This window comes from Haliotis cracherodii, unplaced genomic scaffold (genome assembly GCF_022045235.1).
Source record: "Haliotis cracherodii isolate W230 unplaced genomic scaffold, xgHalCrac1.p SCAF_3, whole genome shotgun sequence".
NCBI lineage: Eukaryota > Metazoa > Mollusca > Gastropoda > Lepetellida > Haliotidae > Haliotis > Haliotis cracherodii.
Window position 1 is genome coordinate 46,901,738 of NW_027266286.1, and position 72,089 is coordinate 46,973,826.

General features: G+C 41.3%; 4 protein-coding genes and 1 pseudogene across 5 annotated transcripts in view; 3 read left to right on the top strand and 2 right to left on the bottom strand.

The window, feature by feature from the left end:
• The window catches only part of LOC139473643 (uncharacterized), a 13,905-nt gene extending 9,710 nt beyond the window's left edge, over window positions 1–4,195 (top strand). The window contains exon 6 of the mRNA XM_071256321.1: window positions 3,446–4,195. Within this exon, the coding sequence (XP_071112422.1) occupies window positions 3,446–4,058 (613 nt within the window). The 3' untranslated portion in view covers window positions 4,059–4,195. The remainder of the gene's footprint in view (window positions 1–3,445) is intronic.
• A 9,224-nt stretch (window positions 4,196–13,419) lies between these two features.
• On the top strand, window positions 13,420–14,895 carry LOC139476013 (phytanoyl-CoA hydroxylase-interacting protein-like). Its single transcript, XM_071259243.1, has 2 exons — window positions 13,420–13,489; window positions 14,237–14,895. The coding sequence occupies exons 1-2, from the start codon at window positions 13,453–13,455 to the stop codon at window positions 14,893–14,895; spliced, it is 696 nt and encodes a 231-aa protein (XP_071115344.1). The 5' UTR covers window positions 13,420–13,452.
• A 5,937-nt stretch (window positions 14,896–20,832) lies between these two features.
• On the top strand, window positions 20,833–21,678 carry LOC139475481 (phytanoyl-CoA hydroxylase interacting protein-like; annotated as a pseudogene).
• Window positions 21,679–28,184: 6,506 nt separating this feature from the next.
• On the bottom strand, window positions 28,185–31,732 carry LOC139474766 (C-type lectin mannose-binding isoform-like). Of its 2 annotated transcripts, XM_071257889.1 has the most exons (5): window positions 31,609–31,730; window positions 30,451–30,545; window positions 29,844–29,937; window positions 28,580–28,802; window positions 28,185–28,279 (listed from the first exon to the last, which is right to left on the bottom strand). In XM_071257889.1, exons 1-5 carry the CDS (start codon window positions 31,655–31,657, stop codon window positions 28,270–28,272), a joined length of 471 nt encoding a protein of 156 aa, XP_071113990.1. In that variant the 5' UTR covers window positions 31,658–31,730; the 3' UTR covers window positions 28,185–28,269. The 2 variants fall into 2 exon arrangements, with proteins under 2 accessions (XP_071113990.1, XP_071113991.1); XM_071257890.1 differs by lacking the exon at window positions 28,185–28,279 and having other exon boundaries at window positions 28,576–28,802; window positions 31,609–31,732.
• Window positions 31,733–34,532: 2,800 nt separating this feature from the next.
• Window positions 34,533–41,655, bottom strand: LOC139474353 (uncharacterized). The gene is made up of 6 exons (XM_071257337.1): window positions 41,589–41,655; window positions 38,793–39,161; window positions 37,925–38,305; window positions 36,769–36,864; window positions 36,361–36,451; window positions 34,533–35,436 (listed from the first exon to the last, which is right to left on the bottom strand). The coding sequence occupies exons 1-6, from the start codon at window positions 41,653–41,655 to the stop codon at window positions 34,533–34,535; spliced, it is 1,908 nt and encodes a 635-aa protein (XP_071113438.1).
• Between the last annotated feature and the right edge of the window lie 30,434 nt (window positions 41,656–72,089).

Consider the following 72,089-nt stretch of genomic DNA (forward strand, 5'->3'; position numbering starts at 1 on the left):
TATGTCAAGTCAAAACTTAAAACTCAAAACTTAAGACTGACAACCTAAGACGTTAAGGGTCAAAGGGAGACAAATCTGCAAAACCTCAGAGGCCAAACGGTGTTGATAGTTTTAACTTTATATAATCTTTAATAAAGTCATGAACGTGATAAAAAAAAAACTATTAACGTCCTTGCACATCAAAATGTATGATATTAAAACACAAAACAGTGTCGAATAACGAATTTTTGTACCAGAACTGTCATGTGAAATATACTGAACCGCAAAAGAAACGTGACAATGGATAGATATATGAGAAACCTTATTCGTCCAAACACTGTAAACATACCTTGAGACATATTAAAAAGATGAAACTTGGCAAAACTGATCATCAAGGTTGAAATCAAAGTGTCAAATGTTCTTAAATTGAAACACAACACTATTCTCTGAGGAAATGGCATCACCAGTCAGTATCGTGTATGTGCGCCATGTGCATTGATGACTGCCGTGCAACGTCGATACATGGAATGGATGAGGCGGTTGATGAAGGCGATAGGCACTTAAGCCCACACTCTGAGGAACGCCTGACGCAGCTCAGCTGCAGTTGTCGGCCTGGGTCGGGCGTCATTCAGCCGTCTCTGAATCTCGTCCCACACGTGCTCAATCGGATTTAAATATGGACCGAGGGCAGGCCACTGCATGGTTTTGATGCCATTCTGCTGGAGGAAGTCTCTTGTTGCTCTCGCAGTATGGGCACGGGCGTTATCATGCTGAAACTCGTGGTTGCGGCGACGTGCCAAATGAGGTATGGTGTGTGGTCTCAAGACTTGATCAATGTACCGAGCTGCTGTGACACCATTGCCTCTCCCTAGGCATAGATCATGCTCGATTGTGCCTCAAAAGTTGTGAAATGAAGACACCAAAGGCTGGAGCTGCTAGAATTGGAAAGTATACGTAAAATTACGAGACGAGGGCTGAGTTCACATTCAATTGCATGAAAGTAATGAAAGTGTTCATATACATTTTTCAGAGTTAAATCTAAAGCGAAAATGACCGTGTTAAATTATTTTATATGACAAAAAATAATGATAACATCTGAGTTACCTTTGTAAACATATGCCATAGCACATATGTGATTACATGGATTTCGACGGGGATTTTTATTTCCAGGGCAAAGAAATCGCATTGTTATACATGGGAGACAGGAGTAAAAAGGTTCAGTAATGATAATACAAATTTGATAGCATTCGAAAACATTAAATTTTGTGTTCGTGACAAGTCTAAATATGGCATTGTTATTATCACAATGAAGCCGATGTATAGGAGGAAGTTAGATTGTGTGACTCGATAATGAGTGAGTGACAAAATGAAAACACTATGTTGGCTCTACTGATGCATGTAGAAACTATACAGTCCAAGAGAATGATAAAGTCTCTACGTTTATATCATGTTGTCCTATCTCTGAACATGATTATTTCCTCTACAGGAAACAATAAATAGATTTTTCCTTGTTTCAATTGTGTTTGCCGCTTGGCTTGATTGAATATATTCTATTAAACACAAACAAAAATACAGCATGTTCGCGTGAATGTCAAACCAAACAATGTCATGGTTAGCTTGGTCCGATGGGAAAGAAAGAAAGATTCATTCAGCTGTAATGGCAAGTAAGAACAGGTAGCAACGGAATTGACAAATATGAATCCCCTACTAGGTTCTGTCCCGACTTACAATTATGACTGTGGTCATATATGTTACACAAGTAAAGGGTTTGTGGACAGAAATAACATTGATTTGTTGCTTCAACACATACTTTCCAAATATCTTCATAATTTATGATTTCCTACGTATTACTGCCTCATTCAGAGTGACTTCAATGTTAAGCTGCACCAGCAGTCCTTGTGGAAAAAGAGCTAATCAAGATACGATGACAAGCATAAACCAAGTCAGTGAGCCTGACCACCCGATCCCGTTAGTCGCCTCTTAGGACATGCATCGTTACGGCAAGAATGTGTTCCTGAAGACCTATCCTACCCGATATTTTCACGGGTCTCAATTGTATGCAAATGTATGAAATAAACAGACCGGGAAAGTTCCGGAAGTAAAATGAATATGTATAGTGTGATAAACTATGATCGTTGGTAGCAGTTATATAACAAGGACGTAATACAAGTTTGTTCTTTTTAAAATCGATGGTGAGTTTGTTCTAGTTTAGCATCCTAAATAAGGTCCTTTCTAAATTTGGGTTTTCAACTAATGGAACAGAAATATCGATATCTGTTTCGCAGAAAACGGCAAATTGTTGTCTAGGAGAAAAAGAGGTAGCATCTCTGTAAGGAAATATTGATAAGATGAACATTGATTGTTAATTGTGTCATACGATGTTCACATAATGCAGTGTGGTAATTTTGTAATTCATTTTAACATTACAATGTTTATTTAGTTAATACCGAATACATCCTGATTGTACATTTTAACACAACACCCAGTTCATTTGACATACATTCAAGTAAAGGCGAAAAGGTCATTGTATTCAATGGACTTGTTCAGAAGGGATCTCATGATCAGACGGGATTTACATCTTTGTCTGAGCCATCGATAGACTAGAAGTTTCTTTGTCAGTTCGTTTTTTTAGCAAACGTAAACATGATAGAGTTAATTGTCACAATTACTTAACAAGGAACACGATTCGGAAACGATTAATATTAAATATTATAGTTTGAGCAAACATATGTACAACAAATTAATTTAAACTGACCAAATATAATTTTGTACTTTGGGAGTATAGCAGACTCTTTTTGACCAGATCAGTGAAATATTGGCTCGCACAGTCACCTCGTCAAAAGCTCTTAATGTTAAAGTCACTTGTTGGAGTGCACGGAGTTTTCTCAAAAACCTTGAATTAAATTGGAGATGAATACCATGTGATATTCACATGAGAACAATATGCCACTATAAGAAAAATGTACCTCTCGAAAGATTACCCTGGATATCCATAATCTTATAATTATGAAATTCACACAGCTAACGCAAAGAGGAGATGATATAGTCCTTCATAATATGCGGTTGTGTTGTTAGCAAAAGCCTACACATATAAGAGTGAGTGAGAGAGTATGGTTTTACGCCGCTTTTAGCAATATTCCAGCAATATCACGGCGGGGTACACCAGAAATGCAAATATAAGACACAACAAACACTTTGTTTCATGAATGAAAGTGTTATATTCATATACAGTACTCCCGCATGCGTGATTCTTCATGCTATAATTATGTATTATAAGCTGGTGGCCTGTTACTGAAATTCTGTTGTCTGCCCGTCTTTCGAACATTTTTTTTTTTTTTGCTATCCTATATTTGCATTTATTTCTAAGCTAGTACTTGATCAACACGACGAATATTCATTATGCAACATACTTTTCATGCGCCTATCCAGAAGGTCAATCATGCATCAATTCTTCGAATCTTTTCAGGCTTTCAAGTGATCCCGAAAACATCACCATACATGAACTGCAAGATCTGGCAAAACGTCCTTCAGAACCAGCACATGGACAAGTTGTGACTACCACATCGTCTGGAGATAACTACGACACTGTTCAAGTACTCACCGATCCGTCGACCAATAGCCTACCACACGGTTGTGCGAGCAGTAGTTCCTACACCAACGACCATCTGGGTCGTCAGAATCTGCTTTCCACACCTCGTGATAACTACAACACAGTTACATTCAATTTACGTGCGGATCCATCACAGCATATCGTCTCATATACATGCTGTAGCCAGAAAGGTGACCGTCACAGTTACGAACACATACGTAGGATAAGTCAGCGTCCCAAGTCTTGTACAGACAATGACACTGGTACATTGCCAACATCGCATAATGAGGTACCTGGACGTGATATCGAGAGCATGAATACTAATAACTACAGCTGTCTGCGTAGAGCAAGTCAGCGTCCCGAGTCTGGTGTAGAATATGACACGATGGCTTCAGCAGCTATGTTTCTGGATGACATGCAGTCCGTATACAGCTATGATCACCTGAAGACGAGGACGGGAACAGCCAGGGATATTGGTGCCGTTGTATAGAGCGGTATTAGCGCTAAGGTGATCGGAACTCCCATACCTTAATATAGACTTACGGTAGTCGTACCCCTCAGTTTGTTTTGTTCAACGGCACTCTGGAGCAAGCGACTGCGACATTGCATGCCCAATCATGACAGGGTGTAATTACAAAGCGGCCGTCGCGCTAGGATTGCTGTCGGGGTACGACAAAGTCAACCAAACTCACCGATCATAACCATCCGATTCACTTCCTCACCTCATTCGACCGTTGGGTTACTGAGGACCTATAATAACCCGGAATCCCGACGGGGGCACCCTGTTTATTGTGACACCTAATAATTGATCACAGAATGTAGAACTTATAGAGCTACCTAACCCGAGGTATTTTGAATCATTCAGTAGAAACGATTAAAGTCTTCGCCACTTACTAGAATCACGAAATGTCGCGATGATTAATCAACGAAGATAACTGCATGTATGCAAATACATATAAGGTGAAACAAGTCATTCCGCCGATAAGGAATATCACTTGCAGTAATGACAAAATTGCAAAGTGCGCTTTTCAAGAAACGTCTATTTTACTTAGCAAGAAACATCATCATTGAGTTTACTCGGTTTCACTCTGGGTAAGAATCGACAGTCAGCCGACTGCAAGAGGTTAATTCAGCAATGACCTTGGTCGATAGCGCTTTAAATGCTCCTGCACGTAATTTTCTTCCAGTTCGTACTGATAATGTTCGTATATATGCTGCACACTCTGCTTAATACACAATTACTGCTTTAGATAAACAAAACAGGAATAATCACATACCTAGATTACTTCAATCTCAAATCGGATACAAGTTCTCGCTTCCGCTGAGGACATCCCATTACAGGTCACGTCAGAACGACCTTTCGCGAACGTTGACCGACCAATGAAATTACTGACAGGAAATCGGCATTAGTCACTAAGAAAGCAGCTTTCATAAGCATTGCGGCACCAGTTTCAAATTAGCGACTTCCATTCCAGACTATACTTTCAAAATCAGTCAATTTTGAATCATGATCACTCATACAGTCCGTAACAGCAGTTTTGTGTTTGCATGATTAAAAAACATATTCCGCTGACAATGTAACACAACAATATGAATATTTCATTTTTCCTTTCCCCACGTATTCGTATCGTTATCTATCGTGTAGTTGTCCAATTTTCGATCACGAACATTTATACTGCCTAATTTCGTTTATCCGACATAGTCGTTAATCCTTGACTTGACTGTATAGTCGCTCGCAGTCACCCGACTGCCGATCCTCAGTCGGATTGTTACCAGTGATCAAAACATAATAGCGATGTATATCGCTGCGAAAATGGACACATTTTGAGAAGCGCACTTTTGTTTTGACTTTTTGTAAGTAATATTGACTACACTGGTGTATTTTCTCATATCAACTCACTGTTTTACACACCTGTCACTCCCGACACAGTGTTTGCTCTCCTTTTGTTTGTTTGTTTGTTTGTTGTTTAACACCGCACTAAGCACAAATCCAGCTCTGTGACGGCGGTCTGTAAATAATCGAGTCTGGACCAGACAATCCAGTGATTGATATCATGAGCATCGGTCCACGCAGTTGGGATCGATGATCACATGCATCAACCAAGTCAGCGAGCCAGACCACCAGATCCCATTAGTCTCCTCTTACGACAAGCATAGTCACCTTTTACGGCAAGCATGGGTTGCTGAAAACATATTCTACCCCGGAATCTTCATTCTTCTTTCAATAACGCAAACCTTTGTTTGCCTGTAATAACACCTGTGTCTACAAGAGTATCTGAGGGGAGGGAGCTGACTTAAACCGTCTCTCTCATATGCCCAGAACCAGGACGTTGCTTCCTTATATATTAATGTAAAATAGTTCACATATTCAATGCATGTGTATCAGGTATATATGACTAATTAAAGCATGGAATAGTATGTACGGGTTCGAATCCAGATTCTCGCTGAATGTGATTCTTGCTTTGTCAGGACCTTACCCGTCATCGTAAGTTCCATCAAACGTCTTGGCTCTGCATCACTGGTGTTTTCCTTCCATAGTAAGCTGACACGACGGATATCACTGAAATACCCACTCTTTTTCCCGAAGTTTTTAATCTAAAAGCTGATATTGTGTTCTTTAGCAGGATACCATAATTATATCAGCAATAATACTTCTTTATGATGTCCCACAGTGTCATATGTAAAGCCAACGTGCCCATTAAAGTCTTTCTCATTCAACGTTCAACACAATGTGCATTGTCAGACTTGCCTTGGCCTGTTACATTCTGCTAAAATACCATGATTAGATCATTTTATGTATATTTCAATGTGAAAGACTGAAGTTGGGAAAAGGGATATTTTTACTGCAGTGAACATAACACTTCATATTTCACTGCAGTGAACATCACACTTTTACGGAACTATTGCCATGACAGAGCTAGCTACTTTCTTTCAAATTGTCACCCATTTTTATATGTGTCTAGCCCGTACACAAACTGTTCATGATCACCTCTTCCTTAAGTGGGGCGGTCGGGTAGCCTAGTGGTTAAAGCGTTAGCTCGTCACGCCGAAGACCCGGGTTCGATTCCCGACATGGGTACAATGTGTGAAGCCCATTTGTGGTGTCCCCCCGCCGTGATATTGCTGGAATATTGCTAAAAGCGGCGTAAAACCATACTCACTCACTCACTCACTCTTCCTTTAGTTATCATCGCTTCTTGTCGTTTGTTATTCTCTTGAAAATGTTTCGTTATAAACTGTAACTTCCTCGTTTTTCTCGTCAATCGAGACTGTTCGTTTCGCAAAACACCATTTTTGTTATTTGACCACCGTGTATTCCTTCGCTTCTAACAGCGTTCTGAAAATAATATATTTTTAACTTGCTTTTCTATATAATCATCTCTCAAATGTATGATAAAGAATTTTAGTGACCTCATATTTGTTATTACTTTTGTTTATATTGGTTAAGATTTTGCAAACTCGGAACTACTTTTTAGGTAGCAGGTACAGGGGCTAGTGAAACGCCCCTGCTTGTTAGGTAGGGATAATTTACGTTTTAAGGTTTTACATTTGTAATTAACAAAATATTTTCCGGTAGCAGATGTTCCGCTAAATAGGACATTCCATGTGTCGAGTGAAATATCATGTTTCTCTCAGCTCGTGACGGTGGAAAACTGGTATTTTCGCGAGAAAAATATATCCTTTTCCCCCGTTACTCGATGAGAGAAACATGACATTTCACTCGACACATGAAATATCCTCTATTTATTAATTATAATGTACACACTCTCATAATATCACTCAGAAATAGACTTGAACTGTTGTAACCGCTTTGGTCCACATCAATTAACAAAAGGTAACAATTGTACCACCTCTTCAGATTTATTATCCTGCCTTCATACATTTTCAAGTGACTGACATGGTCACATCCGCATGATCAGTGTTACTATGACTGAACTAGTTGTACTGTAAACTATGAATGTGTCCATGCAGCTGGTAGATTCACGATGTCTTCAACCTGATTCACCAATTCTTTCTTTCTCGTGTTTAGTAAAAGAGTGAGTGAGTATGGTTTTACGCCGCTTTTAGCAATATTCCAGCAATATCACGGCGGGGGACACAAGAAATGGGCTTTACACATTGTACCCATATCGGGAATTGAACCTGGGTCTTCGGCGTGACGAGCGAACGCTTTAAACGCTAGGCTACCCGACCGCCCCGTTTAGTAAAAGAAGTGGGTTCAAATGTTAACTGATAAATTGTCTACACATTATGTGAATACACACATGGTAGAATTAATAATATACCCTCTTCAAAAAAAAAGAACGCACAGGTACTATTCAGTTCATTGAACATGACTACATGTATATAAATTGGGTATAAACCCGGTATATAAAATGGATATAAATTTTTCCGAGCAATAATGGGTCATTTTCACATCCAGCACGTTCATTTTACGCATGTCAATGTTAGGAATGAATAAGTTGCGTTGAGGCGATATATTTAAACTTATGTTAAAAAGTATTTTGACATTGGTTGAAAATATATTCAAAAAATATTTAAGGTGAAGTTTATTATGTCCGTGAGTTTTTTGTTAAACAACACTCGGAAATAACGAAGCCTTTCTCCCTTTATATCTACCTTGATAATTGAACAATTTCACGAAACACGTGTGTCGCTGGTTCGAACCCGCGAAATCCACACGGAAAGTTAACGAATGTACTCTTCTGCCACGGCGACATGGGAGAATGATGTGGCTTCAACAATAAACTATTACTCATACCTAGACTAACAAGTTAATCCGTTAATAAACGGGGATATTTTGATTCATTCGGAATGTTATCATTTTATCTATTGAACGTGCATGTGATTTGCATTGCAATTGGTAGCACCTGGTAGTTTTTAGTTAAATGTTCTTCATCAGGTCTATGTTTGTTTATAATAGGCATCAGCATATCAACTGGTCATCTCATCAGTAATCAACTCTCCATTCTTATAGCTGTGGCCGAAAAACAGAAGAGGCCGTAAAATCATGCCATGCTGACCATGTACCATAACGTTGTATTCGGCTGAAGCGTGAACTGACTGCTTATTTGTTTGTGGTATTGGGCAAGGTTATTGGGACTGTTATATTATCATACATCAGGAACATGTGTATAGTTAACATTAATTAACAGTGGGGCCAACTCATGTCTTCTCTTTATCAAAGTCAACATCGCTCTAACTGTCTCGAGTGTGTGATGAACATAACACAGCATTTTGTTGTATGTATATATATATCTATCGTTAAAGATTTGTCAGAAGCAGTCAGCAAAAACGAAAAAAACTGTTGCATAACCAAATTAATCACTGCTAAAATTCATTGTACGATTCGGACAGTCGGGATGTCGGGGGAGAGAACCTGCACATCGAGGCCTACATGCAGCTCCAGAATAGTGAGTGGAAGGGGGTGTAGCGAAGGAGAACCTGTACATCGAGGCCTACATGCAGCTCCAGAATAGTGAGTGGAAGGGGGTGTAGCGAAGGAGAACCTGTACATCGAGGTCTACATGCAGCTCCAGAATAGTGAGTGGAAGGGGGTGTAGCGAAGGAGAACCTGTACATCGAGGCCTACATGCAGCTCCAGAATAGTGAGTGGAAGGGGGTGTAGCGAAGGAGAACCTGCACATCGAGGCCTACATGCAGCTCCAGAATAGTGAGTGGAAGGGGGTGTAGCGAAGGAGAACCTGTACATCGAGGCCTACATGCAGCTCCAGAATAGTGAGTGGAAGGGGGTGTAGCGAAGGAGAACCTGTACATCGAGGTCTACATGCAGCTCCAGAATAGTGAGTGGAAGGGGGTGTAGCGAAGGAGAACCTGTACATCGAGGCCTACATGCAGCTCCAGAATAGTGAGTGGAAGGGGGTGTAGCGAAGGAGAACCTGCACATCGAGGCCTACATGCAGCTCCAGAATAGTGAGTGGAAGGGGGTGTAGCGAAGGAGAACCTGCACATCGAGGCCTACATGCAGCTCCAGAATAGTGAGTGGAAGGGGGTGTAGCGAAGGAGAACCTGTACATCGAGGTCTACATGCAGCTCCAGAATAGTGAGTGGAAGGGGATGTCGAGGGTGAGAACCTGCACATCGAGGCCTACATGCAGCCCCTGAATAGTGAATGATAGGGGATGTCGAGGGAGCGAACCTGCACATCGAGGTCTACATGCAGCCCCAGAATAGTGAGTGGAAGGGGATGTCGAGGGTGAGAACCTGCACATCGAGGCCTACATGCAGCCCCTGAATAGTGAATGATAGGGGATGTCGCGGTAGAGAACCTGTACATCAAGGTCTACATGCATCCCCAGGATAGTGAGTGGTAGGTAATGTCGCGTGTAGATGCCGGTGGCACCAGTTCGGAAGTAAAACTATCTAGGAAAGAAAGTCCATAGCGCCGCATACGACAAAACTGCCAATCAACATATCTGTGTTATGTTGAGAATCAAATCTGGATATGAATACACATGAAAGCTTAAAATGAATTTTCCCACCTTTCAAGCGTTGTTCAGCCGAAATAAGACACACCCTTCTGTCATCCAGCGTTTAATAGTAGACAGTTGTTTCCTCTCCTTATTATTTCGTAAGGCTATGGATTACACGTGTCTCCGGCTAGTCGTAGGGGCAGATTGAAAACGGGATCTGGATGTATGAAAACGGGATCGTAACAGTGATTGACTTTCCTGGGCAATCCGACCTGTGCGTCGTGGCCCATCGTATATGCCATTAATTTTTATTATCAATGATGCAATTATATATACATCAATTGTGTAGATTGATAATCATGACGTCGATCACCGGATCGTCTGGTTCAGTCTCATTTTTTTACAGATCGTAGTCATGAACGTGGCATATTGCTTAGGGTAACAAACAAACACAACATCGACAAATGGTACTAGACTTGTAAATCCTTCTACTGTGAATGCTTTCCCTGTGATTTTTAATTGACAAACTTGAAAACATCATTTTTTGCAGATATTTATTTCAATCTCACAATCTGACATACGCATGTTGTTTACACCTACACAAGACGGTGATTTCGTGAATAATTCCGCATGTGACGTCTCCATTCTATATTGCTCTGTGAAAATAAAGGCTTTTGTTGTCAATTGTGATCATGAACCGTATTTGCATTTTCTATATAGTCTGACAATTTTGCCAGCTTTACGTTTTTGTTGATAAGATGAGATTAATCGTGTTGTTTTACTTGTACACATTTACATGAAATGATTACTCGGTTAGTGTATATTGCAAACACACAGAAAACGTGCTTATCGAAATTAAACATTGCCTTCCGTGTTTTGTTACTGCAAAAATATATCACCCTTTTCTTTATCTATGATTCATTAGCTATTTAGAGCAATAATCTTATTCTTACGGTTGTCCACACAAACACGCAAGCTTATTGGTGCAATAATGATCGGCCCGTTTGTAGGAGAAGTGTTTCCATAGGCTCATGCAGTTCTGTTTGCTGCCACTGTCATCCGGTTGTCCGCTCCCCCAGTCGAAGTATTGAATAGATGTCTCTGACTTGTCCCACACCCACAGACCTTCCGACATGATGTCGTTACCCCCCAGTCACACCCCGTCCACCCCGTCCGCTGGAACATAATAAAGGTTATATTCACTTTAGTGTTAATGAAAGCCGCATCCATAGCCCTGCGATCATGAGAATGAGCTTATAAAGGAACTGGTTCCTATACACAACATGAGCAACGAAATATAAAAAAGTGAGTGATTACTTCAGTGAAGGAAATACTGCTTCATGCATGTCACTTTGAATGACCAAGAAAACATTATGTTCAATCGCATAACTCTCGCTCCCTTTGTTTAATATGACAATGAAGATGAGTATGTTGGTTGGTTTGTTGTTTAACGCCTCACTCAGCAATATTCCAGCTATATGACGGCGGTCTGTAAATAATCGAGTTTGGACCAGACAATCCAGTGATTGATATCATGAGCATCGATCCACGCAACTGGGATCGATGACATGCATCAAGCAATCCAGCGATCAGCGATCCAGACCACCCGATCCCATTAGTCGCCTTTTACGACAAGCTGCAACATTGGCTACTACCACAACTTCCTCATCACTATCCATTCTTCGACTACAACTACAGTTCAGACTATTACTTCTGCAACTGTGTTACCACTAAGTCTTCCCGGAATTCTGAAGGTCCGTGGTTCGATCCCCGTCTATAAATGATTTTTTTCAGTTGTTAAGATTATTAAAAATTGAGACCATTTCCAAAAGTATCACAATCCTGTTATAAGGATGCTAGAGTGAATTGACAATATGTCAGAATTATCTATGATTAAAGGTTTTGTCGCTTTTATTTACATTAAATGGATAATCAGATTCCTTTTTGGGATTCCCTCGTTTATACTTTATTGCCTAATATGTATATATGGGTAAAGATACAATATGTGTATATTGATATTTATATCACATTGTGGGGGCACGGGTAGCCCAGTCGTGTAAGGCGCCGCGATTTGCTGTGCAGTTTCGTCCCTTGGGCACGCCAGAAACCTATGATTGTGGGTTCGAATCCCGGTTCGCCCCAATTATGTTTCTAGGTTTGTCAGCACCATACCCGTGCTCGTAGGTTTCACCGAAGTGGTAAACGTCTGTGACCTGCATCACTTCGGGCTTTCCTCCCATATTAAGCTGACACGCCGTGATATAACTGGAATACTGTTAAAAGCGGCGTTAAACTCACTCACTCACTCACTATATCACATTGTGTAAACTGATTAGGTTTGATGTATAGCTGTATATTTGGATCTGTGATCTGTGATGCAGTTTTATATTACTCTGAGATTTTAGATATATATATCAAGTAAATATATTTTTGTTTTTAATTAAAAACACACTATCTCATTATTTAATAAAATAAAGAATGAAAAACTAATTTATATTTTTCTTGTCGGGCAGATTGATTCCAAGGATAGGATTTTAAGCTCTTTTTAACACTATTCAAGTCATATTCTGCCTGGGAAATTTAGGATGGACACATTTCCTCGTTTTCGGGTTGAGGACATGCCAGGCATCACTTAAGGATTTCCTCCCATTGAAGCTGACACGGCTTGATATAACTGGAATACCATTAAAAGCGGGGTTTAACCCAACCCACTCACTCACTCACTCACTAGGATTGAGGAGCCACTGGTTACCCATGAAGCTACCTTAGCACGTAGGTTATTACTGCGAATACATCAAAAAGCACATGTCAATGATATGAATATGATGGTTATTCAAAATCAACCAAGGGAGCTAACTAGGGCAATTATACCTAGGCATAAAAAAGCAGTTAATGAACTAATAATTAATAATTGATAAATAGGGGTTAGTTAGTTATATTGAACAATTGATAAACATAGACGTTAAGCCACTTAATAAGACTGAATGACAAATACTTTCTTCATACTGCAACAGGAAACGATTATGAACACTTGAATGTGATTTATCCGATGTATCTACATGGGACCTTCTCCAGTAGAAACAGTGGGTGACAGCATGAACACCGAACTACGCTGAAGGTACATACAATCGGCCACGTCCTGTAACACTACTGGTTCTGATCCTTACACCATACATAAAAGGTGTAGATGAATGAACAGATGTACAAGTGTAGACAAATATACTAGGGAGCCATGTCCCTACTTTATATACGTTCAGATAAGCATAACCTCTTAATAGTCCAGGAAAGGTATCTTAGTTCATACTTAGAATGCGAAATCGAAAGCGAAAGTAACAGTTCTAGGATCCACGTGTATATCTAGTAATAGTATACAACATATACACATTGCCATTACTAGTCCAGTCACCGCATGAAGAAGAACTAGAAAAAGTAGTAGCGTGACAAATCGTAATGGCTGAAGGAGGGATGAGCATAAATGACGAGAGAGGTAAAGATAATAGATGTGTGCGTGTGTGTGTTGTGTGTATCGCCGCACTTATCAATATTCTAGGTATATGAAGGCAGCCCAAACATGATAGAATCTGATAATACAGTAATCGATAGTGCGAGCAGCGATCCAGGTCGTCAGTGTACGCTGAAACGTAGTCGTCGAATCTGATCACCCGATCCACTAGCTCGTCTCGTCACAAGTAGGCAGTTGCTGTAGAACAATTCTAACCCGGCACATTCAGGGAGTCAATGAATTTTATAACGCCTAACGCTCGTACTTAGTCATTATGCACCTGCTTGATTCATGATACTGTCGAAGCTGTCAAGCATTGTACGAAGGAAGAAGGTTTGTAAAAAAACATGTCTTGAAAATTGAAATTCATGTTTCACTTGGTATTCATAAATATATAGGAGTGATTCGACATATAACTTTAGACTGATACCCACAGGCCACAAGGGCACAATTCCTAACTTAAAGTAATGCTTTCATTAAAATTGAAGATTTTTATTCAAATGTTTCCTCCCTAAATTTAGTCAACAGAACAAATTGATTGAAAATAATTCATTAAGCAAATATATTGACAGTTGAACGTACTGCTAATTAAAGAATGTAACATGCTTCTTAGACTTTCTCTGGCAGTGACGTTTTGAATCTACAAACATCAATGTCATCTCATATTAATTTATAATGATCAGTACTGCACAGTATGTTACGATGCTGTAGCTATTAAATTTCCCATTTCAGAATATCTGAAAAAGCTGATGCGCAAAGCTGAGGAACACTGCAATGGAAGCACTACTGATATAGTGTCTACTCTCTATCGAAACAAGCCATCCTCCTATTTTGATGACATTCGACAGAACAATAATAACATCATGGAACCTTATCTGAAGAGCAAAGGCGGGGACCCACGCTGTCCAATAAATGGGAAAGTGAAAGGTCTTTTCTTTAATGTAACACTTGTGGATGGTACTCTCCCAGATAAGTCGCCTTTTGGAGACACGAGAGTAGAAGTGCCACTGAGCGAGGTTTTTGATGACTCAGCAAACCTTTACTTTGCTGACTTCTATTGCAAGCCTCATCGCAGACGTGGGGATGTACATATAACCAAGCGTGTTCACTACGTGACCTTGGTTCTGACAGATTCAGGATCCGATGCAGACAGTTTCTGTAAGACACACTTGCTCAAGCTTGATTTATGCACCAACATATATTTGACCAAACACAAATTAACATACAGGTCACTGGACTGTTCTGGTGTACACGTTGAGGTTATGTATACAAATGCCATTGACATGACAGGCAGAGATCTTATTTCTACCGGCACCTTGGGGCAAGGTCAGAGCATACCGGGTGGAATAGCGAAATTTGTTGGCTGCAGCACATGCAATTTAGGGGAATAGAGGTATTTGGATGAGATCCTTCGGAAGTACTGCTTCAGACAATTACATAAAGGCAAGGAATATATTCCAAACAATCAGCGAGATTAACTTGTTACATAATCATCAAATAGTTAATTCCCTTCCACTGATTTACCCGCCTGAACTAGAAATAAAGGATACCAATGAGACCGCCTCACCTCTTTCATATTTGTAGGTATGCTCACAGATTCTGAGTGACAAAACACTCTCCACAGGAGTGTATAAGAAGAGGGGTGAGTTCAACTTTCCATTAGTCAACTTTCCCTTCCCTTCATGTCGAGCAGCTCCATCACTTCTGTCTACATTTCACAACTTTTTAGGTTGAATCGAGAACGCCTTTCCAACAAGATTTCAAAGAGCGTCATTCGAATCTTTCTAGACGTTGTTCGATCAAGGTTACAACATTCAATGCCTCAATAAAGCTTTCACATGTGGATAACATATCGAAATTTGACACATCATTTACAAAAATGATGTCCGATGCAATGACACTATTTTGACTTGTACCATACATGTATGTTCCCGTGTTTGTTTTAGGTGAACAGTTAACTTGGCATTGCTTGTGTCTGTGACGAGTGCCACCGGTGTCACCGATACGCTGATCTATTCGCGAACACCTGGTATCATCACTATTTCATAGTGATTCTTAAACACATGTTCATGATATAGTCGGAATCATACAATCGACTCTTCTAAATATTTCTCATGAATGTGGAAAGGGTTTTATCGCTTCTTTTCACAATTGTTAATGGCATCTAATTTTTACTTATGAATTGAAAAGCTAACATTTTAAGCTTTGTTTCGATAATAAATTGCATTCTCTGAGAAATTATGTTCAGATATATTGCTAAAATAAATGTATGCCTTTGCACAGTGTACATGTCAACAGGGACAAAACACCGGTTAACAACTTTTATTGTTATGACCAACTTTTGGAAACTGTTCTTTCACAATTCTTTTATGCATATCTTTGAAATCAACATACATGTATGAACACTACCTTGTGTCACGCTTATGCACTACTCTTATTTATATATATTTTGCTCTGTGACTGGAAATCTATTTGAACCATGTTTCCTTGATACTATAATGAACAATCATCTTAACAGTGTGCAAACGTATAATCGAGTTAAATTAGGAGATAAATTAGTGGTCGAAATGTAAGGTTCATTTGTCCATTGGTTTCTGGGGAGATGTTTGCTATGGAATTTTGTAATTGATATTCTTTGGGAACGTGCTTTTAAATATGCCCAAAACACGAGAATACGAGATCGCAAGATTTTACACCATGTCTAAATGTCGCATTCTTGCGTTGTGGGCTTTTGATTAAAAGTGCTATGTACAAAAAACACGAGAAGGAGAAACCGCGAGAACGCTAGATTTTTGGACAAATGACAAATGACCATATTTTGTTTTTATGTATCTGCCAATTTTTTTATTTTTGGTGGCTTAATTAATCTTCCGAAGAGACATTTAACTGATGGAGTAATTACAAGATGGTGTTGTCCTGGGTACCCCCACGTTAAGATGTTTACTTCCCATATATGGGTCAATCAAGCTTTATTGATGTTACTGATGAGGCCAAAGGCCTACAGTACATTGGGCGTGTTACAAATTCATGCATATTCTTAGTTTCATAGCATGATAAATGAACATTGATGAATTTATAATAGTTTCTGTACAATCACAAGTCATTAATTCACAAAATAGTTATTCAGATATTTTGCTCTTAAATCTTTATACACTGGACATACACATGAAAAGTGATAGTCATTTTCAATACAATCAGTTTTACAAATACTACAAAGTCTATGTTCTCTTGCAATACCTTCATATCTTCCTTTTTCAATAAATAATTCATCACGCTGTTGGCCCGTGGTTCGATCACCCCACATGTGTAAAATGTGAAAATCCCATTCCTAGTGTTCCCGTCGGAATATTGCTGGAATGTTGCTGAAGGAGGTGTAAAGCCAAAGTCACTTAATTACCCACTTGTCCTGTGCTAATCTGGGATAATTCAAGCATTCAAACACACTCAAAACATCAGGATAACGCACTAGAATATGGGCACTTAATGAAACTAATGGCCAAGATTGTCTTCATACCGCATCGGGAAACTCATTAACTGCATTTGGACTGCATAAACGGGGATCAACGTAAATTGATCAGATGTGCCGAACCTCTTTGGTGGAAAAAGTGGGTGACAGCATCAGCAACGATCCACGCCCTAGGTGAATACAATGAGCCAAGTCCTGTAGGTCTTCATAACTCAGCTCTTACAATAAGGATGGGATACAAGGGTCTGGCTCTGACTCTGAATGAAAATGGCGTATCTGAAATAGATCCAACAGGGGGGTACTTTCTGACTTTAAATGGATATTTTCAGGTAATCATGAACTCTAATTTTGGAAGGAAAAAGGTCCTATTACTTCGTACTTAGAATGAGTAATCGAAAGGGAAACAGTTCTAGGATCGCCATCGTACATAGGACAATAGAACCATGCACACGGGTGTGTTGAGGTATTTATAGTGCCAACGCTTACACATTAGAAACATTACTTCTCAAGTCACTGTATGAAGAAGAGCTGAAAAAAGTAGATGCTAGATAAGTCATCATCGCTGAAGGAGGGAGCATAACTGACGAGAAATGTAAAGCAAAGACAGTGTGAGCGTGTGTGTGTATGTGTGTAGAATGACGAGTTTGTCTCACAAATTTTGAAACCTTCTTTTGTCCCTCGGACTGGAGAGCTTACACTTGCACATTAAATTGTCCGAAAGAGAAAGATTAAAAGACTGACGATATTCATAATATAGTGAACCGCAAAAGAAACATCACCGCAAGTTACATTGCATGAAAAGCTGTCATTTAAATATCTGGGTATTTTTTGTCAAAGTTTCTAAAATTTAACATTACCTTGTCCGGAAAAAAACTAAATTTGATCATAAAAAAACAAAGCCAGATAAAAATCCACCCAGATCGGATAACATTCATTCGTTATTGAATTGCTACCACATGCTAGGATTGACAAGAAATCAGCGACACCAAGCCCTTGGACGATTTCAAGCTGGACAAACCGCCCGGCAAGTAGCCAATGCGTTACAAGTCCACGTGAGGACCATATGCAGGCTCCAGCAACGGCACCAGACCAGCAACACTACAGATGACCGACCACGTAGTGGGAGACCAAGGGTCCCCACCCGACGTCTGGATCGTCAGATTGTGCGACAGCATTTTCAAGATCGCTTTGTTACTGCTGTGGAACCTGCTCGACAGACCATGGGGACACACCAGCGACACATTAGTGCGGACACCGTGTGTCGACGATTGACGAGCAGACACATCCACTGTCACAGGCCACACCGAGGACCCATTCTGTCACCACGTCATCGCCGGGACCGTCTTCTTGCGACACCAGCAGTGAAGAGTCCTCGCTTATGTACAGGCCGCCATACAATAGCTGGAATATAGCTGAATGCGCAATCATCAACGCTATAAATGACCTGGTATAAGGAGAAATAGCTGTATACGTCTAACGGGTCGGTCATTGTCGCTGTGCTGCTGTTTATGTCACCAGACAAACATCAGGCTTACTGGACAAGATCAAAAGCCAGTGTATGCGTGAGAATAAGTCATACCGCTACATTGAGCATTTAATGCCCGGCCTATCAAGTATGTCAATTGCGTTTTGTTACGTCTTATTCTGCAGGCCTGTCAGTGTTATATCAGTAACCTAGTTTAGATTTCCTGGAACGTTCTTGGTTCGTAGAATGTGTTATCAATAACTAGTGTAGGCTGGAGTAGACAGCTTTACTTGAATTAGACATACACATTACAGCAAGTATAACACTGGAGTGACTTTCATACGTCAAAGGGCTCAAGTTGGCGTGAGCGAACAATGCACAAGTAGTGCACACAGTTACAAATATACCAGCCATATCAAGTGATCAAGATATAATCGACTATGGGCCAGGTAAACCAGGCAAATGAACAACGATTCATGCCTTTTATTTGGACACGATGTTACACAGTCAACCAAATCAATGATCATGACCCTGCGATGATGTTTAGCCAGGTCCTACGACAAGCATAGAAAAAAGGGGGCCTGTATATTCTTCCCCCAAATCCCAGTGGGGTGTCATGTTGGTGCATGTTGGTTGAAATAGATTAACATTTGATGTGTCTTTTAAGCCTTGACTTTGAGCACATGTAATCAGCATCGATGTTATTTTTGTTAAGTCCTTTCTTATCGTTCCTTCTTTACCCAACGAGCATAATAGAATAGAACGATGTCATGTGGATATCCGGTTACCATAGCTCCCAGCAAACGTATTCTCTTTGTGTGAGGCGACAAAAAGGGATCGGGTGGTCAGGCTTGGTGACTTGACTGATTGCGTTTCATCTTACCCCGACGGCGGGGGGCGTTGCTGATTTGTATGCGCCTGTTTGTTATTTTCAGGACGTGGTCATAAACATTTATGTAGCTGGAATGTTATTCAACATGGCGTTAAACAACAAGCAAACAAACAAACAATAACTAACAAACCCTGTATTTTGAATCACTTAATATTCTTTGAATATTCTTATTGCAGAATATCTAGATCTACGGCAGCTGCTACATAAAGTCGATGAATACTGCGATGGAGGGATGGAGGTACATTGGGAGATACTCTCTATCGCACAAAAAGCATCCTCTTACTTTAGAATTATTTGAATATCATGGACCTTCACACGTGGACAGTGGAGTGACACACGATGTCCAATAAATGGGTGAGGTGAGGTGAAATTTGGTTTAACGTCGCGTTCACGATTATTGCACTTATATTTGTGTGTGTTTGTGTGGCTGTTTGTACTAGTCCGGACCGATTTATAGTGCTAGCCCGCTGAGATACCATGCTGCTGTTTAACATGAATACCCCACTCAGACACAGTTTACTAACCAGTATACTAAGGACTGGTCCGAGCCGAGCCGACCAGTCCTTGTTTTAGCCCCTTAATGCCGAGCACCAGACAGGGTAACAACAAGTACCATCTTTTAACGTCTTTTGTTATGACGCGGCCGGGGAACGAACCCCGGACCTTCCGCTCTCCGGGCGGACGCTCTACCAATAGGCCACGGAGGCGGTCCCAATCAATGGGAAGCTGAAGGGCCTGTTTAGGGCGATCCTGTATAACGAAGGTTTACCAGATATGCTGCCATTATGATGGACGTTGTTGTTTGTTGTTTAACGCTGCACTCTCTCACGAACATTTTTCTCGCCCCACACACGGTATACAATGCTACAGGACATGTTCATCTCCCTAAAACGATATACTCTATATATGTCTCTGTGGTTATTTGATCTGGTCCATTCCATTCATTTAGGCTCATTTACACTGCCATACTGACGGGGTGTATTTATTTTGTTTGTTTGTACTTTAACGCCGCAGTCAGCGTTTATCAAGATACAGACATCAAAATAGTATGCTACTCTGAATGCTTCGCTTACTAACTTCAGCATTTGGTTTGTCTGTTTGTTTGTTTGTTGTTTAACGCCGCACACAGCAATATTACAGCTATGTGACGGCGGTCTGTAAATAATCGAGTCTGGACCAGACAATCCAGTCATTGACATCATGAGCATCGATCCACGCAATTGGGATCGATGACATGCATCAACCAAGTCAGCGAGCCTGACCACCCGATCCCATTAGTCTTTTACGGCAAGCATGGGTTGCTGAAGACCTGCCGCCTAAATGACACCCGAGTGACAATACCACTGAGCGACGTTTTAGATGTATCGGCATTCCTATGCTTTGCTGATTTCTACTGCAAGCCGTCACACAAACACATTAACATTCATTATGAGACCTTGGTTTTGACAACGACTGGCTCATAGCTGACCAGTTTTGTAGGAAGAACCTGATCAAACTGAATCCGTATGAGTATGTATTTGAGAAAAGATATGGATACTATGAATTGCTACACGTATATACCTCAAGTACCAATGTTACATTTATGTTCACTGAATTCAAATGAAAATATCAAAAAAAAGAAAGAGAAGGTAACCACATCTTTACCCAACGTTGCCATATCATTCAGTTTCATTTACAATGTCTGCAGTACAGTCTTCTCAACCAACAGATGAAAAATAAAATAATAAAATACATGTATATATGAACCGCATCATATATTTCACTTTTATTAATGAGTCAATAATCATGCGAGTTACAAACTGGTCTTCTCCTTGCAGCCTATTTGCGAAAGTTGCTACGTAAAGCCGAAGATCACTGTGATGGAGACGACTATGCCAGGGTGTTTGATCTCTACCGAAAGAAGCCATCCTCCTACTTCAAAAACATTCGTAGACATCACGGTAACAACTTGGTGCCGTTTGCTAAGGACGACGGGGGGAATCCGCGCTGTCCAATAAACGGGAGACAACATGGTCTCTTCTTTGGGGTGACGCTGTACAAGGGTGATCTTCCAGACATGTCGCCGTTTGGAACCACCAGAGTGACAGTCCCACTTGATGAACTTTTTGATGATTCAGCAAACCTGTACTTTGCTGATTTCTACTGCAAGCCTTCACGCAAACACAATCATTACGTGACCTTGGAACTGGTTGCGGGATCTGATGCAAACCGTTTCTGAAGGCGACACCTTATCCAGCTCGATTCGTACAACAACAATTAGGAAAGATAGATTTTCTGACACATACATGACACTGGACCAATCTGAAGTGCAGGTGCATATACCTGTATCAAATACAGTCAAGTCTCGTTAATCCGACACTCGTTAATCCGACACTCGGCTTTATCCGACATCCGCTTTCTTGAGCTTTGGGTACCAGTTTCAAAGTTGCGACTTCCATTCCAGACTTTTTAAAGTATTTTGAATCGGTCATACAGTCTGTAATAGTTGTTGTGTGTTAAACTTTAGAGGTTGCATGATTAGAAAACATATTCCGCCAACAATGTAACATAACAATCTGAATATTTATTATGTATTTTTTATTACGTGTTTCAATCCTTCTCTATCGTGTAGTTGTCCGATTTTCGATCGCGAACATTGATACTTCTAAATTTCGTTTATCCGACATACTCGTTAATCCGCCATAATCATATGCAACCACCGAAGTCGGATTAACGGGACTTGACTGTACATGTATATCACCTTCGAGTAACCATATCTTGTTTGTTTCACCATACGAGTGTATACTTTCGTTTGTTCGGCAGTACAGTAAACTACGGTTATAACGAACACGCTTATAACGAACTGACGGATATAACGAACTTACTTTTTAGTCCCGACTATTTGCTGTAGTTATGCTGTATAAATGCTTATAACGAACTACGGTTATAACGAACTGAAAATAGTAGTCCCTTTGAGTTCGTTATAACCGTAGTTTACTGTATATACATGTAAGTAAGTGTACAAGTAGGAAACTGCGGTTCGTGCCTCCAGTATGACGATTTGTTCTACTCCTTCAATGAGCACATACACCTCACATATGTTTGTGTTAAATATTAGAACAATATAAATATAAAGAAATATACCGACATTATATCTATTTTAGATAATACCTTAAATCAAAATAAAAGTATCGTGAAAGGTCTTAGAACGATAACGCCTCAGAAATATAATAATTAGGTTATCACGATACGAATATGTGATATTGTTTTGTAAACCACTCAAACTGTACATATTTGGGGCTTCGTCCATAGCAACCCATGTTCGATTACCTCTATCGTCAACAGATTTGCAGTCGTTTATAAAACAGTCCCTGGTACTCGACAAAGAATATAGATAACAACCCGTGTGATGTATAGCTCCACCTCGGCATCTAAATAATAAATTTGTTTGTTGTTTAATGCCATAATGAGCAAAATTCCAGCTATATGACGGCGGTCTGTAAATAATCGAGTCTGGACCAGACAATCCAGTGATTGATAACATGAGCATCGATCCACGCATTTCGGATACGTTGACATTTAACAAAACATGTCAGCGAGCCTGGTCACTGTATCCCGTTAATCGGCTCTTACGACAAGCAAAGTCGCCTTTTTGGGCCAGAATGGGTTGCTGAAGACCTATTCTAACCCGGATCTTCATGGGTACTACATTCATACATTTTCTCATAACAACTCACTTGCTCACTGTTCTAGGCACATGACACACCCTACACAATGCTCTCCCTCTGATTCGTTAATCCACTGGTGTCTGGGCAAAATGTCATTCATTCAATAACGCAAATAATATCTTGCCAGTAATTAACACATGTGTCCACAGAACTGTTTAACGGAGTAATTTTCACTAAGGGGAGGTAACTGGGTCTAGCCGTCTCTCGCAACTGCTAAGAATCGGAACGATGTTTCCTTTTTATTATTTTAGGATATCACATACCCAATGTATGTGTAACAGGTTATATGACTCAAGCATGGAATAGTATGTGAGGGTTCGAATTCCAGAAACTCGCAGAAATTGATTCTTGGTTTGTCAGCACTTTACCCATCCATCATCGTGGGTTCCATCAAACGTCTAGGATCCGCATCACTGCGGTTTCCCTACCATATTAAGCTGACACGACGGGGTATAACAGAAAAATCACTCATTCTCGTATTAAGTTTCCAATTAAAATACTTTAGTTTGATCTTTAGCAGAATACCATAATTATAGAAGCACGAATAAAGAAAACGTGCCAACAAAAGTGCCTTATCATTCAACGTTTAAGATTATGTGTATTGTCAGACTTGCTAAGGCCTGTTACATTTTGCTAAAATATCATGGGCATATCATTTTTTTCATGTACACACTATCATAATATGAACCAGAACTATACTAGAACTGTTGTAACAGTTTCGGTCTATATCAATATACAAAATGCCGCACTGGTACTATCTTTTCAGATTTGATATCCTGCCTTCATACACATTCAAGTGACTGACATGGCTACATCCGCATCAGTGTTACTATGACTGAACTAGTTGTACTGTAAACTATGAATGTGTCCATGCAGCTGGTAGATTCACGATGTCTTCAACCATGATTCACTACTTCTTTCTTTCGCGTACTAGGGGCCACGGGTGGCCCAGTCGTCTGAGGCGCCGCGACTCGCTGTGCAGAGTTGCGTCCCTTGGGCACGCCAGAAACCTATGATTGAGGGTTCGAATCCCGGTTCGCCCCAATTATGTTTCTAGGTTTGTCAGCACCATACCCGTGCTCGTGGGTTTTACCGAAGTGGTAAACGTCTGAGACCTGCATCACTTCGGGCTTACCTCCCACATTGAGCTGACACGCCGTGATATAACTGTAATACTGTTAAAAGCGGCGTTAAACCCAACTCACTCACTCTTTCTCGTACTTTGTATTAGAAGTGGGTTTAAATGTTATAACCGATAAATTGTCTGCATATTATGTGATCACACACATTGTAGAATTGATAATACATGTCTACTGATGGACAATGTATTTGCTCAATCGGTTTTTTGATCACAGCAATATATGCACTTTTTAATATATAATATATGTTACTTGAACGGCTATTTAAAGATTTTTAAATCAAGACGTCTCTTTCTTTGACCGTGCATTAATTAACTGAATTGTTGGTTGAACACAACTCGGAAATAACGATTCGCTGTGCAGAGTTGCGTCCCAGAAACATATGATTGTGGGTTCGAATCCCGGTTCACCCCAATTATGTTTCTAGGTTTGTCAGCACCATGCCAGTGCTCGTGGGTTTCACCGAAGTGGTAATCGTCTGAGATGTGCATCACTTCGGGCTTTCTTCCCACATTAAGCTGACACGCCGCTATATAACTAGAATAGTGTTAAAAGCTACGTTAAACCCAACGAACTCACTCACTCACTGACTCACTCAGTCGGAAATAACTGAGCCATTTCCTTTACATCTATCTAGATGATTAAACCATTTCACGAAACACGTACGTCGCCGATTCGAACCCGCGAAATCCACACAGACGTTAAGCGAATGTACTCTTCTGCCACGGTGACATGGGAGAATGATGTGGCTCCAACACTAAACCATTTACTCATACCTAGACTAACTAGTTAATCCGTTTATAAACGGGGATGTTTTGATTCATTCCGAATGTTATCATTTTATCTATTGAACGTGCATGTGATTTGCATTGTAATTGGTAGCACCTGGTAGTTTTTCGTTAAATGTTCTTCATCAGGTCTATGTTTGTTTATGATAGGCATCAGCATATCATCTGGTCATCTCATCAGTAAACAACTCTCCATTCTTATAGCTGTGGCCGAAAAACGGAAGAGGCCGTAAAATCATAACAAGCTGACCATGTACCATAACGCTGTAATAGCCTGAAGCGTGAACAGACTGCTTATTTTTTTGCTTGTGGTATTGGGCAAGGTTATTGGGACGGTTATATTATCATACATTAGGAATTTGTGTATAGTTAATATTAATTTACAGCGAGGCCAACTAATGTCTTCCATTTGTCAAAGTCAACACCGCTCTAACTTTCTCGAATGTGTAACAAACAGCGGCAGTCAGTAAAAAAGACAAAACCCTTTGCATAACAATAACTAATCTAAATTTATTGTACGATTCGGACATTAAAGCATGTGTTTATGAATCATCATCAAATAGTGATGACACCCGGTGTTCACGAGAAGCACATGTATCTTTATCCACCGATGGCCTCGGTCACACCCACATGCAAAAGCAAGCCAAGCGTTTACCTAAACAAGTTAAGGTGAAATTGGGTTTAACGTCGCGTCCGAGATTATTGCACCTATATAGGACGTGCATGCATGTACTAGTCCGGACTAATGCCGAATTATAGTGCTAGCTCATTGAGATACCAAGACGCAGTTTAACATGAATACCCACACAGTTTACTGACTCCGAGCCGACAAGTCCTTGTTTTACCCCCTTTATGCCGATCGCTAGGGTAACAACAAGTGCCATCTTTTAGCGTCTTATGGTATGACGCGGCTGGGGTACGAATCCCGGACCTTCAGCACTCCGGGCGGACGCTCTCCCACTAGACCACGGAGGCGGTCCTTACCTAAACAAACACGGGAACACTTTTTTCCATACAGAATAGGGAACGATTTGCATTTACGTTTCATGGGGTCACACCATAGGGTATTAACACAATGGGGTTTATTGCCTTCGTCGATGTATGTAGTCGTTGAATGTGTATCAATGCCAATATCAAGGCGTATAAGAGTGATGTGAAAGGAAAGTGATGCAGCAACCCATGATCGTGGCTTCGAATCCAGGTTTGTCCTGATTATGTTGTCAGCACCATACCCGTGCCCGTTGGTATCACGAAACTGAAACGTCTAAGGCCTGCATCACTTCAGATTGATACACGAAGAAGAAAGAGTTCTACCATCGGGTAGTCCATGCTATGGTGAACCGGAACCTTTCTCCAAGGCTGTTCGACGCATCGGAGAATACTTAATACCAGCTTCGTGTTATCATTGCTTCTGGGAAACACCACCTGGTCCCTGCCTTCGTTTAACTTGACCGTTTGTTGATTGCCATACTTGGAACATTGTAACGTGAGGCTCAAGTACTGATTCAGGAAATGAACTGGCTGTTCTCAGGTTCTGGTAGAGTCATAAATATCAGATGTGCATGTTCAAGCATACATCAAACGTAGATATCGTAAACATATTCCAGGCTGTGCAAACTTTAGTGCTTGGATCGGAATAATTATGTTGATGCTCCTTAATTCGGATGAATATTGGTATTCTTTACATAATTCCAACCAAGAGAAACAGAAATTTTTTTCACAAACATCGTTCACTCAAAATAGATGGACCTCATATTTCCTGAAAGTGGGTGTAATTGAGGTGAGATGGGACAGGTTTAATGTCGCGTTTAAGAATGCTGCTCCTCTGTTAGGAATTTCATGCACGTGTGTGCGAGTGTGTCTGTATGTGTGTCACTGTGTGCCTGTCTGTATTGCCGCTTGTACCAGTCCGGACTTATACCGTTTTTCAGTACCAGCCCACTGAGATATCATCGTGACGCAGACTAAAAAGGTTACCCAACTTAGACATTATTATACACAGATGACCTTCCTCGGAGCGGTCGTCCTAGGGTCATCACACCTCGACAAGATCGGCAGATTACCCGTCAACACCAGCGACATCCGTTCCTAACTGCAAGTGAAAGTGCTCGACAGACCATAGGAACACAAAATCGACACATTAGCCGGGACACTGTTATCCAACGTCTCCGTTCCAACAACCTCAGATGTCGCCGACCAGCACGTCGTCCTGTTCTCCAACCACGGCATCGACAAGCACGACTTCAGTGGGCACAGGGTCATCACAATTGGCGTCATCGTGAGTGGAGGCGTGTCATCTTCTCTGATGAAAGTCACTATTGTGTCTCCCATGAAGATGGAAGAGTCAGAATATGGCGGCGTCGAGGTGATCGTTTCGCTGACAGAATCGTTGTGGAAAGGGATCCATGTGTTGGACCTAGCGTCAGAATACGGGCAAGGATTGGATTTGGGAGACTTGGACCCATGTGCTTTCTGAATGTTGGTCAAGGTCGGGGACACGGCGTCACTGCTCAGCGGTATATCGACCAAGTGATCAGACCCCACGTTGTTCCATTTTTTGCAGAACATCAACAACACATTTTCCAGCAGGACAACGCTCGTCTCCTTGTTGCTAGAGCTACCATGGCCTTTCTGCAACAACACAACATCCGTGTTCTACTGTGGCCAGCCCTCAGACCTGATCTGAACTCCATCGAACACTTGTGGGATGAGGTTCAAAGGCGTCTGTAAAATGTGCGCCCGGGCCTTACAACTGTCGATGAACTACGCACAGCTGCTTTGGATGTGTGCAGGAGGATCCCTAGGGCCTTCACAAATCGTCTGATCCACTCAATGTACAGGAGATGTGTGGCAGTGATCAATGCTAATGGTGGTCACAACAGGTATTGACTGACATTTTTGGTATTGACCCAAAACTGTGTAAGCCCTTAACATTTGAAAAAAACAATTATGTCATCTGCCTTTTAATCTATTAAACTGTCTTCAGTCAATTTTTTGCCCTATTGGTATTTCTCGTCTTTACTGTTGAAAATTAATAACATGTATACTGCATACTCGATTTGCGTTTCTTTTGCGTCTGAGTAATACTGAGTATATATATATCACATCCCAAAGTAATGACATGTATACAGATGAAAGCCTCGTAAGTATGTCACTTGTGACTAATTAATCCATTTGATTTTGCAATGAAACCTGTAAGGACTTCTTTTTTTTTTTTCAATCTTTTATTTCAATTTACATTCAGACGTGTTGTGCATCCACATGGTAGACGGTATCTAGTGAGGAATTCCAAACTTGACGTCTCTGGTCTATTTTGCTCTGTAAAATATAGGGTTTATGTGAAATAGGGACAGTGCTCCATTTGGGCATCTTCTTCAATATCTGACAATATTTCCTACTGTAAACTATTGTTAATAAGATGAGATTAAGCATGTCGTTTACTTGTACACATTTACATAAAATGATAACGCGGTTACTATTTTAGTATATCGCAAATTGAAAAAAAATGGTTATGAAAATGTAAACATTGCATTACATTCTTGTCACTGCAAAAAAAATAACCTGTTCCTTTTCAATGATGCATTAGTTTAGTTAGAACAAAAATCTCAATATTCTTACGGCTGTTCACAGAGGAAAGCAAGCTGATGAGTGCAATAATGATCGGCCCATTTGAAGGCGAAGTGTTTCCATAGGCTCATGCAGTTCTGTTTGCTGCCACTGTCATCCGGTTGTCCGCTCCCCCAGTCGAAGTATTGAATAGATGTCTCTGACTTGTCCCACACCCACAGACCTTCCGACATGATGTCGTTACCCCCCAGCCACACCCCGTCCACCCCGTCCGCTGGAACATGATCAAAGTTACATTCACTTTAGTGTTATTGCAAGCCTCATCCATAGTCCTGGGATCATAAAGAATGAGCTTATAAAGGAACTGGCTCCTATACACAACATGAGCAACGAGATATAAGAAAATGAGTGCATGTGTCTTTTTAGTTCGAAATTTCAATTATCCTCAGAATTAGCCAAAAGCACATCAACGAATCAATAGTATGTTTGTGCTTTCAGTGTTAATCGGGATATGTTAGTGATCAATGACATTCGGAATATGGTGACAAATGGTTCTTTCGAAATTCCAGACTAAACCTTACTTCAGTGAAGGAAATACTGCTTCATACATATCACTTTGAATGACCCCAAAAAAATAATGTTCAATCGCGATAACTCTCGCTCCCTTTGTTTGATATGACAATGAAGATGAGTTTGTTTGTTGGTTGGTTGGATTGTTGTTTAACGCCGCACTCAACAATATTCCAGCTGTATGACGGCGGTCTGTAAATAATCAAGTCTGGACCAGACAATCCAGTGATTGATATCATGAGCATCGATCCACGCAATTGGGATAGATGACATGCATCAACAAAGTCAGCGAGCCCGACACCCGATCCCGTTAGTCGCCTCTTACGACAAGCATAGTCGCCTTTTACGGCAAGCATGGGTTTCTGAAGACCTATTCTACCCTGGATCTTCACGGGCCAGATGAGTACGTGTTTCGACACTATCAGTATGTGATTTAGAAGTGAATCGCCAATTCATGATCAGTCTGTGTTCGATACTGTAGGAAAGATGGACATACATAATCTATTCGCGGATGATGTTATACACAATGCTTTCTCAAAGATAGCAGTTCTGCAACAGTTGCTTCTACCACAACTTCCTCATCATTATCCACTTCGACAGTTCAGACTATTACTTCTATTACTTTTCTATAACTATGCTCCCACTTAGTCTGCCCGGAAGTCTGAAGGTCCGTGGTTCGATCCCCGTCTATCAACAGATCAAAAGAGGGTAAGAAGTTCTCTCCCGCGACATCTGTGCCACTCACTATTCTGGAGCTGCATGTAGGCCTTAATGTGCAGGTTCTCTCCCTCTGTCTCGATCTCCGCCAGGTAGGAACCACCGAATGATGAGCATAAACTCTAAACAAAATAGCCAGAAAATGTTTGCACACTTAAACAGTTCAGCATGTCGATTAGCTTTAAATATATATGTAATAAAGTATGTAGGTTTCCACACTTGAATGACCCAGCATCTCCAAGAGCTTTAAAACTGGCACAGCATATACTTGCATACACTCTATATAAACAAGCTCATACTATTTACTTTGGTACAACAAGATATTTTTAGCAACATTAGTCTAATGTTAAGTTCGTAAGTTGATGCTATGTGTGTTAGTATAAGTCGTAGGTCCGTGTCGAGTTCGTAAGTCGAGTCCATGTTGGTTATAATTACTTGTGTATAGCGACAGTCGGATAGGGATCGCCTTTTGAACTTGGCGCTCTTGTTACATCAGTACCTACCGATGCTTCAGTGAACTTGGCCTACTTGTTACATCAGTACCTACCGATGCTTCAATGAAGTTGGCCTACGTGTTACATCAGTACCTACCGATGCTTCAATGAAGTTGGCCTACTTGTTACATCAGTACCTACCGATGCTTCAATGAAGTTGGCCTTCATGTTGTAGAAGGCATAGCAAGAGGACCCATAATGCGTCCAGCTGTCCGGACACGTGGTCTGACCTGCCACTGCGACACAACAGGGAGAAATACAGTTACAGCCTCTTACCTTGCAATAATGATAATAATAATAATAATAATAATAATAATAATAATAATAATAATATTGATAATAATAATGATAATGAATGAAGTCGGATGGCCTGAAAGGAGAAACAGAAGGCTTCCTGTTTGCTGCTCAGGATCTGTCACTTCCCACACAAAACCGTCAGTATGTGATGTTACATCAAAATGTAAAAAGTGAAGACATATGTAGATTATGCAATGAATTTAATGGGACTGTTCAACACATTGTCAGTGGGTGCCCATTTTTGGCACAAACACAGTATCTTCAGCGACACGATAGAGTGTGATTTTGGCTCAAAGGTCCATCCATGACACGACACAGATATGTAGAGGAAAATGATAAATACAGTTCCCTTCGGAATAGGCCTCAGACCTATCCAGACCAACAAACCTGATCTTGTCTTGGTTTATGAATTCAATTAAATCATTTATATTATTGTTTTTGTTTTCCATTTGGACACTTACGTGATTAAAAAGATTCAGGAAAAACATGGCAAATATGTGGACCTCGCTTTCGAAATGTCACGCTTTCATTCAACGTACCAAGTTATCCGACTCCCAAATGTTCTAGGTGCCTTAGGTTTGGTACCTCCCAATTTGTTGACTGACATTGGGAGAGTACAGCCCTTCTGACAATCTGCGTATTTAATGCAGAAGGCTGCAGTGTTGGAGAGTCTTCACATTCTCCGAAAGGTTCTGGGTGGGTTCGACCAGGCAGCGCTTCCTGGAGGAAGTCCCATCCGCTGTCTGAGCCGAGGGGGCAAGGGCCCTGAGCTGATGATAAGCCTAACCAGACTGACTGTGACTGGGTCACCCAAAACCTACCGCATTTTTAATATGTAAAATTATTGCCCTGTCAACAGATTTGCGTTTATCGAAGTTACTTTCTCAGCTCTGTAGGGTTCACAAAACATAATCATACATCTTGCTTTAGATTATAGATCTGATTGACAGACTGACACAAGGCTCTTTAAAACAGCACGATACGTAAGTTACGGAGACCCACCTGTTGCTACGAGAGCGCTGAAGACGAAGGATAGTCCAGAGTTGTTCATTATTAACGTCGAGCTCGATTGCAAAGTGAGGGGCCGTTAGTGCTACAATAAAGTGTGCCTTGTAATCAGTTTCAGTGGGAAAAACCGTGTGTTTCTATAACTAAGCCGCTATCGCTTTAATATCTATACAGGTCATCGTGATTATATCAGATTCCACAATACTTGATGGCACCAATTCGGAGGTAAAACCATCTTGGGAAATTCATAGCGCCGCGAACAATAAAACTCCAAGAAATGATTACAGGTGGAGAAACGAATCTAGGTATGGACACACAAGGCAAGAAAGCATATATTTTTATTCCATTTATATATAGACGAAATAAGGCACATGTTTCTAACATCCAGTTGGTTTGTTTGGTTAACAGGTATATCCTTTTCTTACACTTTCGTTGAAACCGCGCGCATCCGTCGTTTCGTGGATACATCTCTAGAGCTTCTGCCCAGAGAGTGGAAATTTCGATGCCAGACAGCGACATGCAAAAAGACGGTAAAAGATGGTACTTGTTGTTTCCCTGTCTCACGCTTGGGCATTAAGGGATAAGACAAAAGGTGATCGGCTCAGAGTCAATCTACTGAGTTGGATAGCAACGTTAAACTGCGTCACGGTATCTAAGTTGACCAGCAATGTTTACGTATGACCTTGCTGGGCAATCCGACCATGTGCGTCGTGGCTCATGCTATCAACCACTCGTTTGTCTTATCAATGACGCAATTGTACAGACATACCAACGTAATACAGATGTTCTAGTTGCTATAACGTAAACCGAATGGGGTACAATCATAGAAATCATTACGTCAGTATCATCTCAGAGAAAGGGGTATCCCCTACACTACTACTTGCGAGTTGTGATTAGTATGTAGTTAGCCCTAGAATGATGCCTGGCAATAAATTTGTCTCAAGTAATTTCAGGATGGCATTATTGTTTCAACATATGGTGCTCTAATAATCCAAAATATTATTTCAATCCAAAATATATTTATAAGATGAACGCGAAAAGGTCCCTAACAGTATCCCATACATTGGTCTCAATTGACAACTCAATCTCGCTGAAGAACGTTTCGACTTCCCGTCAATGGTGTCTCTGTTTAGGTTCAGACATAATCACCTCTCCGTGACATTGAATAAGTATGGCGAGTTTGATCAAGCTCATAAAACTCGTGGAGGCACGTAGTGTTTACTGACTAACTCCACGCGACAACTGCGTTCCAGGCGCCGACAAGCCTATCCCTAAGCGTCAAATACATTATGCGTACATACGCTCGTGAACACGTGTCCACATACCTTGACGATGTGTAGTATGTAGTTTACGTTAAAAACTTGACTCCAAACTTAAACTGTCTCAAGTGTGAATGTCTCATTTCACCCCCCAGGCAGGGTTGCCTACCTTATTTGTGAGGATGAGCTGACTGTTAGTTCGAATCCACAACTGGAGTGAGTGAGTGAGTGAGTTTCACGCTACATGTATGTGTATATGACAACGTGGTAGCGAAACATAAGTGGACAGGACAGGGTCGAAATCGAATAACAGTCGGGGCGCATATTGAATATGAGGCAACGAATCGATAAGACGCAACTCAAAACTGCCGAGATAACGATTTTCCTCGAGCATAAAATAAAGCATAAAGTTACCAACAAATTCATTTACCAGGGCAATAGTTTCATTTGTGAATATACGAGTGTACAGCCTGTCAATGTTCATTGTGTGACAAGTTACAAAGATAATATTTTCAACTTCACTTTAGTGGCATTGTGGACAAGGCCGTTCGTGATCACCAGAAACATCAATGACAACCTTAACCATCCCAGGAAGTGGTATGTAGCCTAGAAGCATATGTCAGTTGATTAATGATGGTCCGCACGGGTGCCGGAAGTTGACTACCTCCTCGGGCTTAATGAATACAGACCACTGATTGGATGATTTTCCTTGTTCTCGTAATCGAATGACTGGATAACATATGAGTAAAACCCTACCCGAAGCAGGCCCGCAGAGAAGTAAGCTGTTTGCAAACATGGCAAAAGTCATATTTAAAGACGAAATTGACTAAATTTAATTTAAATATGTGCATCGTTGGGGAGATTGCGACCTCAACATGCAACCAATATGTTAGTACATGCTGACTGCACAAATATAAATTTTAATAGAAAAATGTTATTGCATGATGTTGATGTCTAAGAAACACAAGGTTCTTTAAACGTAAGATATGAATATATATTTAGTTTTATTTACATATATATGTACATAAATAAAGTCTTTCTTCACACAAAAATGCGTCTCTCTTTCAGAGGTCATGTTATGTACATCCAAAAGGTAAATACATATATTTATCATCATGTATGTAAGAGAATGAATGTACAAAAGACAACGTATGATACGATGTATGTATTATACAATTCGTGAGACAATAGTCCAGTGAGACAATAGTCAGTAACGGTAGTCATCTCAACGTCACTCAGTTCGTTATCATGTGATGAAACATATCCCCTGCAACATGATTAGATCGTCAGTATCCCTTAGAAGAGTGTTAGAGTGTCACTGAAATGGCTTATTGTCTTCTAGTTGAATACACGTGACTTCTATTGCGATGAGTTGACTTCTAAATGTGAACTTGAGGACATCGCAACTATGGAAAACGAGTCGTAAATCCAATCAATATGTCCCTTTGCTGTGGCATCAACTGTCATGTGTTATCACTTCATGTTCCATATGTTATCCCATGTCCATGCCATAGCTATGCTCATGAAACCAATCAAGGGAATGCAGGACGCGCTGCATCTATGCCACAATGATGAACACTGGCTTGGGGGATACACAGCTTCTTGTTCTTTGTACTGCAAGGCACATGTTGTGGTTGTTTTCTATCGTAAAACAAACTATCATTGATCCATGAAATATTCACTATTCGCAAATTCACTTTCAGCAGGTGCCAATGGACCTTCATCGACTTCAACCAATGGCTTTCTGTCTGCTAGAGGCTCTCGGCCAATCATTGGAGGAGGAAGAGGCGGTCTGTCTGTCACATCAAAAGCCTGATTCACAAAGTAGGACAATGACCTCCTTCGTCCACCATCTTTGCCTGGAGAATTGTCCTTGGTAGGGATGCACGCATATTCCAGTGACTGCACAGACGCCCTTCTATCTTTACCAATATCCGGTGTGACAGGAAGCAGGTACTCGTCCTCATTTTCAACCACTGAGGAACCGTCCACCACCCTGTCCTCGGGTCGTTTTAAATTGTCCTTGTCCTCATCCCCGAACGCAGCCTCGTAATTATTTTCTGTTTGGTCGACCTTATTTGACCTCAGAGTGAGAGTTGAAGTAAGCGAAGGACAGGTATAATTGTCCTCCTTGAAGCTGGAACATGAGGACATCATTGCATATGGCTCGGAGTAGATCATTGATACACCGTCAGATCCGGTTGATTCCTGGGTCTCAGAACCTAGGTAACTTTGCCTTCCCGTTGGACTATCCATTCCTAGATAGCAGGTATTTTCTTCAGATACCTCTTGCAGCTCAAACGGTTTGGGGACTTGCGGTGCTGGAACAACTTTGGGTTCACTCTTCTTTCTTTTCTCCTTCTGTTTGGACTCGTAAGCATCAGAATAGTATGGTGTCCGTGTTTCCATGGGGATGCTGTTGCCCACTGGAGCTCCGTTCATTGCCTCCTCCATCTCAACATATATCTTGGGGTCCCTGGAACTACGGCGAGTCTTGGGTGCTGTTTCCCCGTTGGCTATAACCCCATTCTGTTTCTGTGAATCCATTTCCGCTGCAAGTTTCCTGCAATGAAATATCTTCTGTTCAATTATGGTTAACGACAGGTTGATGACGGACGAGATGATATAAGGACCATCAAGACCAGAATCATTTTACAAACGGGCACATATGTAAGCTATCCTATGACTACAGGGTAAGGTTAACTTATGCCAGTTATCTGATCACGGAGGTGTCTCGCAGCATTTTCCTAAGCTTGGAACAGGAACAAGTGATTGATCCAAACTCACCCAATGAAGGTACTGAGGAACAGTTCATCAAACGTTGGGTTTCAGACCTTCTCACCATATATTTTAGCAATGATACTTCTTTTTGTGATCATTCCATACAGCCGAAGTCATTATAGAAAGCAAATGTCTGTTTGTTGACTTTATCTACAAACTTTTAAACAAAATTCCAATACAATTTCTGTAACATTTTCCATACCAATGGTAAAAATGGCACATATCATATATCCTCCTTAATATATTATTGTACTATGTACTTGTTGCCTGAATGATGTTGTTTTTGCTTTTTTTGTTTAACGCCGCACTCAGCAATATTCCAGCTATATGACGGCGGTCTGTTAATAATTGAGTATGGACCAGATAATCAAGTGATTGATAACATGAGCATTGATCCACGCAATTGGGATCGATGGCATGTATCAAGCAAGTCAGCGAGCCTGACCACCCGATCCCGTTGGTCGCCTCTTACGACAAGCATAGTCGCCTTTTACTGCAAGCATGGGTTGCTGAAGACCTATTCCACCCTGGAATGAAACATTTATCCTCACAATAACTTCAGTATTAGTATTGGTGGTTATATATATATACTGTTTTCATGTTAATATACAATATATACAAGAGTATAATAATACTCTCAGTGTACTATATGCAGTATGGCACATTCCATGGCTACCCAGTAGCATCACTGTGTTGGTTGCCTCACCTCATATACCACGGAAACCCTGCCAATGTGACGGACAGAACGACAACCATTATAAGGACTCCGAACAGAATGGCGGCGACGAAGTCAGGATCTGAGGAAACCAATCATCATATTATTTAATATTTCTGTTGTGTTAATACATTTCGCTTTAATTCAAGGGAATTGTCTGTAAGCAGCTTCAAACGTCTGACTAAGACTAACACAGTGACTTTAAAAGCAACACTATACCTATCATAAAACACATGTTTAATAGAAAAATGAATAAAGTAAAAAAAACTCACAGTACAGTAGCCTCATTACACAATATTCGGGTGCAACCGATAGGGCCGGACGCCCTGTTATAAGAATACCCCTGTTATACTTGCATAAAGCTAGGTATAACTCAGAGTGCACTGTGGGATGTCTTACCTATGCCGTCAGCGTCCCCCACGAGTTTGTTGAACACCCCTGCAACATTTCCCTCGTCAGCGTGGCACCTCAATACCAGGTTGGCGGCATCATTGGCTGTAAAAGAGACACTCGATTACAATATCAGCAGTGTACCTTCTTACACAAGATGTATTACCAGTTTCCAATCAGTAAATCGATAACTGACTGCATTAACGAGGTTGTCAGTCTGACTTTTGTTCCCATCTACGCCTTCACTGAAGACACGTTTTGTTGTGAAAATAGGCATGGGCGTGCAATTTACTGGAAACCCTGCTTCAGGATAAAAACATATCCTGAGGAAAATGATCTTTGAAAGAATGATGCATTATACCTAAAATCTCAACAATGTCATCTGACACAATATAGTCAGGATCAATGATACTTTAGTCCTCTTGCGGACAAAATAAGTATGCAGCTGTTATTGGTTATAATTGTATCTAACAACCGTATGTACATATGTTTTTTCTTTCGTGATCTTTGCTGTACTGGAGTGGATTACGCCGAGGACGCTGGTTTGATTCCCACTTAGATAGCATGTGAAGTCCATTCTTGGCATTCTTTCATGTTGGTGGTTACTTAAAATTCTGTGATAGTCATCGATTTCAATTTAAAGGGGTCGGCTGCCAGTAGTGTCTTGCTTACACAGTTTAAGCATTTGCTAAGAGTCATCATCACCAAATTTGTTGCCATATTTCATAAATAATATTTTCATTAATAAATCTATATGATTTTTGTTTGTTTGTTTGTTTGTTGTTTAACGCTGCACTCAACAATATTCCAGCTATATGACGGCGGTCTGTAAAATAATCGAGTCTGGACCAGACAATCCAGTGATTGACATCATGAGCATCGATCCACGCAATTGGAATCGATGACATGTATCAACCAAGTCAGCGAGCCTGACCACCCGATCCCGTTAGTCGCCTTTTACGACATGCATAGTCTCCTTTTACGGAAAGCATGGGTTGCTGAAGACCTATATTCTACCCCGGAATCTTCACGGGTCAAAATCTATATGAAAATCTTACGTTTGTTCATTAGTTTTTCCTGAGGAACAGTATCGTGTACTAAGTGATGGGAACATGCTGTAACATTAATAACGTAAACTGATAATAATATATTCTCTGAAGTGTACCTTCAAATCCTATCCACACATATCTAGGGGGACTGGTTGGACTTAGAGCCAGACGGACCGTCACCGGCGTTGTCGTGTTGAGGAGGGACTGTTCCTGTTGTTCTTCCTCCTGTTCAACTTTCTTGTCGTTGTCGCAGCCGAACACGTATGCAGTGTCTCTGTCGTAGATGGTCAGTTTAGAACACTGGTTTGCTTTAGCGGTGCCGTTCAGGCGCATGTACACTCCGTATACCTGAATGTTGGCCTTGACACTGGGGTTGGCAGAGTCCACTGTGCATGAACAGGTGCCGGACTTGAAGTTGGACCCCCGGGGATCGTACACTGAGAACGTGGACTCACCTCGTACCGTCTCCACGGAGCAAAAATCGGCAATTGTTGATTCTGAAGACAAGGAAATATATCAGTTTATTACCCATATGTTTCGAGATGAGCACGGGGACACCGGTTGCCTGTAGTCTGTGCAAAGTTACATCCCTTGGGAGTTTAAGGATCTTGTGGTAGTGGGTTCGAACCCGAAATCGATTCGATCAGGGTTTGTCAGCTTCATACCAAAGTAATGAGTGAGTGAGCGAGTAAGTTGGGTTTTACGCCGCTTTTCGCAATATTCCAGCAATTTCACGGAGGGGAACAATAGAAATGGGCTTCACACATTCTTACCAATGTGGGGAATCGAACCCGGGCCTTCGGGGTGACGAGCAAATGCTTTAACCACAAGCCTATCCCACCGCCCCCCAATGCAATGAACAATGATATTTTAACTATGGTCAGTCTCCCTGAGTAGTTCTCTAAAACACGATGTCGAAAATCACATATTGTTACGGCAAATTTACAGCTAAATATGTACTGTGCTACTAAATATACCACACACCTGCAATACACCTGTAATATAGTTTGGAGTAGCTTGACACTTTAACTGTAGAATCAGAACACGACCCTGATGTCTTTGGACTGGGGAAGGAGCATCGCGATTGCCCATAGCAGTCCTCCACGATCTGGTCTATGCCCTCCTGATGGAACGCCATCTGACAGTCGCCCGCTTCGTCGGTGTCGCAACAGGAGGTGTCGGTGGTGTTGTTGCAGTCGGTGACGGTAGGGCACTGGTCGGACGACTTGAAGCCGTAAACAGCATGGTGGACAGCGATCCTCTTTTTGGATTCACACATCAGTGTGTGGTACTTGTCAGTGCAGGGGCTTGTGTTGTAGCAGATGGACTCCGTACGTATCTCTGTTTTGCATTCTGAAAAACAAAATTATTCATTGATCGAAGTGACGATGCATTGCAAGGGAAGGCAATACGTCGAACACAAGTCGAAATAGCAATAGCTGACATCGATAATTCGCCAGAATAGCGAAACATAATATGAAAAATGATACTGATAACCAAAATCTGTAATTATATAGATCTATAATGATTAGATATATTGTTCATATATATAAGAAAGTATGGCTAAGGTGGCTTAAAATAAAACAATCAAGAAATGGTTCTTCAATGATGATGTATGTGACACGTATATCTTAGTTTGGACCTTAGTTTGCACTTTCGGCGACTGTTTTTAGCCTGGTATCGGTATGGCAACGTTTGTATTCCCTTTTCCAAGAGTATATTTTCTCCTCCCCGGTACTTTATGTAATCGTACACCATTCGTTTTCGCCTGAAATGCAACTTAACTACATTACGTTATAGGGGCACGGCTGGTCCAGACGTACGAGGCGCTGCAATTCGCTGTGCGAAGTTGCGTCCTTAAGGCGTGAAAGAAAGCTATGATATTGAGTTCGAATCAAGTATTTAACCTGCTAATGTGTCTAGGCTTTTCAGCACCATACCTGCGCTGGTGGGTTTCACCAAGGTGGTAAAGGATTAAGAGACTATAGGGATTCCCGTGATTGAACTAAAATACTGTTGTGAGCAGCGTCAAACCGAGCTGCTCACTCCTCACTCACTCATAATGTGACAGTATTCTCGCAGCTACCTCCCTTCCCCAGGAGGTATACTGAGGATATTAGACTTTGACCTTATGTGTACATGGCTAAATAGGGTTGTCCATCGTAGCACTGTACAATTGCCGCAGGGAGGAGACAGTAGTATTGTTTTAGTTATAAACATGTCCCAGTGCTAACTACATAAAGCCATACAGGTACCTGAAATAAGTACTATAAATCTTTATATTAACGCGAGCGTGAATAAAATGCGAGAATGTCCGATTGTAAATAGCGAAATAATATTTGATCTTGACGAAAGCTCTTTTCATTTTATAAGAAAAATATTTGATCAAAAATAAATTTAAGAGAAATGTTCCTGCTTAATTCAGTGCTAAACCAAGATGCTTCAAAGACATCACAGTTCCTGATCTTCTGTCATTTAGCTGAAATCAATGTCACTTCATTAACACATGAAAGGTTATTAAAATTCCCCACATGTACTAATTGCTTTTGACATGCAGGCGAAAAGCTAACCTATTTCCAATGTCGCGCATTAATAATTATATAGACAGCCTACAGCCCATACATCATAGGATTGGCACATTAAGTTTTCCGTTACAAGTCGTTGTACATAGTTTCCACCGTGGAACGGAAATGCTCCCGATATTGTCAATCAGATTGATGGCCTTCTGAGACAGATTTCGATGTAGTCAGATCTCATTAGCGCCATCACGGTGATACAGCCGCGGGCATTACATAGAGGCGACCGTATCTAATTACCCGCTGTCGCTAATACGACATGGAAACATGCCTTTTCCTTCATTAATCTAGATTAGTGTAGGTGTTAAAGTTCCCCAGGTTGTTGTTAGGTTGGTTAGATATATTAAAAGGTATGGATTTATGAATGCAATGAATGCAATGATTTGATAAGGATATGGTTACCTGCAAAAATAGTTGCGATAGCAACATTACAGAAATATGCATTATCATGCATTGGGTTATTTCCACGGTCTTTTGTCTAACTGTAGTCTACGCTTCGACCTTGTAACAAGATATTTTATGCGGTAAATATTAACCAAATGATTGATATACATAGCGAAATATTTATTTATTTATTTATTTATTTATTTATTTATTTATTTATTTATTTATTTATTTATTTATTTATTTATTTATTTATTTATTTAGGTTTGTTTAACCACACCAAACAACGATGGTACATCTGATTTCTATTTGTCTACATGGAAAAATTATTTGATGAATTTATACACAAAACACACTCTTATAAGTTTTATAAGTAGGGAAAATAATATGTTATATTATCAACCGTAATATTTTGTCGCAAAAGTATTTTAATGTTTCATAAAAAAATAATAAGAAATATCTAAAATTTTCGCAGAAATCTTCTGGATAAGTATGTGGGTGAAATAACAAATCAATATCGAAGCATGATTCAGAATTTCAATTAACGTTAGTGATCTGATTCATGTATTGGATATGCGCCAAAAATAATCAAAATTGTGAGCAACACATTGCGTAACAACATGACAAAAACGTTTCTTCCATTTTTAATCATAGAATTTCATAATCGTAAATTCATCTTTTATATTTTGCCTGCAAACTGTTACGTTCCCATATCGAGATAAAGAAAGAAATTTAGAAAGAAATCTTAAAATTGTTTTAATTTATTCTTCTTAATAACCATTAACTAATGAATTAACCCTATACATAAAGTATTCCTCACCTATTAAGCATAATATTCCCAAGAAGACGATCAGAGCCGACACCAGACAGCAGGTAGCACTATCCATGAGTAGATGACCGTCCACTGTCACTTGTCCATACGAAATGACCCGGGTCAGGTTAAACGGGGCCGACCTTGCGCTGGTCAGGTGACTGAAGTCAAGGGAGTGAAGGCTAACGAGATGGCCGGTGGACTATGGGAACGCTGGTTTGGAGTGGACACACAGATGGCTGAAGTGACGGTAATCCGCTCCAGTGAGGAAGTGTTACGTGAGAGGCGAGTTTCAAGTGCCAGGCTCTCCCTTGATTTTTTACTATAGGCGACAACGCTTGACTGATTTGCGTCATACTTAAATGGAGCACGCCCTTGTACGTCATGATTTTTTTCATTTGGCCAGCTGATAGTCATTTCACATTTTATTCCCTAACTGTTTACTGTTTCTTTTCAGTTATATAATATCTGCTTGGTTTTCGAATGACAAAATAAGTTCTAATATGTTCACGTTTATCGTCTCATATCTTCTCGTTCCATTTCAGCATGTCTCAGTTTAGTTTAGGTACAAGGGTACTTTGCTTTAAAGACCGTCACGCGCACGCGCACGCGCACACGTACACACACACACATACACACACACATACACACACACACACACACACACACACACACACACACACACACACACACACACACACACACACACACACACACACACACACACACACACACAACCACACACACACACACACACACACACACACACACATATATATATATATATATATATATATATATATATATATATATATATATATATATATATGGTACGCACGTTTCTAAAAAAATGTATATGTGATATATGGGTGTCAAATCTCATTATAGAAACAACATATGTCTTAAATCTCCATATAGCTTATAATATGTGTTGACTCTCAATATGGCAAATGACATTTTCTTTACTCTTTTAATACAAGATATTAAACATTAATATGGCCACTTATATGTGTGATTAATCGTCGTATGACATCAACTATACTGAAAAACTATAATCCCCTGAAACACAAAATTGAAAAAGGTGAATTTTGTGCTTAAGTCCATCTTTAAACACATCGAATGAGGTTCAAGCCCGTACGACGACATTATTGTGTTTGCTTCTATCATGCCTAAATACCAAGAAGAAATTAATGTGATTTTTGTGGCCATTTCGCCAAGTATAATAAAAGAGTGAATATGTGTTTTCACAGCGTCTCAGCACATGTATGTTCTTTGAAGTCATTAGGTTTGAATAGTAGCACCATATCTCTGACAACTTGATTCACAATAGGGTTTACTCACAATTCAATATGTTTGAAATATAATGTATTTCGCGAACAAAAAGGGACATTATTGGTTGTTGTTTTACAGGAAATGTAACATGTTGATGACTATGAAAGAAGGTGGGCCAGTGCGTTCTACTCATGTGATGTCATGACTGTCACATTGCCCTTTCATGGTATGAATGGTTTTTTTAAAAAACTGATTAATGATCGTACTGATCACCAAATTGAATGTCATAATCACATAACTCGACATACCAGCAGCTGCTATATTTCTTATCTACCATATACCCAATAACCTAACTCTCTACCATACAATCTCGTACAATATATATTACAATTAGGTACGCTTGATCATGCTGTCTCTTCGTCTACATATAACCCACCAGTGTTGTCTTGTCACTTCTAAATAACCCTCCAGTGTTATCTTGTCACCTCTATATAACCCTCCCATGTTGTCTCTTTGTCTGTATATAACCCACCAGTGTTGTCTTGTCACCTCTATATGAGCCTCCAATGTTGTTTCGTCACCTGTATATAACCCCGCCTTGTTGTCTCTTCATTTGCCTATAACCCTCCAGTGTTGTCTTGTCACCTCTATATAACCCTCCCATATTGTCTCTCTGTCTCTCTATACCCCTCCAGTGTTGTCTTGTCACCTCTATATAACCCTCCCATATTGTCTCTCTGTCTCTCTATACCCCTCCAGTGTTGTCTTGTCACCTCTATATAACCCTCCCATATTGTCTCTTTGTCTCTCTATACCCCTCCAGTGTTGTCTTGTCACCTCTATATAACCCTCCCATATTGTCGCTTTGTCTCTCTATACCCCTCCAGTGTTGTCTTGTCACCTCTATATAACCCTCCCATATTGTCTCTTTGTCTCTCTATACCCCTCCAGTGTTGTCTTGTCACCTCTATATAACCCTCCCATATTGTCTCTTTGTCTCTCTATACCCCTCCAGTGTTGCCGTGTTATCTCTACATAACCTTCCCATGTTGTCTCCTCGTCTATATATAACCCTCCAGTGTTGTCCTGTCACCTGTATAAACCCCCACCATGTTGTCTCTTCGTCTGTAGACCGCCTCCATGGTCTAGTGGTAGAGCGTCCACCCGGAGAGCGGAAGCTCCGGGGTTTGATCCCCGGCCGCGTCATTCCAAAAGACGTTAAAAGATGGTACTTGTTGTAATCCTGTCTGGCGCTGGGGCTAAAACAAGGAAATCCTTTCATGTTGTCTCTTCACCTTTTATAACCATCCAATGTTAACACTTCATCTGTATATGAACCTCCCATGTTGTCACTTCACCTGTATGATGAATGAAAGAATAAGTGATCTATATTTCCTCCATTTATTTTGGATAGTGATATACATTTGTAATCCTGAATATAATAATACTGTATATTTACTTGGCGTGATCCTGGCATGAGGTATACTGTCTATAGAATGATCATTGATCGCAGGTTCCAGGAGCTTATGTCTCGTGATGCAGAAGATATGAATTCAGTCCAGCTGTCAAGGCTCATGTCCTCTACAATAGGGTTATACCACCTTCTAGGGGCACGGGTGGCCCTGTCGTCTAAGGCGCCACGATTCACTGTGCAGAGTTGCGTCCCTTGGGCACGCCAGAAACCTGTGATTGTGGGTTCGAATCCCGGTTCGCCTCGATTATGTTTCTAGGTTTGTCAGAACCATACCCGTGCTCGTGGGTTTCACCGAAGTGGTAAACGTCTGAGACCTGCATCCCTTCGGGCTTTCCTCCAACATTAAGCTGACACGCCGTGATGTAACTGGAATAATGTTTAAAGCGGCGTAAAACCAATGTCACACATTTTACTTCGTTATCTGCACAGTCCTCAATACACATGCATTGTTTGGGGTTCGAGGTTCAAGGTTCTGCTAAAGCTGTACAGCATAGCAGTTGGTGCTTTATTGTGTCATCGCACTCGTCATCACACATTAAATACTGCCCATGTGTTTTGGGTAGTGTTCCTAGCTTCACAAGTGCATTCATAGGTCTAGTTGGCACATTGTACAAAATACACGTATTGCACAATCTATGTGGTACAAGCTTACTACGAATTTTACTAAATCTGTTTAGTTCTGCGTTAACTTGCTGGCATGTGTGCCACTGTGAAGTTTCATGTTTCAGTCTTAGTCTGTACGGTTTTGTTCCACAAATGCTTGGATGGAAACTGGCTTGTTTTCTTAAAGTGAACTTTTGTAGTCCATCAGTCATACTTCTTTGCCATATTGAGTAGATCATGTGTTACAGACCTAGTTTTGTTACTGACTGTTGAATATTGAGCAAACCTGAAATAGAACACCTTTTTAGGGGCATGTCTCTGGCTGCTTCTACACAACCTCCCAAGGAACTTAAACTTCATTTTGTCAATCAGAGATGTCATAGTCCACAGTCCCAGCGTCTAAATAGTTTAAACGGTCGGAGATTTTACATGAAAATTCTAGAATTGCATATTATTACTACATTGAATTATTACTCCATGCGGCGGTCGGGTAGCCTTGTGGTTAAAGCTTTCGCTAGCCACGCGGAAGACCCTGGTTCGATTCCCGACATGGGTACAATGTGTGAAGCCCATTTCTGGTTTCCTCCGCCGTGATATTGCTGGAATATTGTTAAAGGTGGCGAAAAATCAAACTCACTCACTATTACTCTACGCCATACTTTCACACAACAGACTGTTGTCTCTTCACCTGTATATAACCTTTTCATTTTATCTTATTACCTTATATAACCATACGATGTTGTCTCGTCGACCGTAAATAACCCTCCCATTTATCTCTGCACATGTATAAATACGCCAATGTTGCTTCTTTACTCGTATATAACCCTCCCATGTTGTCTCCTGACCTTCTATAACCATCTAATGTTATTTCGTCACCTCTATATAACCCTAGCATATTGTCTCATCACCTTTTATAACCATCCAATGTTAACCCTGCATCTGTATATGAACCTCCAATCTGTCACTTCACCTGTTTATAGTGAGTGAGTGAGTGAGTTTGGTTTTACGCCGCTTTTAGCAATATTCCAGCAATATCACGGCGGGGGACACCAGAAATGGGCTTCACACGTTGTACCCATGTCGGGAATCGAACCCGGGTCTTCGGCGTGACGAGCGAACGCTTTAACCACTGGGCTACCCGACCGCCCCTCACCTGTTTATAACCCTATCAAGGTACACACACCTTATATAACCATGTTATCTCTCCACCTGTATATAACCCTCCCATTTTGTCTCTTCACCTCTGTATGATCGCCTGTTTATCCGACCCTGTCTTTTGCTGGTCCCATTGAGCACCAGGTGCCACGACCCTGTCTTTTTGTGGTCCCAATGAACACCAAATGCCACACGATCCTGTCATCAGCGACTATGAACATGAAGGCCTTGTCTATCACATACCCTCCAAAAAGTGGGGACGTCACACGAAAACAAATAGCGAAACAAATCCGAGCTGAATACAACCTGAATACAATGAGTATGCCTACAGTGGGATATATTTTTGGCTAAACATGTATTACATATTCGGGACTATTTCCCAAGGCTCCATCAACAAAGGAAGAGGAGCAATGTGCTTCGCCGTCACGCCGTCCTTAATTAGAGGTCCTTGAGATCACTATCTGTCAGCCGTAAGGTTAAGAAAAAAACAGTATGTTGGATTATTTTGTCGCCGCACTTCAAAGGATTGCCGCTCATCTGTGAGGTCATCAACCGGACGACTGACCGGAGGTGACCCATCATGTGTGATTGATGTTCCTTCCTCTATCTTTGTTATTTTAGATGCAACATCTATCTTTAGAAATACTGGCATCATAAGCTTTATGGATAACCTAATTTGGGGTTGGGGGGCTTACATAATGAAAACATGCGCATCTCTCCAGTTTTCTTGTTTTGTACAATCAATAATTTGGCGTGAAATGTGTTGAATGGCCTGGTATGAATTATTACTTTCGCATCAAGGAGAATAAAGTCAACAGAAGGAAGCATATCAATGACTAATGTCTTAAACATTTCGTTTTTTCTACAACAGTAAACTGAAATATATTTAAATTATGTTAAGTTATAAAAAAGCTGTTTTGTGTTTTCTACTGTAATAAACGGTCAGAATTGCGACTGGTATATAATATTTAAAAAAAAATCAAATTGTTCATCTTTGACGAACGTAACAATATAACTGTTACTGTTTTATCACAGTGTAAACAGTATGAAACCTTGAGCCTCGAACAGTACAGATTAGCTTGCAGACATATTGGGCAGATCCCGTCAAGATAATGGGTTAGAATAAGTTTTAAGCAACCCATGCTTGTCTTAAGAGGCGACTAAAGGGATCGGTTGGTCAGGTTCGCTGACGTGATTGATGCATGTCATCGTATCCAAATTGCGTAGATCGATGCTCATAATGTCAGTCACTGTATTGTCTCGATTATTTACAGACCGCCGTCACATAGCTGGAATATTGATGAGTTCGGCGTTAAATAACAAACCTTTCAATTACAAATATATGTTTGGTAATTCAGAATAATATGCATTACCATCGATGGCTACAATTTTTTATCCTGCGATTAGATGGGTACATTATATTTATATGTATTTATGGAGTGATGGTATTATATAGTTTTACTTTCAAGTAATATTAACTGGCTGGTAGAAACATCAAACTGGAAACGTCTGTATTACCCAGGGTCCGCCTTTGTCAACAGGATCTGCATAAATCGAGAAATAAAATGTGTTCCTTTCAATTAAAACATAGACATACACTTTGTTCTATAACAGTAGTTTATAGCTGTCACACTGAATGTGAATGTGTGTAAAAAGGGCAGATTTCGGAGGTTTCGGGAAGCTGTTTTCTAATATTATATTTACATGGAATCTTTGACCCAAGCAGAATGTCTCAGAAGAGTTGAGCTAAGACTGTACATATACTTATTAAAAAGAAATCTGTTATACTTATAATTATTAGAACACGAGAAGCATAGCCTTTTAGCCTAATTTTGGCCGTGAATTGGTGTTTGATATATATCAAGTATTAGCTCGAGAACGGATAGGACGAGAAAGTGTTTTTTGTGAATCATATGAACATGTCTAATAGACTTTCTAACGCTTGCTGGGCAAAATGGGATTATTACCTTAAACTGAGTATGGGAAGTTAACTATTAAAACGTATATTTCAAATCTGCACCATCTGTGAAAGTGTTCCATATAGTCAACATTCGCTGTATGGGTAGGGGACACTCCAAACAAACCTGTAACCCTAAACGTGCACGTCCATGATCATTGTAGACATCGGGGATCTCATTCTGAACGTCGTCATGGACTGATGTTCCATTCGCTGATGACATGGGGAAACTGAGTGGATTGTAACCAGATGAAAATCCCATTTGGACTGAATATAGATTTGATTATACAGGTATTATATATGTAACAAATGACATGACAGTAAACGTTGAATAGCAGGCCATCAGTGGGTCTTGGGTAACTTGATCCTGTCATGTACCATATGTTGTAGAGGACGATGTTATTGCGATGTTAGTTTGTTCCGTATCAAACGTGTTCATGTGTCATGCACATCCACGGCCAGTTTTTGCCAGCAAGATCGACGTTTAAAAGATTAAAATAAGATATGATCCTTTAAATGGCCATTAATATCAATTGAAAAAGATTTTGTTCTTTAAAACACTGAAGTTTATTTCTGCAAACTATTTCCGTCTCAGTCGTGCTCCTTCCTCCTCGCTACTGTTAAAAGCGGCGTTGAACCCAACTCACTCACTCACTCACTCTTTCCTCCTCGCCCTCCTCGTATATAGGCCCCCGCCCCATCCCAGGTTTGATACACCACATGGGTACAATGTGTTAAGGCCATTTCTGGTGTCCAACGCCGTGATATAATTGCTGGAATATTGCTAAAAGTGGCGTAGCAAAACTATACTCACTCACTCACTCAGCAGCTTTAGACAGTGATGTTTCAATTCATCTGGCTTTTTACTGTTCGTGATCAGTGTGTATTACAGTGCAAGAGCAGTGCAAGGTAGCCTTAAATCCAATTAATTCACCCTTTTTCACCAATAATAACTTTTCCCCAGAGGTTTGTTATTATCATTGATATGAAATACTTCTAAATGCCACAAGATGACAAATTTACCATACTACACTTGGCAACTTTTCATTAAATCAATTGTCAGCAAAAAGTGAAACACGACATTTCAACCTATCAAATGTTATTATGAACATTATTATCAATGAGGCTGTCCATGTGGGTGTATATGTTCAATCATTCGGACGTCAGACTTCAAAGACTATTTTGTTTTATGGCTTAGTACCTTCTTCTGATTACAAAAGATCAGAAAAATAACGACGAAGATGCTATTGATTTCAAGTGATAACTAATAACTGCTGGCATCGAGATATTAAAAGACAGAACAAATAACCCAACACTACTCCGGTATTTATTGGCCTGTCTGACGTTACATGGCTTCACGGTCCTACCACTTCATGATCAAACAGTAATAATATACATACATGAAATGAGTCGACGCCTTGTCAGGAACAAACCATACTTCACAACGTTCACGAATTGGCATTCCTCAGCATTCGCACAGGTGCAACAATCAACGCAGCAACGTGTCCCCGTGAATATATGTTGGTGCACCTTTGCTATAGCTACGCAGGCATGTGAATACCAAACATGTCGCGGCGGCAGGTGTTTTTCTCCAAGTGGGAAGAGACCGCCTCCATGGTCTAGTGGTAGAGCGTCCGCCTGGAGAGCGGAAGGTCCGGGGTTCGATCCCCGGCCGCGTCATACCAAAAGAAGTTAAAAGATGGTACTTGTTGTTACCCTGTATGGCGCTCTGCCTAAAGGGGCTAAAACAGGGACTGGTCGGCTCGGAGTCAGTATACTGTGTCTGAGTGGGGTAATCGTGTTGATCTGCGGTATGGTATCTCATGGTGAACTCGCACTTAAATCGGCATTAGTCCGGACTAGTACAAGCAGCCACACGCACAAACACACGTGCATGCACGTCGATATTTGAGTGCAATAATCTTGGACGCGACGTTAAACTCAAATTCACCTCACCTCACCTCACCTCACCTCACCTCACCTCACCTCACCTCACATCGCATCAACCGGAAGCGCTCGTAAAATGGGGAACCATAGGAAAGCTCGAAGTTGCAGGTCTCAGACGTTTACCACTTCGACAAATTACAAAGTTCTAGCCCAACCATATACCAAGCCGCAGTTTAACATGGGTACCCCAGGGGTACTACAAATGTGGAATACAATTAAAATTATGAGGACAGTCATCTCTTTTATAATTGTTATATTCTGTTAATAAATTTCCACAAAACAAAATAAAGCAGTGTTACTGGCATGGTGACTATTTCCGAAGCCTTTGATGTAAATGGTATAAAATAATGTTTGTATCAAGTGTTACGTTTATCCACTGGTTCTGGGTTTTTGTCTTTAAATGTCTTTATCCTACGAACCTAACCGGTCCTTCGGGTTATATTGAATGATGTCCTACGTGTGTTAGTTTGCCTGTGAGCCCCTCGTCTTCTAAGTCTTCATATACGTCATTTAATGAGAGTCCAACTAACTTTAAAGCGCTGTTTGGAGCTTAGTGTTGCTTCACGTCGTTTCGAGCAGCGACATCAGCTAACATATATCGACATACTGGGAATACTTTGAGTCCTCTACCGCTCATAACATTGTAAGCAGGACAAGTGAGGCATCTGATTTTCCATTAACACTTAAAATGTTTAATATGTTTAATTCATCCTGATATATGTAATACATTACAAACGTTTGGGAATAATGCATCAGCTGCATAACACGTCCTACACAAAATACCTTATACAATTTTGCCTGTCGTATATGCAATCTCTCATATATACAATCTCTCATTAAGTATCCAACAACATCCACCAATCATGTTTAGCCTCGTTCCACAAAACGATTTTAGCTTTGTGACTGTCGTACCTTTTACACCCTAAAACAGAATGCATATGGTTGTAGCGCTAAGATAGCTTTGTGAAGCGAGGCCCAACATGTCTTGTTCATTTACAAAGGGCGTGTGCCAATGATGTTTATAAAAGACGCCATGCATCATCGGTCACCACTGATAAATTAACGCAACCTCACCAAAATCAGATCTTTGATCTCGTTAGCGCTAAACAAAGATCTGAGGACATTCCATTAGGGGTCCCGTCAGAACGTCCTTTCATCCGGCAATCAGAGTATCGCTTACCAGATCAGGAAAGTGACAGTCGGAATGTGTTTTCTGATCATGCAACCTCGAAAAAGTTAACACGTGGTATTGTGAAAGACAGGTACGATTGAATCCGCCAAAATCATCGCCTAGTATTGCCTTCAATGGGATAAACATTTAAACGGAGGAGACTGCCATACAATCCAGGCCAACTATTAGACATTACAGAATGTTCTTTTGTTCAGTTTTCAAATTTTTAATTATTGTCAACGTATTTTTCAAAGCGTGGTCTGGAATGAAAGTCACCAGAAACTAGTACCGTACAGCTCGAGAAAACTGTTTTCTGATTGGTAAATGTCTACTTATTACTGATAGACATTTCATTGGTCGGACAAAGTTCGCGAAAGGTCGTTCCGACGTGACCTGTAATGGGATGTCCTCAGATCCTTGTTTAGCGGTAATGAGAACTAAGATCTGATGAGATTGAAATTTAAGTTCCTCTTAATCACACATAACTGTGACCATAATCCTTTACTTTCCCCGCCAGCGCATGAACGACTGTAAGAGCACTGACTTGAGTCTGTCGAACTTACTGACTGTGTCCTCCTCTGGAGGTAGTCCTAACGTGACTGTGTGAAGAAAGTTAATGTCACCAATGGTTGTATCTAATGAAACCTCGTCATAGCTGCCTGAAACCACGGCATTTCTCGCGGCATAACCACGGGACGTATGAACAGGCATGATATAGTCATTAGCATAATTCGAAGATTCGGATCCCTCTGGTCCCGTGACGTCAATCACGGCAGGTGAGATAACATTTATCGCAGGCGTGACAGGTGTTTGACATGTGACGTCATTTGTTGATGTGTTGACGTCATTGGGATTGACGTCAAGGTATACCTGTGTGCCCGTATCTTGATAGCGCCTCCGCGGCACACGAGGCTTCACCTTCTGTCGTTTAGGTGGTATACTCACAACCTGAGTGTACACATCGCTCATTGTTCGTAGTGCTGCACGGATCGACCTCCGAGGAGGGCGCGGTCGCGGAGGGAGACGTGGTGGGGGCTTTGGCGGCGCCGTTGAGGGTACGGAGCTAGGCGGTGGAATGACGGGTAACAGTGCCCGACTGGGTGATGTAGGTGGCGCTGGTAGCGGAAGGACGGAAGGGGAGGAAACTGTTGTATCGATGATGTCGTTGGTGATAGTTTCTTGCTTCTTGGTAAACTTCTTTGAATTGTCATCGTTTGGTATTTCCGGCAATTTTCTTATCTCATTTTTAGATTTTTTCAACCAGTTCCATATTCTATTTGTGTTTGAGATATTGTCTTTCATTTTCTTCGTGTTATGGACCACATAACAAGGATTATTTGCATCAAGGCACTGAGATATTATCGGAATGTTTCTCTTCTTCCGTGTTGGTAAGACGGGAACCTCGGCTACTTCCGGAACTGGTTCAGATACTTCCGGCAAAGGATCACCATATATCTGTGTTCCTACGCTGGCCTGGCTGGCCACGGAGTTCAGTCGAGCGTGACGCAACCTCGTCTCGTGACCACAACATCCGTTGTTGCTATGCACGTGTCTATGATTACATGTATTGTTGCCATGGTTACAAGTCTCTCCTTGGCACCAAACATTATTTCGATGATTGCGACCGGTATGGTTACAGCAATTATTTCCATGTAGCGCATTCAGCTCCTCGCAAACCGATTGTAAAGCTGCACGTGAATCTAGCACCACATCCGGTGGTCCGCCAGTGGCGACAGTGGGCGGACCGCGCGAGCTACACGTGCAATTACTCCGCATGCTCTCATTCCGCGAAGGACTGGACACAATTATGATATTAGCATCGTTAGAAACATTGCGATGCATATTTCGGAGGTCAGATACCTTCCGTTGAACCAGATTGTTGAGATGTGCCGTATTGTGAGTCACAGGTGACAATTCCGTTGATGACTTAGACGACGTGTCGCTGCTGGCGTCGTCTTTGACGTCTTTGTTGTCTTTGGGGATTCGATGTAACCCGATCTTCTGGGACCCGAGTCTTGACAAGCCGGATCTGATTTGTTGTTTAGGGGAACTATGGACCTTCGGGAGAGGTCTCACTGACTTAATCTTCTTTAAATGCCTCCTGAAAAAAGTCAGTACATTGGTTTAGACATGTTGGTGCCATTTAATCTGTGCCATGATTATTTACGGTGCTTCGATTACACGATGAGGATGGAAAGTGTTAGTGACTTTTACAAACCCGTCGTTTGGCATTATGAAAGACAAGAGAGTTTAGGGTTAGCCATTAACATGATAATTAAGCAACTTTCACATAAAAGTGAAATAATGTCTGAGTCTCAAATTACGAATTAAAACATTTTGGTGTAGTCTTATAAAAACATGTAATTACAAAATAACACGATTTATTTGTATTTTCCTCCCTTCAACTATCTATTCTTTTGCAGTTTAGATGCCTACCGTTTATACATCACGACGCCGAAGACTAGAGATGAGAGAACAGCGAGAACCGCCGCTATCCCCCCTCCAATCATGGGTGTCTTCTCATAGACTAAAAAAGAAAAGAAAAATAGAACCTTTGTCGAGGACTGTCTCGACAAAATATCTGCAGTAAAGAATGTGATACTAGTGGACATCAGAGGTCATGACATCAATCTAGGGGATACAAAACACGATTCGTTAATTATTAAGACCGAAAATACTGGTTTTAGACCTAAGATTAACATAATTTTATACATTAAGTCGCCGAAATAACGTCAATACGGGAGACTCTCTCTCTCTCTCTCTCTCTCTCTCTCTCTCTCTCTCTCTCTCTCTCTCTCTCTCGCTCTCTCTCTCTCTCTCTCACTCTCTCTCTCTCGCTCGCTCTCTCTCTCTCTCTCTCTCTCTCTATCTCTATCTCTCTCTCTCAAACATACCCGACTAGGAGATACTTACACAGAATCTTCATCATGTAGATCATCACACCGACTATCCGGGGATAGCGCTTGACAGAGGCGGGGTTGAAGTCGTCAGGGGAGGGGACATCTGGGACAAGACCTGCATCATAACACACAGCCAGCCTCATTAAATCTGCATCATAACACACAGCCAGCCTCATTAAATCTGCATCATGACACACATCCAGCCTCGTTTAACCTGCATCATAACACACAGCCAGCCTCATTAAATCTGCATCATAACACACAGCCAGCCTCATTAAATCTGCATCATAACACACAGCCAGCCTCATTAAATCTGCATCATAACACACAACCAGCCTCATTAAATCTGCATCATGACACACAGCCAGCCTCATTAAATCTGCATCATAACACACAGCCAGCCTCGTTTAACCTGCATCATGACACACAGCCAGCCTCATTAAATCTGCATCATGACACACAGCCAGCCTCGTTTAACCTGCATCATAACACACAGCCAGCCTCATTAAATCTGCATCATGACACACAACCAGCCTCATTAAATCTGCATCATAACACACAACCAGCCTCATTAAATCTGCATCATGACACACAACCAGCCTCATTAAATCTGCATCATAACACACAGCCAGCCTCATTAAATCTGCATCATAACACACAGCCAGCCTCATTAAATCTGCATCATGACACACAGCCAGCCTCGTTTAACCTGCATCATAACACACAGCCAGCCTCATTAAATCTGCATCATAACACACAACCAGCCTCATTAAATCTGCATCATAACACACAGCCAGCCTCGTTTAACCTGCACTACACGGGCACCCATGTCATAGGGTGATAGGGGGGGCACGGGTGGCCCAGTCGTCTAAGGCGCCGCGATTCGCTGTGCAGAGTTGCGTCGCTTAGGCACGCCAAAAACCTATGATTGTGGGTTCGAATCCCGGTTCGCCCCGATTATGTTTCTAGGTTTGTCAGCACCATACCCGTGCTCGTGGGTTTCACCGAAGTGGTAAACGTCTGAGACCTGCATCACTTCGGGCTTTCCTCCCACATTAAGCTGACACGCCGTGATATGACTGGAATACTGTTAAAAGCGGCGTTAAACCCAACTCACTCACTCACTCACTCATAGGGTGATAGAAACATAGACACACTAGCCATAGGGTGATAGTAACCTAGACACACTTGCCATAGGGTGATAGAAACATAGACACACTTGCCATAGGGTGATAGTAACCTAGACACACTTGCCATAGGGTGATAGTAACCTAGACACACTTGCCATAGGGTGATAGTAACCTAGACACACTTGCCATAGGGTGATAGTAACCTAGACACACTTGCCATAGGGTGATAGTAACCTAGACACACTTGCCATAGGGTGATAGTAACCTAGACACACTTGCCATAGGGTGATAGTAACCTGGACACACTTGCCATAGGGTGATAGTAACCTGGACACACTTGCCATAGGGTGATAGTAACCTAGACACACTTGCCATAGGGTGATAGAAACATAGACACACTTGCCATAGGGTGATAGTAACCTAGACACACTTGCCATAGGGTGATAGTAACCTAGACACACTTGCCATAGGGTGATAGTAACCTAGACACACATGCCATAGGGTGATAGTAACCTAGACACACTTGCCATAGGGTGATAGTAACCTAGACACACTTGCCATAGGGTGATAGTAACCTGGACACACTTGCCATAGGGTGATAGTAACCTGGACACACTTGCCATAGGGTGATAGTAATCTAGACACACTTGCCATAGGGTGATAGTAACCTGGACACACATGCCATAGGGTGATAGTAACCTAGACACACTTGCCATAGGATGGTAGTAACCTAGACACCCATGCCTAAGGATGGTAGTAACCTGGACACACATGCCATAGGGTGATAGTAACCTAGACACACTAGCCATAGGGTGATAGTAACCTGGACACACTTGCCATAGGGTGATAGTAACCTGGACACACATGCCATAGGGTGATAGTAACCTAGACACACTTGCCATAGGATGGTAGTAACCTAGACACCCATGCCTAAGGATGGTAGTAACCTGGACACACATGCCATAGGGTGATAGTAACCTAGACACACTTGCCATAGGATGGTAGTAACCTAGACACCCATGCCTAAGGATGGTAGTAACCTGGACACACATGCCATAGGGTGATAGTAACCTAGACACACTAGCCATAGGGTGATAGTAACCTGGACACACTTGCCATAGGGTGATAGTAACCTGGACACACATGCCATAGGATGGTAGTAACCTAGACACCCATGCCTAAGGATGGTAGTAACCTGGACACACATGCCATAGGGTGATAGTAACCTAGACACACTTGCCATAGGGTGATAGTAACCTGGACACACTTGCCATAGGGTGATAGTAACCTGGACACACTTGCCATAGGGTGATAGAAACCTAGACACACTTGCCATAGGGTGATAGTAACCTGGACACACTAGCCATGGGGTGATAGTAACCTAGACACACTTGCCATAGGGTGATAGTAACCTAGACATACTTGCCATAGGGTGATAGTAACCTAGACATACTTGCCATAGGGTGATAGTAACCTGGACACACTAGCCATAGGGTGATAGTAACCTAGACACACTTGCCATAGGGTGATAGTAACCTAGACATACTTGCCATAGGGTGATAGTAACCTAGACATACTTGCCATAGGGGTGACAATAAGCTAGACACACTTGCTATGGGGGTGACAATAAGCTAGACATACATGACATGGAGGTGACAATAAGCGAGACACACATTACATGGGGGTGATACTATGCCAGACAAACAAGACATTGGGGTGGCATCAAGCTAGACACACATGACATGGGGTTGACAATAAGCTAGGCATACATGACATGTGGTTGACAATAAGCTAAACATACATGACATGTGGTTGACAGTAACCTAGACACATATGGCATAGGGGGGAAATCAGGGCATATAGTGCTTTCTTATGGTTATTGGCTACTCTAATATTTCAAAAAGGAGCCCGAGACGTGATATCACACGAGTTGAGTCCCTCTATGTCGCCGGACACACATACATGCACATACATTACCTCGCATACATGAAGGCGGACTTCTATCTCCGTCCATGCCACACTTCAGCCGTAGATCCCCCCTCGAAGCTGCAACGGATAAAGGCATCACACATTCACATCGACCAGAACATCGAAATCTGTTACCAAACCAGGCAAACAGATTCCAACTAAAACGTTGTCAGTGTTGGATACGCTTCAGAGAAATTATTGTTTGAAAACCTTTATAAATACAAAAATGGTACTCGTACCCAAGTTCCGTTAATTTAGAGACAAACTAGATTCCGGACTATGCCCCCGACGACTGAACGGGCATGGAGCGGCTGAGGGCGAAATTGAGGTACGATAAAACGTGATATATTGTTTTCATTAATCTTTGGTCCTTTTTTTAAGTAAAAAAAAATTATATGCTGTCAGAGAGTTTCACGCCTAATCCCCAACTGATGTAAAATTACATAAATGGCATGTTTTGTCTTTTTTCGATATACCTTTCCACTGACAGTTTCGAGGGGTAAATAAATAAAAGCTGATTCTATACTTTACTCAACTAATATAACATCCACAGCTCAGAACACTACAAACACGAAAACGACTTTTTTCCGTATATGGTCATTGGACGGAAATCGACGGTATTTGGACGTTTTCAAACCGTCGTTTTTCCGTCCAAATAACGTCGTTATTTGACATCGGAATTTACTGGGAGGGAACGATATCATCAATCATCATCGAGAGTACTTACACTCAAAATGTAGCCAGACATAATCTGGGAGAGCGTACTTGCTGAGCATGAGACGAGTGAGGATGGGTGTGGTCAGGTTGACGAGGGGTATGAAGGAATGGATGAACCCCTCTCCCGGTAGTGTAGGGGTGGAGACGGTGCCGTGAGTCTCGCGTCCCTTGGTGATTGACAGCTGGGAACATGTGTTGCTGGTGCTGCGTTTGAACCTGACGTCGATGGCGTACACCTGTACGTCAGTGACGTCCAAGGATGCGGATTCAACGCGACAGTAGCAGTTCTTGTCGTAGAGCATGTTGAGTCCGTTGGGCTTAAAGACGGCCGACACGGAAGGACCAGTAATCACATCACGCTGACAAAAGTTACCGATGACAGATTCTAAAAAGAAGCAGCCTCAGATTGTAAAACCATAGGCCTCGTTGTTATTAGTATACCTGTTGTTTAAAATATTACATTTAATTTGCTAAGTGTGAGCTTTCATGGAGAGGCCACGCCTTGCGCTTTGGTTGGTTGGTTGGTAGTTTAACGCCGCACTCAGCAATATTCCAGCTATATGACGACGTTCTGTAAATGATCGAGTCTGGACCAGACAATCCAGTGATTGATGTGATGAACATCGATCCACGCAATTGGGATACGATAACATGCATCAACGTTAACCAAGTCAGCGAGCCTGACCACCCGGTCCTGTTAGTCGCCTCTTACGACAAGCATAGTCGCCTTTTACAGCAAGCATGGGTTGCTGAAGGCCTATTCTGCCCCGGATCTTCACGGGTCCCATGCGCCTTAGAGCTTGAGAGCGCCTGGATCAATGTAAGTGAACAGGGTACAGCGTAGATATCCAAAAACGTATCCAAAACGTATGGTTACAGTCTTTGGTCTAGCGGATTTCCCCACTGAGTTCAGTAAAGTGGACAATGTCAACAACCTGCGTCAGTTGATGTCGCCATGTTCAGCTACCAATTCTTTATGTTACTGAATCGTGTCTCTGTTAAAACCTGTCTTCTTATGTATACCCTGTCTGGAGCAGATACATGGTCAGATCAATCAGGACGCATGGTCACCCATCAACATCGTACCAATACACATCTTCCCGAGGCAAGAGAGTTAACTGACTTTAACAGTTAAATCTCTTGCTTCGGGAAGACGACCAATACATAGCAGCCATTGTGATAAGGCAGCTCCCTTTTAATTCGACTTCAATCAGAAGGAAAGGCGATTGCAGATTTACATATGCTCTGTTCTAACTGAATAAGTTTGGATCTGAGCAGCGGCTTTTTCAGTTTCATCACGTCGTGTTAGCTTGTGGTGGAGGATAGCAGTGACAGTGGACGTAACTAACTGTTCAACCCTTTGGTGAAACCTTTGAGATAGGATCGGACAGAATAACGAACATGGGTAGAGCATGTTTAGGGTTGAAGCGCGTTGAATCGACAAAGGACGAAACTTCTTTTGCGTCTCCTTAGTCCACTCGACCACCTCTCGAATGCATCCATACTTACCCCTAACACATCCATAGGCCAATGTTGAAAAGCTTGCTGGTTCGCTCTTTGACATGGAATAGCAGGCATCCGTAACACTGATCGGCGCAAGTTTGCACGTGGGGTTTCCCGAACATTTTTCAAAGATTCTGTGTAGATGTTGTTCCCTGTAGGACAAGATACAGTCCCGATCTCTCTCCTCCGAGCAGCAGAATGACGTGTTAAGGCTGAGGCAATCTATCCCGGGTCCTTCGTGGAAACACATGTCTGAGTAGGGTTTGAACCCGTGTGCGGCACTGTGGAGAGCTATCCGTTGGTTGTCGGGGCAGCTCAGCCAATGTAATCCACACTCTCCCTTGAGGTAGCAGGCGTTAGATTTATACACTTGGAGAGAACCGTTGTCTGAAAATAAATAATGATCATAAATAATGAACTTTGATTTCAGATACAGACAGCATACGAAAGAGTTGCCTGCCCGCTGTCTACATGCCAGTGGGCTTGTAATATTTCTTTAAGCTAGCCCGATTGTCTAGTTGAAAACTGCAGTCAATACATATGTATTTCCTCGAATCATCAATTCAATTAAGGCGTCATTTAAAGTCAAAGTCTGCTGTATTTTTTTTTTCATTTCGTTGTGTATCGGAAGCGTTTTGGGCAAGTAAAATATGAGGGCTTGCGACATTTTTTTGTTAACAAGGCCTCGTGCCCAAAGCTTTGGAATCTTATTCATACACTCATCTTCCCGATGCAAGGGATTTAAATGACTGTAAAATGTCTAGTTTCCACCCTTGTCGAACTAGACTGGCATTTCTTGGCTCGATTATAGCTCCATCAGTGGCTCGATCTTAGCTCCACCAAGAGTTATGTCCCTTCAATGTCCCTCCAATCAGATTCCACCCCTCATATCACTTGCATTTGCTTCAAATAAAATGGCGGCGCCCAGTTAAGACGATCTGTAATAAAAAGAGTTTTACATCGCCAAGTGCATCAAATCACTTGAACACCTTGCTTTTAAACATGCCAAGATTTGGAAAATACCTGCTGACACCCAGTTGTCGACACACATGCTCTGTCAATCCTGCAAAATCCATCGAAGTCTGCACGGGAGACGCCCTGTTTATCTATGAACCGGATGTAGATTTCACTACGCGATTTGCATAAAACACGTCTCATTCTAATTCTGGAAACCCAATAGTCAAGAAACTCTACGGTCTTTGCCCATTCTCGGTCAAAGGTATTTACAAAAATAAACATGCTGTTTTCATGGGAACATACTAAGGAAGAAAAAATAAAAGAATAAATGTTAAAAAACTCAATATTTACACTATGTCGCCCTTGGGCGAAGTGTGGCCCATGGGCGAAGACTGGCCCATTGGTAGGCCCATGGGTAGGCCCATGGGCAGGCCCATAGGTAGGCCCATGGGCAGGCCCATAGGCGAGAATATGTTCCTTTACTTAAAACTCATGTTTTTGTTTCGGAAATACATTAAATGTATTCATTCAAGTATCATGACACAAAATGTAACTCATTTTAACTTAATTCAACGATTTTGTAACGATATTGAAATATTTCGCCCATGGGCGAGAAAACGGTTTGGCCCATGGGCGAGCATATTTTCCTTTGCTCAACAGTTTTTGTTTCGCAAATACATTAAGGGATTATAAGCATGACACATAATTCAATTCATTTTACCTTAATTCAACTAATTTATGGCGTTATTAAAATATTTCGCCCATGTTTTCGTCAGTCTCTTTAAATAATTAACTAATTGTGTACCAAGTATATTGTATCATATGAAATATACTATATTATATCATTACATTTCTATTTGGGCCTTTGGTTGGATGTTTCCTTTACAAAAGCTTTACAAATTTCACCTTTTTCACATATTGCAACGATCTTTAATGAACCCGGCCTTACCTCTCAAAACGTTTTGACAGTTCATCATACGAATTCATGCGCGTATACACCAATTCATTGGCGATATTTTCCAACACATTAAAGTTTAGTTAGTTTCTTTTTCATTTCCCTTTTTATGCCTCGTTGATACATCACATTGGGAAATTAAGTGACACTTGGTATGCAATATACAGGTACACGTGTGCGTATTTTAATGGAAACAAAAACCGATTCGTCTTTCATTGCATAACGTCTGAATATCTCACATTCTAACGAAATCTCGAAATAATTATTTAATCATATGCGGTGTCGAACTGACCAATGGGGATTATGTTTACAGGCGATTGAGGAAAACTTGAGTGAATATTATAACACTAAAGCAACTTTTAAATGCATTGTTACTTTTGGTATGAAAATAGTAACAGTTCAGAAGAAACAACAGCCTTCTTATGATAATTCTCATATTCTCATTAGGACGTTGTATCTAATTACAGGTGATTCTACAATACCTGCTCTCGGTCAATTACGATCTACTACATCACGCGTGAATAAACAGTTATGCAGGTGTTGCTGTGGGCAAATACCTAGCCTGAAAATGTTTGTTTTTTGTGGATACATGTTTTACATATTTTCGTTGATATGTGGATATATTAAGCACAAAGACAAAAAAAAGTTTATGAAAGATGAATTAGTGCCTTGATATATTCAACGAGATGTGTATCATCGTTTAATGGGGTCATTCAATAAAAAGTATGTTTGGAGGAGATATCAAAGGAGCCGCCCAATATACACAGGGTCGTCCGGTGAACTACCACCCCACCCTGTCCATAAGAGTTATGTAATCGGTACACAAATATATTTGATGCGGTGTCAGTGTAGAAGGAGTTTGAATTACGTCCGCCGCTGGCCACAGAAATCCTCAAAGTATTGTAACAATCAACAAGGTCAGTGTCGTACTAATTACCCAGTGATGAGCGTAACAACGACTGTCAATCTGTCTGCTACAGCTACAATACCATCATCCCTGTCACAACTGACATATTAACAGCTTATTCAAAATATTAAGTATATGCATGGACTCGTTAGTCCAGCAAAAATTAGAACTCCATAATTCCAGCCTAGTTCGGCAAGGATGGAAACTGGACTTGTGAGCAGAGACATTCATTAATAAACGTACTCCCTGAAATGAGTGAGTACTTTAGTTATATCCTGGCGTGTCAGCTAATTGCGGGTGGAACATTCCATGTGACGCTGATTCTAGGCTTCTAAGTGAGCATGGATATGACACTGTTCGACCAACAGTAATAACTCACGACCCCACGGCCACCCTAACGTTGTCCCACTCTCAGTTGCTCCGTTTAAAGTCACCCATGACACATGAAATTCCAAAATAGTAGTCACAATAATACGGAAGAAGGACATGTACATTGACTCGACTTTTGAAGATCTCTGTTTCAATATATACCTGCTTCCCAATCTGGTATCAGGGTCTGCGCGCGTATTATCACTTTAATTACTGGATTGTTTATGGGTCGCCGTCGTGGGACAGGTGTACTGCTGTGGTTTCAGACAACAAATTACAACACTCACGTTCTTATGCAAAATGTGCGAGTGACGAGTACTACCTGTAGAGCAGGTCATGCTTACCCTTTTAAAATGAAAAGACGAAGATGTGGTGGCATAGTTGACAAGCAGAATACACACAGTAATGAGACAATAGTTAGTGGAGCATACTCAGCTAGTTTCACAAACGCTTGATGTCATCACTGATTTTTAATGCTCCATTCATATAAATTTCACTGCTGTTTCGCAAGCAATGGAATCTGCTTCGGCAGACAATCGGTATTATTCTCTGGAGTCGACTGTTTATATGTACTTAATTGATAACGAAACGCTGTGTGTTTCTACCTCAATGCACTTACAAATTCAAACAATGATGTCACCGAAATACTAAGTCGTAAATATGAAACAGTTGTTGACAAAGTAGTTCCTTATACCGTTGTCAAGCAAGGCTGAACAAGGCTGGATGCATGAAGTGTCTCCTTTGCCATCAATCAACTTCTAAGTAATGCCAAACAATTTACAAATGTTGTTGTCATAAAGTTGAAAAATGTAATCTCAGTGAGGAGTGACCAACATGATAAACATAATCATATTTCCCTTCCTTTTGACGCATCCCCTGCGATCAACATGTCATTGACTTACTGCACACTTCAACATAACGGCCATTCTACGCTTCCATGCTGAACCATCAAATGGACGACTGGCGAGTATTGTCTGCAAAAAGCTGCCTCCGGAAGAGCATCTGGTACCAAGGGACAAATAGTACGTAGAGGGTAGGTGATCACAGCCTCTACACTGCAGTGGGCAAGAGTGTCAGGGAAAACACTCCAAGCTTCTAAATATCGCCCTCGGTCTCGTTGTGCTAAATGGGCTCTTTAACCTGGTGCACGTGCAATGCAATTTGACAGCATAACGTGACCGAGATGAAAGTTTCCAACGGCAATTGCTTCCTGTTATCGACCCTCTACGAGAGATATCTTCAGAAGAACAACGCCCGACCACATGTTGCACCTGTCACCATGGATTTCATACAGAATCCTAAGATTACGGCGCATCCATGGCCTTCAAGACCGCCCCATTTTAACCCAGTTGAACATCTATTAGATGAATCCGATATCCGTGTCGGCAAGGTCAACTGCTGCATCAGACGCCTCCGCAACATCACCAGGCATTGTAGGATGAATGGGCACGAATACCACAATCAATTGGTAGGCGTTGTAAACTGTGACAAAGGCCAATGGTGATCATAAAAGGTACTAAAGTTAACGCTGTCATATCACGCTGCGTGAACGTTTGTGTGACATTTATGTCAGTTTAATTTAACAACAGACACTATGACTTTCATTATGTGAAGTTTGACATTCATAGATATTTCTTTGTTTCAGAAATATCAGTGGGCGGTGCAGCTTAGTGGTTAAAGCCTTCGCTCGTCACGCCAAAGACCCGTGTTTGATTTCCCCATCCCCCACCACCCCACCCCACCACCAAGAATATGGTACCAAGAATAAAGCATATGCTATATGAACCCAAATCGATATCCAGTCGATATCTCACTGACAAAGATAGTCTTGGTGATTTGAGGTGATATGGGGTTTAACCTCGCATCTAAGATTTGCAGGGACGCGTGTTTGTATGGCTGCTTGTACTAGTCCGGACTGGTGCCGACTTTATAGTGCCAGACCTTTGGGATACCATCCCGCTGTTTAACATGAATACCCCACTCCTACACAGTATAATGAGGCAGAGGCGTTTAGCCCCTTAATGCCAGGGTAACAACAAGTACCATTTTTGAACGTCTTTTTGTATGACGCGGCCGGGAATCGAACCCACGGCGGACGCTCTATCACTAGGCCACGGAGACAGTCCCAAGAGTGTCTCTACATATAGCAAAGGTGTTGTCACAGATTATAAGCCCGTAGCCAAACGGGGTTAGGGGTGGGTGGGTGGGTGGGTGGGTGGGGGGGGGGGGGATTGTGGGGGGGGCACGGGTGGCCCAGTCGTCTAAGGCGCCGAGATTCGCTGTGCAGAGTTGCGTCCCTTGGGCACGCCAGAAACCTATGATTGTGCGTTCGAATCCCGGTTCGCCCCAAATTACGTTTCTAGGTTTGTCAGCACCATGCCCGTGCTCGTGGGTTTCACCGAAGTGGTAAGCGTCTGAGATCTGCATCACTTCGGGCTTTCCTCCCACATTAAGCTGACACGCCGCGATATAACTGGAATACTGTTAAAAGCGGCGTTAAACCCAACTCACTCACTCACTCATTATCTGATGATGCAAGAAGTGTAAAGCTAGCTAGTTCCTCAACAATAACATAGCTTCCCTTTGACAAATGGCAGTTACTCTAGCGGACTCTGCCGCGAAACGCAAGTAAAAACAATTGTTGTTTTGCGTATGTGTTGCTTCGCCTCTGTATAAGAAACAGATTTCAGTTGGAACTATATTGGCTACTGTCACTGTCCGACTGACACATCACTTAACCGAAGACGTAATTAATATCAATGCGCGCATTCCAGGAAAACTCGCAATGTTAAGGTAATGTTTGTGAGAGAGGAAAAGCGATTTTCACGCACAGAATTAAAGATGGGACATTATATGCTAAAGAGATTATCACGCTTGTGTGTCTGGGGATGGTAAATATCCTGTATTGGAAATAAACACTATGTATTTAGCTCGCCAAGGCTCGCTAAGTACAATGTTTATTCCTAATGCAGGATATTTACCATTCCCAAACACACTCGCGTGATAACCTCTATATATTGAGTGTTACTGCTTGATTGGGCTCTGAGTACATGTTGGCAATACAGCAAATTGTTCTCAAATCCAACGTCAAGGCTCATTTTTATTCTATTCAAAAGCACCAGTCTTGCCTTTCTATCATTTCCGATATCGCAGAGATGATTAAACTGTCTGTTTTGAGGAAAGAAAAAAGTAATGTGTTTTATCCATGGTCTATTACCATCTCCGTGTGAAAGATCTGTATTTTATGAAAATATGTGTCAATATCTATTCATGGAGTATATTGGACAATAACCGGTTCTACTTCTGTGAACATTCAAGGAATTGACCATTTGATATTTAAGTGGGGTGTACGTTAACCCCCAAATAATTTGTTCCCGATCAGTATGGTTTTTTTTCAGGCTAACCCCTAAGTATATCATTTGATGGACATGATGGGTGTGAGTTACAAAATATTGCAGTAATTTGCTTCCTGACTGACTGAGTGAACAATAAATCAACACAGAATACTAAGTGACCAGTTTCTTGTTGGTGTTGTTGTTTGTTGTTTTACGCCGCACTCAGCAATATTACAGCTATATGACGGCGGTCTGTAAATAATCGAGTATGGACCACACAATCAGTGACTGACATCATGAACATCGATCCACGCAATTGGGATCAATGACAAGCATCAACCAAGTCAGCTAGCCTGACCACCGGATCTCGTTAGTCGCCTCTTACGACAAGCATATATAGTCGGCTTTTACGACAAGCGTGGGTTGTTGGAGACCTATTCCACCCCGGATCTTCATAGGTCGACCCGTTTCTAAAAGCTTGCTTTCCGTCTTACGAACTTTAAAAATGGACGGATTACAAGAACTACAAGGGAATCGTCTCTGTGGGAAAGAGTAGGTTTTTCATACTATTTCGAAATAATATTGGAATTACAATAGTAGCACAGCTATATACTGTAATAGTATTGCGATAGTTTTATAACTATGGCAACGTAATTGTACAAGTTACAATGCCGCCAAAAGTCATTCCTAACTTTAATCAATTCACGTAATATCTCCTTCAAATATCACTCTCTTATATACGATTACTCATGTCTTTCTCTCTCCTTTGATCTTTTAGCCGTCGATCCAGTATTCAGCGCGATGCCCCGGAGATAGATCACGTGACGCGCACGGCACAACAGTGTGGGAAGACGAGAACACTTCCTGGAGAGCTCCGCCGTCGTATACAGGTGAGAAGGTCCTACCTGCGATTACGTGAGATTACCTGGCCCCCAGGTGTGCTTAGCGTAGGAGTGCGAGTATACTCATAGACATAACCCAATTAACGTTTTGATATGTGTGTCTGAACGGTAATTGTGTGGACAAATCGCTTTCACGGCACATATACGATGAAAATCATGCTTTGTTGAATTATAGACAGTGTTTATGATATCCATAACGATGAAACAAGGTAATATAAATGAACAGTGTACGTAATAAATTAAAATAGTATTACAATATAGGAAAAAGAAATAATTTAACAGAAAGAAAATAAAAGGTCAGGTGAAATTGGGTTTAACGTCGTGTCCAAGATAATTGCACTTATAAAGCGACGTACATGCACGTGTGGGTGTGTGTGTGTGCGTGTGCATGTGTGTGTGTGTGCGTGTGCGTGTGTGTGTGTAGGGGGGTGCTGCTTGTACTAGCCTGGACTGATGCCGATTTATGGTGCTAGCTCTCTGAGATAGCGTGCCGCATTTTAGCACGAATACCGCACTCAGACACAGTATGCTGACTCCGAGCCGACCAGTCCTGTTTTAACCCTTTATGCCGAGCGCCAAAAAGGGTAACAACATGTACCCACTTTTAACGTCCTTTGGTATGACGCGGCCGGGAATCGAACCCCAGACCTTCCGCTCTACGGACGGACGCTCTACCACAAGACACCAAGGAGGCGGTCAACAGGAATGAAAACAATAATATACTATGATAATGAAGTATGATAATAAATAATCGGTGATGCTTGAAACAGGAGATTTATACCATTAATCCAATGACTGCTGTTAATTTATGTATTTTTCTAATATTTGGACCACCTCCGTGGTGTAGTGGATAGAGTGTCTGTTGGTCGCAGGTCGGTGGTTCGATCATTTAAAAAGATGGTTCTGGTACGATGTTAAAAGGTTATGCTTGTTAATACCCTGCCTGGTGGCATTAATGTGGTGAGGTCAAATAGGTTTTATCGTCGTGTCCAAAATTATTGTATTTTATACACGTGTGTGTGTGTGTGTGTGTGTGTGTGGCTGTTTGTACTAGTCCAGATTAATGCAGCACTGAGATACCATGCTGCAGTTTAACATAAATACCCCACTCCTACACAATATACTGAATCCGACCCGACCAATCCTCGTCCTAGCCCTTTAATGCCGAGCGCCAGGCAGGTTAACAACAAGTACCATATTTCAACGTCTTGAAGTATATGACGTGGCCGGGAATCGAACCCCCGACCTTCCTCTCTCGGCGGACGCACTACCACTAGACCACGGAGGCGGTCGTGGCATTAAGGGAATAACACAGGTCTGTATATTGTGTCTGAGTAGGGTAGCCGTTTTAACTGCAGCATGGTATTTCAGGGGGCTAGCAGTATAAAACCGGACAAGTACAACACGCACACACTCACACCCACACATATACTAGTATACATTTCACACACACACACACACACACACACACACACACACACACACACACACACACACACACACACACACACACACACACACACACACACACACACACACATTCATGCACGATGCTATATAAATGCAATAATTTTGAAGTAGAACTATTTCACTTTACCTGTTTCATTTGACTGTCCCCAGTCGGTATATTGCTGCATTGTTGATAAAAGCCGTATAAAACAAAGCTCCCTCTCACTCACTCACTCTACAATTAGAGTCTATTACAACTGATTTTTTAAAAATAATTCCCACGCGATGTCTCGGTCCTTCAAACCGTATACAATGCTTCTCATTCAACAGTAACATACCTGTTAGTGCGACCTTCCAAACGGCAAACAGTGTAATCCATAATAATATTCGAGAGGCCTCCATTTTACATGATCGTGTGTTCTCAACCAGTGTGACAGTAAAGGCTGGCTGTAACTACCTAATCGCCTCACTGTTTCCTTCGGGAAGACAATAGAGGAAGGGAGAAAACAGGATGTCGCAGGTGCTGTAGATGGCTGTTGACGTTCAACACGCAGCTGGGAGCGTTGAGATCAAAGACCGGCTTACAATTAAATGTTTTAATCACCCTGATGTGTGTGCAAAGTCACACGTTTGTTAAGTCGTTCGTCAGTATAAGTCGGCATCATTACGCGTTATAGTACATCTGTTATTATTCCAATAAGAATGTGTCTCAGTTTCTTCACCATAATAAGCTGAAAGGATATGGAGTGTTGGCCCAATGGGTACTTCATTCGCTTTCAAATTTGCGAGTCCAGGTTCGAGTTCCGTCAATATGAGGTGATGTCCAAGCAACGTTGAAAGTTCTCATGTCGCCATGCCAAACATTTGGACGAGCGTCTTATTTTATGGCCGCTTCTAGCAACTACACTAAAATAAGAGTGTGTCGAGATGAGATGAGTGAGTGAGTGAATGGTGTTACTATCACGGTGGCCTGTCAGTAATCGAAACTACACCGGTAATCAATGGTGTGTGTATCCCCACGGAGTCTACGAGTGAGTATGCTTTGTTTGTTTGTTGTTTAACGCCGCATTTAGTAATATTCCAGCCACATGACGGCGTTATGTAAATAGTCGAGTCTGGGCCAGACAATCCAGTGATTGACATCATGAGCAGCGATTCACGCAATTGGGATCAATGACAAGCATCAACCAAGCCACCCTATCCCGTTAGTCGCCTCTCCCGACAAGCACAGACGCCTGAGTGAGTATGCGAATGGGGAGGGTTGGGGGTGGTGGTGGGGGTGGTGGGGGTGGTGGTGTGTGTAATGGTGGTACGTATTTTGTGTTTACAACATGTTCTATTTCACTTTTTGTTTGTTTACTGCCGAACTCAGCAATATTCCTGTCGTGTGACGGCGGCCTGTAAATAAACAAATCTGGTCCAGACAATCCAGTGATCGATATTGTTATCAATGATCCAAGCCGTTGGGGTATGATGACACACAATCAACCAGGTCACAGAGCATGACCACCGGATCCATTTGGTCGCCTAATAGGCATAGGTTTTTCAGGACCAATAAATACCATAACACGGAATCCCCATGCGGGCGTTACTTTTACAAAAATAAAGGTTTAGATTTGTTCATAGTTTAAAGGGGTTAAGCTGGAAACATATGCATGCACTGTTGTTTTACCATTTGCAAGTACTATATTTCTATGGATGTCTAAAAATATGCATGTAAAGATACTGACGAAAACATATACGAAATACGGAAACTATGCATGTATATCATATGCTTTAAAATGGCACACCGGAGAGGAGACGGGTGCCCAAGACGTCTGTGCAGAGTTGTATCCCTTAGCAGAGCTAGAATCTTGAGTTCGAATACTTATTTATACACATACTATATTGTACCTACGTCACTCACCCTATCACACCATAACAACCACTGTTAAAGGCGGCTTAACCCCAAAAGGTAACCAGGAAAACATAATTATTTATTCAATTTCATACGCCAGCTTTTGGATATTTCAGTATTTGAAACTCAAAATTACTTCAGTAACTTTTAACATACTTGAAAATATACAATGTCAATGAAAATGAAGAACCAGTCTTTATTGTCCGCCGAAACAGATTCTATTTGGCGTAAAGGGCAAAATAGCGGTGAAAATAACCCACGTGACACTACTAGTGAAACGAAGGAGTGCCCTGCTGTCTTGTGTGTTCCATCATGAAGCTATAAGTCGTCCACAGATTGGACAGAGTAATTACACATTGCTTGGAATTGCCAAACTGTCTGGTCGATGTTGTCATTATGTCAAACTTTAAAGGCTCCACTTGCCATGGTAATATAATGAACGCTTTGTATTCCAATACTCTCTACACTTAATACTACACCTCTAACCCTGCAACTTGTCTCAGCAGCAACTTGTTCAGACGCACCTCACAAACATTCAGATAACTATCAATTGCCTATCAAACGGATGATATTAAACGAATTTCGAGACACTGCTTTATAGTCGGTTCTATCAAATATTGTACTTTTAACATTTGGGTTATTTGTCTTCTGCAATAAATAAAAGCGATGCTAGAAGTGTTTCACATAAGGAAGAGAATATATGGATGTCAACTTCTTTATTATGAGGAACACAACGTTTCGGAGTATATGCCTACTCCTTCATCAGGTGACAGAATTCACCTGATGAAGGAGAAGCATATACTCCGAAACGTTGTGTCCCTCATAATAAAGAAGTTGACATCCATATATTCTCTTCCTGGTGTTATAACTATTGTCACTAAACGCTTCAATTTAATCTGATATTGTCCATTGATATTTAAGTCCAGGTACTCTGAGAATGTGAAACAAATACATGTATGTCGTCCCCAAAACACTGGAAAAAAATTTAACCTCGAGTTTGAGAACGGTATTATGACAATAAAATGTCAAATTTACAAGCTTAGGAAAAGACTTGCTTAAAATAAAATGTGACAAATAATATTCCCTAAAAAAGGTAAAATCAGCCTTTTTGAAACACTTTTTCCTTTACGGGCATGTTCGTATATGTACATTTAGTATTATTATAAGTCCAAAACAATTAAGTGTCAATGTCTATATCATATCATATGAACAAAATGGTTTGTTAATATCTTAAATCATGTAGATCACGCGGACAAACAGTGGCCCTCGTCGTAGTATTACCGTGTGCTGTATATGAATTATAGGTGGCCTTGATACAACTGGGATATTGCAGGCATAATAAAACACGCTTTCAATTGAGTGTAACTGCCACATATAACACTGCGTTTTGTTGACACCATGTCCCTATCAGTCTGTGCTTGACAAAAGAGGCGACAACAAGTGATCAGACTCGAAGTGTTGGTCGATTCCGTCGAACCCTACCCCGATGGCTTGGGATGTTGCTCATAATATTAATCACTGGTTTATCTGGTTTCTACAATGAACAGGCCGTTGTCATATATCTGGAATATTTCAGGACGGTGTTAAACAAAAAAACATCATGCAATCATGAGTGAGTGAGTGAGTGAGTATGGTTTTACGCCGGTTTTAGCAGTATTCCAGCAATATCAGGGCGGGGGACACCAGAAATGGGCTTCACACATTGTACCCATGTCGGGCATCGAACCAGGGTCTTAGGTGTGACGAGCGAACGCTTTAACCACTAGGATACCCGACCGCCCCCACGCAATCATGACATACGTGCATGACGATATGACCTGCATATAATACCTGCCATGTTGGAAAATGTTAATAATTTTGGGTGTGCGTAATAAAACGCTGGACATTATCAGTTTTATGTAGGTATTAAAAGCTAACAAATGCACGGCCCCTCTGAGAATTG

What these genes read in the sequence shown, in the direction of transcription:
- LOC139476013 (XM_071259243.1), top strand. Translation starts at nt 13,453, where the DNA reads ATGGCTGAAGGAGGGATGAGCATAAATGACGAGAGAG. An exon ending in GAGCATAAATGACGAGAGAG is followed by an intron (nt 13,490 to 14,236) that starts GTAAAGATAATA and finishes TTCCCATTTCAG; the next exon opens with AATATCTGAAAAAGCTGATG.
- LOC139474353 (XM_071257337.1), bottom strand. Translation starts at nt 41,655, where the DNA reads ATGGATAGTGCTACCTGCTGTCTGGTGTCGGCTCTGATCGTCTTCTTG. An exon ending in TGTGTGGATAGGATTTGAAG is followed by an intron (nt 36,865 to 37,924) that starts GTACACTTCAGA and finishes TCTCTTTTACAG; the next exon opens with CCAATGATGCCGCCAACCTG. An exon ending in GGGGGACGCTGACGGCATAG is followed by an intron (nt 36,452 to 36,768) that starts GTAAGACATCCC and finishes TGGTTTCCTCAG; the next exon opens with ATCCTGACTTCGTCGCCGCC.
- LOC139474766 (XM_071257889.1), bottom strand. Translation starts at nt 31,657, where the DNA reads ATGAACAACTCTGGACTATCCTTCGTCTTCAGCGCTCTCGTAGCAACA. An exon ending in CAGCGCTCTCGTAGCAACAG is followed by an intron (nt 30,546 to 31,608) that starts GTGGGTCTCCGT and finishes GTTGTGTCGCAG; the next exon opens with TGGCAGGTCAGACCACGTGT. An exon ending in CCAACTTCATTGAAGCATCG is followed by an intron (nt 29,938 to 30,450) that starts GTAGGTACTGAT and finishes TATTTTGTTTAG; the next exon opens with AGTTTATGCTCATCATTCGG.